At 35.7% G+C, this 72,089-nt stretch overlaps 1 long non-coding RNA gene across 1 annotated transcript; it reads left to right on the forward strand.

Moving 5' to 3' along the window:
- The first annotated feature begins 3,932 nt into the window (after positions 1-3,932).
- LOC138715395 (uncharacterized) lies at positions 3,933-13,092 on the forward strand. The gene is made up of 3 exons (XR_011336283.1): positions 3,933-4,069; positions 12,274-12,453; positions 12,633-13,092. It is a non-coding gene; the product is annotated as an uncharacterized lncRNA (long non-coding RNA).
- The last annotated feature ends 58,997 nt before the right edge of the window (positions 13,093-72,089 follow it).

The following is a 72,089-nucleotide window of genomic DNA, read 5'->3' on the forward strand; positions in this document are numbered from 1 at the left end:
TCTACATGATACATCAATAAATGAAAAAAACTGGGCCAGAAATTGAATTCAGGATCTTCAAGAGTACGAACCAGGGCGCCTCATTTATTGTGTTGTTGTTAGATGTTTCAGATTCCATTATGGTTTGAAAACATTCTAGCAATGGCTCCTTCTTCTCATGAACAACATTTACTGTTCTTATTTTAAAACTCCATCTTGCTGCCCCAGCTGATGGAATTGTCTTTGAAACACATTAATCTAATACCGACTGTGTGGGGATCGAGAGAAGAAAGCAGGGATACTGGATAAATTAGCAAAAAAAAAGGCGGGCTTTGTAGGCTATTTTGTTCAGCGGCTCTTTCCATTATGAGATTCAACTGATGGGCACTTAATTTCACATTTCTCCTGAATTGTTTAGGTACTGAAATGAATAGACTGTAAATATTGTACAGAATTAAACACTGTCGCACTTGTTATACTCACAACATTGAAGAAAATGTATTTAAAACTGCGTGCTACTGACAAACTGCTGCAAATTTTGCAGCGCCTGGAAACTCTGGATTAACGGCGAGGGGCTAGCAGGGGGAGGGATAAAACTACGCACAAAGCATCCGAGACGAGACTGGCAGCTCCAGGGAGGAAGTGGCTTCACCAATCCGTCCTTGTCTCTCGTTTCGCTCTGGCAGCACCAGGGGAGGAAGTGACTTCACTAACGATTGCGTGCGTGTCAATGAGACCGAAATTTTTTAAAAATTCGAGCCGCTAAATGAGACTGTGTAATAAATGTATTTCACAACATAAAAGGAGACAAGAGCCACAAATGTCTGGGGGTGCTGCAGCTCCGCAGCCCCCCTTCGAAAGCCGCCCCTGCTCCTGTGTTTCTTAGCTATATACTATCTTGAACACATTATTTCCATTCACAGATATTTTCTCACGTATGTATGTACATGAGAGCTAGTACATTAATGTGCTCTTTCCCAGTGCTGTTCCCAAGGTAGGACTACGTTTTCTTAGTGATGAAAATGACCTTTCAGAAGTATAAGTAGTTACAGGGAGAGTTGCCATTATTGTGAACAGATTGTGTATTACTTATTTACTTATGGCTTTTGAGGAACCCGGAGGTTCATTGCCGTCCGCCATCGGTCCCTATCCTTAGCCAGATTAATCCAATCTCTACAATCACACCTCACCTCCCTCAAATCCATTTTAATATTATCCTCCCATCTACGTCTCGGCCTCCCCAAAGGTCTTTTTCCCTCTGGCCTCCCAACTAATACTTTATATGCATTTCTGGATTTGCCCATACGTGCTACATGCCCTACCCATCTAAACGTCTGGATTTAATGTTCCTAATTATGTCAGGTAAGAATGCAATGTGACAAGTTCTGCATTCTGTAACTTTCTCCATTCTCATGTAACTTCATCCCACTTAGCCGCAAATAACTTCCTAAGCAGTGTATTACTGGAAGTAAATCACTGTTATAATGTTGCAGAGCTTCCACAGAGTTGCGGTTTTTTCTGGGAGGCTGTACGAGGGGGGTTATCCCCATTCCCCCTCATAACCCCCCCCCCTCTCGCTGCGCCAGTGACATACACATTTTCTGTTTATAAGTGTCAGAGACATTTTATTAGCCGAAAGATCGAAGTCCAGACTTTCCACGGAAAAATATGAGTTAAAATGACAACAAAACGAAGTGGAAATTGTGGTGAGTAAAAGCGATGTTTGGTGTTGGAGTGCATAGTTTTATCGGGATATTTCCGTTTTCTCTGTCATCTTTCCACTATTTATATGTGATTAATAATCTTTTTTAACATTGGAGTAGAAATGTACTTCTTAGACCAACAACATGAGGCAAGCAAATTTGGCATCCAAAGCTTATCTTCAGGAATAGCACAATTACATGAAATAGCTGTGAAAATGATGTAATAACAGTTTTTTCCCCAAAATATATATACTTCATGTGACACTTCTATTTCAGTACTAAAGAGTAATAATGAATGTAGGCCTATATAAACATTTGGTTTATCACAGGACACCTCCAATCCGGCAGCAGAGTGACTATGATGATCCATTATCTGGACCCTTCACAGAATATCTGCTGCCTCCATTTAAATGGGAAGGATATCCAAAGCCAGATCCTGTTCATAATGAACACCCAGATGCATTTTTCAATAGAGTAAGTTCTGTTTAGTAAATTAGTTATAGCCAGTATAGTCCATCATTAGCTCTTCAGCCTTGTGAGGTGAGGTGAAGGGTAAAGGAAAATGTGCCATATAGAGAAGGGAAGATATCGAGCTGTATCCTGTGCAAGGTATGCGCTATACACCTATGATCGATGAAAATATACTCGTATTTGTTTTATCAACTAGCCCATAATACAACATAGTTACGTAGGTACTGAATGTGCTATCTGTAAAGTATGGGAAGTGAGGAGAAATTATTAGTTATGTTATAGTAAGGTTACCAGATTTTTTTTCACAATTTTCAGGGACAGAAGATATCCATGTATGAACAAACTACATTTAACATTTCTGTTAGTTTGCAATTCACCTAGTATATTGTTTTCACACATTTCAAAGAATTAAAATAATCTATTTACACACTAAAGATATTCATTCTAAGTAACTACTACTGAAACTGCTTGTATTTTCAGAAGAGTGAATTTTTAAGCAGGTCTTAGCTGGATCCCAATTTTACAAGCAAATTCCTGTCAGGTCATGTTGAAGATGGTTAAGATAGCAAGCATGGCTCGAACAGTTTCTAAACTCATTCTGATTTTTTGTATCTCCACAACATGTTCTTAGAAGGAAAAAAATTCTTCACTGAACATAACTTCCAGGAAGTCGTGGAGATATTTCGATCAACTTCTGAAGATGTACATAGAAAATCACTTTTTCTGATAAAATTAAAAAGTAATTATACTCCATTTTGAGCAAAGCTCAGCATTTTCTTCATTCCACTTTGCTATTTTCTCTGAAGTCACATATCGCTGGCTAAATGTTACAAGGGTGTATGTAGTAATATTTCTGATATAGATATAGAATCTTGTAATATTAAGCCAGCGATATTTCTTCAAGCAAGAAATTTAATAAAATAAATTATTTCATCCAGATCAGTCTATCTACATTGGAAGAAACTTTTTCTTTCTGGAGAACATCTCAGCAGTATACATTCCACAGATATATTACTGTACCTTGTGAATGAGTACTCCAGTCACAGAGATATTCAACAGCATTTAAATAAAATTATAATAGCTAAAATACAATATAGGCCTATAACTTTCACGTGTTAAAAAGTACTAAGTTGTAGATAACTAGTTGACTAGTTTCGGCTTGGGAGCCATCTTCAGAATTACTGTGGTCCTTGTCTTGCGTCTTTTTGTGTCTTCATTCCTGGTGGGGGCATGTCTGTGTTGTGTAGTGTGGAGTCAAACAGTGTGTTTGTGTGTTCTGAAACTCAGTTGTGTGTTGAGGATTTGAATACAATATATAACTTTCACGTGCTGAATAGAACTGTTATGCCCCAGGGCTAAAGAACGCCCTGTAGGATGATTTCCTGTTGAGTATTAAATTTGAAACAGGAACAGTGTCAGTGGAATACACGGTCTTGAGCTGCTTAGCCAGCGGTATAGACAGTCTTGTCGGGCGTGTGGTAAAATCACTGCCTACAACGAAAGTATTCTTACGCTTCAGATCGTTGCTGGCCCAATCCCATTGGTCCAGTAGGATAAAGCATGCATTTTAATTGGTCAAATTATATCACGCATTGTTTGGACTCTTTTCTTACGCGTAATCTCATTATAGTGACTTGTCACTATAATGCACTAAATCCAAATTAAATGTAAGAAATGATTGATTAAGACGATATTTGTAAGTACTGAAATCAAAAGTGTTTTAAGACCATCTCACCTGGTGGATGGCGTGGTCGGTACCCCGGGCGGGAAACGGGTACTGAAACATAAAAAGTGTTGGAGAGGAGAAGCGGCGGGCAGTTGGTTGGAGACTGTTGGTGGAGATTGTCAGACAACCTAGCCTACGTCGAATCTATCCTCACAGAAGATGGCGTCGGTAGAGAAGAATGATATAACCTGTAAGTAACTTTGTACATTTTGTAAATATAGAATAAATCACGTAGAGTTACAATAACGCAACCATTTCAGACTTAGTTTAGTAGCCATGTAGTTTCCTATAGTATCCTGAGAGCTCCAGTTATTCCCACAAAGTAGTTTTCCATTGTTGTGTACAATGGTGGTGTCAGAAATCCTGACGAGAAGGAGCAGAAGTCGAACGCAGTAGCCATCCGGCTAGCAATCAGTGCGACCCAAGTGATGGTCGCACAACAGAACTAAGTTATAGATATCTAGTTGACTAGTTTAGGCGGGCTTATGTGAGGATGGCAGTGAACCTGCGGGTTCCTTAAAAGCAATTTTGTTGTTGTTAGTTGACTAATTTCTGCTTGGCAGCTATCTTCAAAACTGCTGTGGTCCTGGTCTTGCGTCTGGACACGGAAGATGCTAGACCAGGACCACAGCAGTTTTGAAGATGTCTCCCAAGCCGAAATTAGTCAACTAGATATCTATAACTGAGTTCTATTTACACGTGAAAGTTATATATTGTATTCAAGTAATATAATAATGTTAAAAGTTGTGTAATCAAGATGTATATAATAGCTACCGTAATTAAAACTTAAAATCTGAGGATATCTGGTGACAAATTGTTAAATTCAGTGACATTCTGGGGATGAATTTTGTTTGGGGACAAAAAGCAAAATACGGCGACTGTCCCCGGGAAATAGCTATGTGTGGCCAGCTACAAGAGGGTTATAAAGAGGGCTATAAATAGCCCTTTTGGCCAGCTAGAAGCACCTCGTCTTCCTGGAACTTAGTTGGGTAATGGAGTGGTATGCGAGGCTGTAGTGCTGCCTGTCAGCATCATATAACGTTTGAATATTAACGTAACAAGTTATTTTTATCAGTTCCAGATCTACAAATTTCCTCGATGCAAAATTTTCGAATTCATATACCAAATAGGCCTATCTACAGAATAAAAAAATAGAAAATAAAAAAAAAAAATTTTTTTCACACCAATAGGGTTGACAACACTGATTAGTTCTGAATTGAAGATTGTAAGTCAAGGCTTTTCTTTTGCTTATCGCTTGCTAATTTCACATAATTATATAATTATGATATATTGTGTGTCAATATTTGTGGAGAAGTAATAGTGGAATTTTAGTGTCGAAAATAATTACTCTTTGGATTTAAAATGCTAGAAGAGATCAATAAAACGGGGGTTTCTTCTCTCAATCTTGCAGAAAAATCATGGTGCAAGTTACCACTTTTATTATATTATTATTTCTCAACTAAGTATTGTTATTTCTTTTTCTTTTCCTTCTCCATTGTTTTTTTTTTCATTATAATTGTGTATCTACCATTTACTCAAAAAAACAACAATTTTTTGGTAAGCTTTGTCTTCTAGGTAGCCTTCACTTGGAGGAAGCTGAATAAAATTAAAAATAAATATAATATGGTATAATAATTAATCGACTGTGAAATGAAACTAGACAAAGCAAGTGGACTAGAAGAGAAATTTCCATATAGGCTTACCAGTAGTTAAATTTTATTTTTAAAAATATGTTAGGCCTATTTCATTTTTAAAACCATTTACCACAATATTTATATTACTGGATAGAAGGAACTTTCTAATACACAAGATTTGGAAGATGTACAGTCTATAACAAATATAGTTACGCTTTTAGCCAAACCACATGGGCCGTATATTGACTTTACACGAGATTTCAGACTTTCTCCACAGTCAGTTTACAAAACGGTGAGTGTATGTTTTGCAACAGAGTAACAGTTAAGTCAAGCCCATTATTCTAGTAGTATAACATACCAGTAGTATACATTCTTTCTTGGGATACAGTAAATCTACTCCTCATTTACTAGCTTCCCTAAAAAGTTTAAAATACCGTAATATGAAAATCATTCAGTAGTTTCTCTTAACATTAAACTTTTTTTAATTTAATTTACATTTAATTTTTTGTATATGGACATGCAAATGTATTATAATTCATTAAATGACTAGAACATATGACGATAAGATGTCTACATCTATAGAGCGGTCTATGATATTCTCTATAGCACTCGGAGGCAAGCGAGCCCGGCATCAGCACTTGTCATTCTCAGTGAACAGGGTCCACTACAGTCTTTCTCACTCTGTCCCTGCCTTCAAGGACACAGCATATGGTCACATTGCAACTGACAGCTGCTGTTCAATTGCCTATGAGCTCTGTTGATGTTTGTATTGATATACTGTACGTACGTCTTAGTTGAAGATTATGGTTTAATATGGCAACTCAAAAGTTTACATTACAACAAAGGATTTATCTTGTCGAGTGTTACTTGATAACGAAGAATTGTGGAACAATGGGACAATGTTTTGCAATGCAATTTCCTGGTGTTACTGTTCCACATAGGCTGAATATATTAAACCTCGTAAAAAAGTTTAGAGAAATGGGGTCAGTTCTGAATAGATGTGGAAAGAGAAACCCAAGTGTACTTACTGAGGAAAAACTCGATGAGATAGGTGAAAGGTTAGAACATTCTCCTCGAAAATCTCTCCACCATCTCTCACAAGAAATGGGTGTTTCGAAAACCACAGCATTTAGAGTCACTAAAATTCTTAAATGTAAGACAATAGTGCATGAATTACAGCCTAGAGATAAAGTGAGTCACGTGAATTTTTTGTAACTAGGTTTTACAAAGTGTTGCTGATGGTGTTGTGGATCCTACAGTAATTATTTTCACAGGTGAAGCATGGTTTCGCTTACATGGCCATGTTATAACATATAGATATTGGAGTACGGTACAGAAAATCCTCATCTCATTCATGAAACCCCTTTACATGATGAGAAGGTTGGTGTATGGTGCGCTATAACTGCACATAGGATTATAGACCTTATATTTTTTTCATGATACAATCACCCTGTAAAGTTGATTTGAGTAATTTCGAGGGAAAAATTGTTCCGGGGCCAGGTATCGAACTCGGGACCTTGGTTAAACGTACCAACGCTCTACCTACTGAGCTACCCGGGAACTCTACCAGACACCGATCCAATTTTTCCCTCTATATCCACTGACCTCAAAGTGGGCTGAAAACAGTCAAGCAACCAACACTGAGTGCACACTAATTCTGTGTGACTTAAATTGTGGTTTTCTGTTAACGAACAGTGACATGTATTATGCAAATAAAGCTTTCAGGTATAATTCCTTGTAAAGTTGATTTGAATAATTTCGAGGGAAAAATTGTTCCAGGGCATGGGTATCAAACCCGGGACCTTTGGTTAAACGTACCAACGCTCTACCAACTGAGTTACCCGAAAACTGTACCAGACACCAATCCAATTTTTCCCTCTATATCCATAGACCTCAAAGTGGGCTGACAACCGTCAAGCAACCAACATTGAGTGCACACTAACTCTGTGTGACTTAAATTGTGGTTTTCTGTTAACGAACAGTGACGTGTATTATGCAAATCAAGCTTTCAAGGTCCCAGGTTCAATACCCGGTCCCAGAACAATTTTTCCCTCGAAATTATTCAATTTTTTGAACACTTAACCGATATCGAGTGTCAGATTGCTTATTTCTAGCAGGATTCAACAACTACCTATACAGCCGAATATTGAATTTGATAAGCGAAATATTCGAGGACAGGATTATTAGTAGATGATTAAGTCCCTCTAGGTCCCCCGATTTGTGAGCCTGCGATTTTTATTTATGGGGAAATCTAAAAAATAAAGTATACAAAGTAATCTCCATACAATCTGTGAGTTAAAAGACAGTATTGTACGAGAAACCGGGAGAATTACAGAAGATGAACTGACATATGTAAATGCCAATTTTCTTCAGAGATTTCAGGAATGTGTTGCAGCAGAGGGATATCATTTTCAACACCTTCTGTAGTCAAGATTAATAAACAATATGAATATTGTAATTTTAATAACTGGAACTGACTCTAGCGATTGTAGTGGACCTTGTTCACCTGGATTGACAAGCGCTGATGCCAGGTCCGCTTGCCGCCAAGTGCCTTAAAGAATGTCATAGACAGCTCTGTAGATATTTTCTTTAAAAAACCATCTTAATAATTGAGCTTCATCTGAAATATGTTTTGAAATAACTGATTAACGTTCAATGTTTATAGATGTGGAGGGACAAACAACTAATGCAAAAATATACTGACAAGGATGAAGAAGAAATACCTTGTTATTGTGTGAAAATGCTAAAGAAGGTACCTCAAATGGAACCACCAGACGAAAAGATATTGAAACAACATTATAAAGATAGGAAGAAAACGGTATTTCAAAAGGATTTATGCACGCCAGGTTATATTCAGTCATTTTTAATATGTTTATTAAAAATTAATTGATTTTTATAGGAATGAATTTATATTTAAAATGTTAAAATGCTCTCTCAATTAATATCACTCAATAAAAGAATTGTATTCCAATGGATACCATCCCATTGTGGAATCCTGGGAAACGAGAATGCGGATGCTTTGGCAAAGAAGGGCAGCAGTGCTACTTACGGACCTGTTACTAAATCTACATATTACTCTGTGAAGAGATTTATTAAATCTACATATTTAGACTTCAACAAACAAAATTTGATGACACAATCTCAAGGGAAAAATGGTACTCTCTGCATCAAAATCCACAGTTAATTCCCGATTTACCACGAAAATCGTCTGTAGCTGCATTTAGATTGGCAACAGGCCATGATTGTTTGGCTAAACACCTGCATAGAATTGGAATATATCAGTCCCCTAACTGCCCATTGTGCAACTCAAACCAAGAAATGGATTCGGAACACCTCAAAATCTGTGCTTCATTGGCTGGTCATGATAATATCTTTGAAAAATATTGGAGTGCAAGAGGTCAAATGACTTTATTGTCAAACGCCTGGCATTAGAAAACAACAACAACAAATTTAAAATGTAAATTAAGTTTGCAACAGATAAATCAGTAATAATGAACTCTTTTAATCAATATGTATGTCAGAAAATTAAACAAATTAGACCAGGACTGTACACGATTTGTACTCACTGAGCACACTCGCGACTCGTGAGTGGAACAGATTGCTGAGAATGCTCGGCCGCTGTACGAAAAAGGAGTGAGAGGGGATAAGAGGTAAAAGAGGGGTTGGGAGTTTACAGACGATTGAAAATGTATACACATACACAGAGGAAAGAGCTTTTTCATATAGAGTTAGAATTAATTGATTTTCTTTGTATTTATTTTGAGAATATATTGGTCAGAATCCTGTACATTGAAAGAAATTAAAAGAAATAAAGTTTTCTACTTATGCATTTTGAATTTAAGTTCATTAAATTTATTGTCACTCCAGATGGAAGAATATATTTTTTTCAATGCATTTTACGTTTACTATTGCGATCCTGTTTCATTATTACTATTATTATTATTATTATTATTATTATTATTATTATTATTATTATTATTATTATTATTATTATTATTAGCAGCAATAGCAGCAATAGCAACAGTAGTTTCATTATTATTAGTAGTATTGTTTAGTGTTGTTTGTTTCTAACCAGAGTGCAAATTAAGATTTCTGATGAGGGGGAATAGAATCCTAGATAGAGAATACCATATATAAAATTATTATTGTCCTCATTCGATACAGCTCTATGCTTGGTCGCACTGAGTTGATTGTCTTGCATCTTGATCATAATAATTACATCCATGAACAGACTTAAGATAAGATGTGTAATTCCGAAGTTATTGATTGTTGTCAGCTTGCCAGTGATGATAATACATCAATATTATTTTCTTTGTTTACTTTATACTTTATAAAGTATACTTGTATTAAGATCAGTGGCGGCTCGTGAACTTGTGGATTGGGGGCGCTGCAGTAGATTTTGGTATATACAAATTTCACTTCAATCTTCTCCACAAGGGAAAGTTGAGAAAAATTAATATTCTATAATTCACACACACTCATGCTTGCACATTTGCACTGGTTAAGTTACGGTACTGTCACACCAAAGCAACACTCGGATATACTGATGGTCAACAATTTTCTAAAACTGGAAAGAGGTCTCTTTCGTATTTTACATGCTATATCAAAAGGATTCTACTCGCGCAAACATTTTGAGTTAAGGAGGCTGGATATATAATAATAAGGCAAAAGAGGATATTAATTTCGTTATATTAACTCGATATGATTCTACAAGAATAAGTATGTGAAGAGAAAATAAAAATTTTGTCATTAAGTTTCAAGAGAATAGAGAATCCATTTAACGCAGCATTACAATAGCTGTGTGGGAGGGGAGGAAAGATCTTCCCTTGTCACCTGGCTCTGCAAGCCACTGCAGCGAAATATGGGTTTTAAACAGTGGCAGTTTCCCTCTGCTTCCCTTCACCTCTCTACCCCCTGACCATGCAAGACACACTCTCTATGAGTCTATGAGCTTGTCCTATCTTGCAGATCCCAGGACGACTTTGAATGCAGTGTCAATTCCAATACAATCGATGCGCAAAAATATTATGCATCAGATAATAGTACATATTCCCGGCCAGATGAAATATAAAGCAATTTACTTAAGAAAAGCTATATAAAATTATTCTACAAATTAAAATTAAAATTATTTTTATTTTATTGACAAAGCAGGGAGTGCTGCAGCTCCGCAGCTCTTATCGATGAGACGCCCCTGATTAAGACAATTATATTTTATGAAGGGTGATAGAAGTTATCCCTGGCAGAGATGATAATACGAATTTATGAGAGGGAATAACTTTCCAAAAGGGAGGGAAATCGCACCCTGCTTCTACTACTGCATTTCTGATTTAAATAATTTTTATGAACTGTAGGAACATATTGCACAGAAAATAATAAATATTACAATATTTTAAAATTGTAATACAGAATTACTAAATAAAATGAATTGTGTGCTTTTAATTTTGTAGCATTTTATAAATAAAACTAAAATACATATTTTAAATGCTTAAAACCACTCAACATGTGACGATACATTTATAACCTACCTCGTTTTAACTCGTTAACTTTTCGCTTGCTATCTTCGCCAACAAAATCATCGTACACAGCTTTATGTATGGTGTGGCGCATTATATTTTGTTTTCGTCTTCCTTTTATAATTTTCTGACACATAAGGTACCTACTGAGAATGTTTTCCAGCTGCTACAAAAAAAAAAATAACAGTTTCCCATAACATATGAAAAGAACATGGTTAGTGATCACATTTCTTTCGTTTTTCCTACGTCCATTATGCACTACAGATAATCACAACTAAAGAGACAAGAGAATACTGAAGAATTCTGAACAGTTAACTAGAAAACCTCACTCCTCCCCCATCACAACGATACCACCCCCTACTCTGCACACTCGAGTTATTTCTTCGACTCTCCTCCTTCAGCCGAGTGCTCGCCTTCAATGAGCACCATTTGGACACGGTTGAATTAAAGTATAGACCTAACTCATGAAGAAGAAGAAGAAGAAGAAGAAGAAGACTTAGAAGGAGAATGAGATGATGATGATGATGATGATGATGATGATGATGATGATGATGATGATGATGGTGGTGGTGTAGTGAAACATGACTGTTTATTTTTCTACGCAGAATAAAATACTCATAAAGTCATATATATCTCACGATTCAAGTTCAATTCTTCAAATAGGCATTTTGTTTGATTTTGCTGTAATTTCCATTAATCCAGATAGATCAATAGTTTTAAATATACTGAAAGAGTCATGACAGCTTTCGTTTAAATTCTTCTTCATTCGTAACCATATATATCATCTGTATAACTACAGGACTTCATAGCTTTACTAAATGCACAAGGTACCGGTACTGTAACGAAAATTATTCTTAAGCTGCTTCTCTTTCATTAAATTTATTAAGCGAATTTATATTACCGGTATTAATTGGTATTGATTGGAAATGACATTAATTAATTTAAATCAATTATCTTATATGTATTTCCGATGGCTACAAAAGAAAACTGGTTTGATTTCAGTGGCTTAATGAGTGTCTACAGAAACTACGCCAATGTTACAGTATTTCTGTATAATATTTAACACTAAAATACTAATAGACTTGACTGTTTTTATTTATTTAAACTAGATATAATTTCTTAAAAAATAAGAAAAATTAATTATTAAATAATGTAATACATCAAAATATTATTTTTTAATCATTAGTGGATAGAAATATCAATAAGATAAGCGTAATAGGATATATATTTTTAAATTTGTCTTTCAGGAAGCGAATATGTCTCATTAGTTAAAAAGCAACAGGAAAGATTATTTGAGTTACCTGAAGACTGGAACATTCCTCTTACAACACAGGCAGCATCATATAGATCTCCAGAACTATCAAAGCAATTCATGGATATTAGACCCCCTAAACCCATCATTCCTGAGGATACAAGTAGACCAAATGGTAAGAACAAACTAAATACTGTACTTAAAATGAGGCAGTCAGAAAAATATTGAATTAATACAGATGACCTTATCTTAGAGTAGGCCTAATTACTGTAAAAAAACTGCTTAATAATCTTTATATTTTACCAGTTAACAAAACATGATGGATATAAATATACTGATATACTGTATTTACAGAAAAGATTCGAAACATAATGCACACAAAAACAGGAGATACCGAATACAGAGCTGCGATTGACAAACTAGGAAATATAATAATAGAGAAGAAGATGTTTGGAAATGTGCAGAGGCAAGAAATCACAAATGAATATGACATCATGCGTCAACTGCAGAAGTTAAAATAAAAGAATTCTGTATTATAAAACAAATGTTAACATATTAATAAATAAAGATCAATAAGAGTTTTATGAATATGCTAAACTTAAATAATACTTTACAACATTCATAGTAAATTTCTTCTTTACTTTCTCGTTTTATAACCGCGTTTCTTCTATAAGTTAATGATCATTTTTCATAGAACAAGATATGACTGCACTTTTCCTGAAGTACCTGTACCTTAGTCATATATTCTGAATTGAAATTTTTCTTTTAACAATTTAAAAATGATTAATTCCTAACTATATATTTTTTACTTTACTGTATTGCTTTAATAAAAAATTAACAGATAAACTTGTTTTTAAAGTTATATGAGTTTTTAGGCTTTCGCGGTGACTATGAACAGAATTAGGCTTTTGGGTATTCCACCGTGTCCTGGAACGTTTTGGTACTACTTCGGTTTCCATCATCAGAGCAAAAGGTAAGACCAGAAAGATCACTTACTCTTTTGGGCTCGTTGGGCCAGGCTAATCCACACATCAAGTTCCAGAACACAGAAGCCTAATTCTGATTGTTTTTTAAGTTGTTTGATGTCATCGATAAAGTAGAAAAAAATAAAAAATTAGGTCTTTTTTTCAGTAAGAACTTTTTGAGCTCTTTTGTTTACATATTTGTATTGCGGTACTTAATTACGTATAAATTGTTACCATAATAGACATACGATATGTACCACGTCTGTTATATTGGCTTTGGATATACTGTGGCTAAAATACCTAAATTACTGTTTTAGGCTGTAGTTTATTTAGCCTACTGGTAAATCCGCCTCTGCATATATTGTAAATAAATAATGTAATGTAACTTTGCTCAATTGTTTGAAGTAGCCAGACATAACGAGTCCAACAGAGTAGGCGACTCCTCTGGTCGTGCCCACTTGTTCTGATAATGGAGCCTTTGAAATGTTAAGTTACAGGACATGCTGGAATACCTGAAAGTCTACTGCTGAATACATTCACCATGTAATAACCCGTGGCACTTCAGCCATTTAAGAGACCAGATCGAATTAAAACAAAGTGGTAGACCAACACCTCAGATCAACATTGTACAGGTAACAAAATCTAAAAACAAAGATTTTGAAAGAGAATTTAAGTGTGATGTAAGTGCGCAGTCACATTTGAATTGTCCTAGAGTCCTTCATTGACCTACCCTTGTGTACCATGTCACGGTATATATGACAGTAGATACAATGTCCAACCACAAGTAGAGGGGAACCCAGTAAGTAGAACTTAAAATGAGAGGGATTCAATCCGTAATCGGAACCTGAATCCGGTGTGGCTTAGTGGATAAAGCACCAGCACGTAAAGCTGGAAACCCGGGTTCGAGTCCCAGTACTGGAGAGAATTTTCCTCTGTGATATCGATTCTTCACCATAGAGAACAATTAATTCAATGCAGAGAGAGAATAAAATCAACGTCTAAACTGTTTGTTACTATAGACCAGGCAACAGCAATTCGATGGATGCTCGAGGACTCCCATTTTCTCTTCTGGTTAACAGTTTTCCACAACATTATGCCACACGTGGATATCTTATTTAATCAAGTTCAGAAGAGGGATATTGATGCTCTACAAATAAGAAACAATGTAGACACATTTCAGAAAGCAATGTAGAAGGAAAGAAAGGAAATGGAGGCAGTAAGCATAGAAGTTGAGAAAGCGGAGGTGGCAAAAAAAAAATTGGAAATATTTACATTAATAGAACTGTGGCAGTAAGAAAGTGTACAACACCATTGCAAATCAAGCAAAAAGTAAGATTTTCTTTTACTGGTCACTTTTCTGCCGTGTCTCTCTTTGATGCCGAAAAATTTCAGTAATACAAGAAACACTTCCCTTAAGAATTAATTGAAGAAATAATAGATGTTTATGAACTTCGAGGAAAGGTTCGCCTTAAAACAGAATTGTAGATTACCTACAGAAGATCAGATTGTAGGAATATGAGTGGTGCTGTCAGTCTTTTGCAATTTCTCATAGAAAACAACTTACAAGATATATTTTCAGAGATTTACAAGCTATTGCTCATTGTTACTACAATTCCTATGACGACAACTGCTGAGGCCGAAAGATGCTTCTCAACCTTAAAAAGATGACTTTCCTAAGAAGTATCAAGACCGAAGGAAGGTTAAGTGCATTAGCAATGCTTTCTGTTGAAAAAAAAAACATGATTAGTACCGGTAACACTGCAAATTTTAATGAAACTGTGATTGATTTGTTTGCTTCGAAGAAGGAAAGAAGGATGGAATATCAAAACAGTACATACACATTGTGTTACAGTGTGCCAAATTCTTAAATATTGCATTATTTTGTGTCAAATCTTTATATGCTTGTGTTATCGGTATATTGTTCTACTGTATGTAAAGTTTTAGATATTTGTGTTACTGTGTCCCAGATATTTAGATATTGTTCTGTTTTGTGTTAATTTTGTAGATGTCGTATATATCCGCAGATAAGACGAGGTATAAATTTCGAGCACAATATTATGATTTTATCGTAGCTTATATCAATCTTTCAAAGCAAACCTCAAACTATCAAATGTCTATGAACATGAGTGCTGTGACACTTGATGTGCTATATGAGTTCGCGCAAAAATCATGGAAAAAAGTGAAAGTGGAAACAGTGATAAAATCCTTAAAAAAATTAGTGCGGAATTTCTAATGCTATGGATGGCACAAAGAACGACTTGTTATGGAATTCTGATGAAGTAGAAACATTCAGAATGGGACCCATATGACCAGGGCTGGGTAGTATTTGAAGTAGCCTACATATATTTGAAATACATTTGTATTTTGTAATTTGTAAGAATTTTCGAAAGTATTTTGTATTTAAATACATAAAATTGATGTATTTTGTATTTCAAATACTCAAAATACTTTCTTCTTCTTCTTCTTCTTATTCTTCTTCTTCTTCTTCTTCTTCTTCTTCTTCTTGTCTTTCAAGTTTAGGATTGGATTTGAAGAATGAACTTTTGTCTTATTTGCCTACCCATTTCAGATGTGCTAGCCATACACTTAGTTTTCTTGCCACAAGTGATTTTCTTAATGCCATGAAGAGATCTCCAACAGCATCAAGGATTCATCACCCAACACTTATTAAATGTTCAACATTATGGAATGCGTCTAGGAGACCCAAATCCTCAGAAATTATATCAGATATCTTGAAATATTAATTAAAGATTCCTTGCCCAACTCGATGGAATTCTCTTTATGACTCAATCTCTCAAATATTGCAATTCAAACATGATATAAACAGTACCGGTATATGTGAAAAACTGGGATTGCCAACCTTAAAAAATGTTGAGTTTCAGTACCTTGAAGAATACTGTGGAGTTCTGAAACCCACTGCTGTAGCCCTTGATTTAATACAAAATGAGAAGATGTGCTATTACAGCCAACTTTTGTCCACATTAATTTCCTTCAAAAACAGATTACATATACTGTTATCTAGTAATCTACGCCATCTATTCCAAGTAACTCCAATCCTAAAAAGTTCACTTTCATCAAGATTTAAAGCGATGTTTGATCTGACCCCAGAAGCAAATTGAGCTATTTTGGCAGCTTGCTTCCACCCATCATTTAAGATGAGATGGCTACCTGACAGTGCCTCACCAAATGATAAGAAGAGGATACAGAATATGTGTGTGAAATCAGCTGAGCATTTCTCTGCTACACCTTTGGTTGGTTCAGACGATGAAGATGATGAAAACAATTTTCATGTTTTCAACTCAAGTACAACAGACTTTGAAAAGCAAAAAGAAAAGAACTTGTCTACTGCGGAATATGAGCTCATACAATTCTTCAATGGCAAAAGGACAACCCTGTGCACTCTAGAGAATTACCCAACATTGAAACAAACTTTTATAAGACATAATACAAGTTTGTGTTCCTCTGCACCTGTAGAAAGTCTGTTCTGTTCTGCAGGATTTATTCATTCACCAGCAAGGGGATCCTTATCTGATGAACTTTTTGAGAAACTGGTTTGTTTGAAAGGGAGCATTAATTATTCATATGTAGCATAACTTCATTGCTGATTGGGAAAAGGAAGAATGTTAGGTTACAGTGTTTATATAAAACTTCGAGATAAAATACTTTTAGTGTTAATATAATATTTTAGATTTTCAGTCCGGTAATATTCTTGTTTATTAGGCATATACCGAATATTTGAAATAGAAATGTATTTAGAGTATTTGAAATACAAATGTATTTTGGTTACTGTAATTTTTTAAAAATATTTTGTATTTGTAATTCAAATACTATTCTTTGAAATATTTTGTATTTGTATTTGAAATACTTGGATGTCAGTATTTTTCCCAGCCCTGCATATGACGACGCTGTTAACAGAGAAAGTGAGGACGTACTTGACGAGTTCTTTACCTCGGACAACGAAAATGATGATTTCGCAGGATTTTAAATATACAAGTAAGTGGTTTGTTGTATTTTCTAATAGTTTTAGTCTAGAGTTTTAAAGTCTCTTTCTTTTTGTATCTGCTATAATTATGAGACTACCCTCGTTTTGTGAATATTTTATAGTTCAACTGTCGTCTTATCTGCGGAAATATACGGTATTTGTGTTATTGTATGTAAAATCTTGAGACATTTTCCTACTGTGTGAAAATATTTAGACACTATCTTATTTTGTGTCAAATCTAAAAATATTGCCTTATTTTGTAACTGATTATTAAGTATCTTATTTTATGTCAAAGCTTTATACATATGTGTTATATTGCCCTACCACGTGTTAGATTTTTAGATATTTGTGTTTATTGTGTGTCAAATCTTTACATATTTTCATACTGTGTGTAAAATATTTAGATGTCGTACTATCTTATTTTTGTGTCAAATCTACAAATAATGCCATATTTCATGTCTGATCTTTAGGATGTCTTATTATGTGTGAAATATTTAGATAATTTCTAATTTTGTGTCAAATTTAACATATAGTCTCATTGTTTATCAGGTCTTTTGTTTATATTTAGCTTATACATATAAAGAATAGAAGAAAAATCGAAGTCCAGCCTCCAGCCATGACATAAAAAAAAACTAAAAGATGCAGTATTCCTAATGGGTGCTTTTAAGATAATACAGTTTATTTTTTTAAGTACAAACTATCAAATTGTTCTAGTAAAATAAAATATTTATAAGTAATTGATTAACTAGCGGACTTACTCATGTTAATTATATAAGTTTATGCGGCTTACAGCTGTTTCAGTGCTTCATCACACCATCCTCAGAGCCTAATAGATCTCGGCGTCATCTCGAACTTCTCTGCCTGTTATGTGGGTGCGTTTGATTGTTGAAAGGTGTTGAAAAGTGGAGTCAAATAGTGTGTGTGTACTGAAATTGATCTGTGTTTTGAGAATTTGATATTTATTATTATAGAAAAAAATAGTAAGACAATATAATTAAATTCTTTTACTTTGACATTTTAAGATATAAATTTTAATTTTTCCCTATAGTAATCTTAATAGTAATTATTATTTAAATTTAGTTTCAGACCTTGCCAAAATGAATTTCTTTTCCAGTATTTTGAAAATATTTGTCTTATATTATTGGCAATTAAAGACACATAAGAAAAGGACAACATGTAATCAGTAGTCTCTCTTGTTATTCATATAATATTATGACAGCTGCCTAGGGAATCGATCACTCGTCCCACAGAAGGCAGGGGTGCGAGAGATGGGTGCGAGAGATGAGGCGAGCTCTGCGAGGCGGCGGAAAAGGGAAACACGCAAGTCGGCCAGCACTATGGCGCTGCGCGGCCGCGCGAACTGGAGGGGACGGACGTAAGAGGGGGAAGCTGGAAGTTTCGAAAAGCCACGTGATCCGGTTGCTGTAACGAGATTGTTCGCGAAATCGTACTTTCTGGAAACTATGGTTTAGTGATAAATAGGAGACGCGAAGAAGGAGCGAGTAGTTGTTGTTGGTATTGGACAGCGAATTCAGCTTATGAATCAGCGCAGGAGTCTAGGGTTCGACACGCAAGTGAACTTGAGCGGTGTCCAGGTGGAAGCAACGCAGTTGGAAGTCTGGAGTTGGAGTGCAGAGGACTGTCTCCGGAAGTTTTGAGTTCGAGTGCAGTGGACTGTCTCTGGAAGTCTTGGGTTCGATATACTGTGAACTTGAGTGAATGAGCTAGAAGAACTAGCCAAGGCAACGAACTGTGAACTGAGAACTGACAGTTTTGTTTTGTAAATAGTGCTTTGTGAACATTAGTTGAGATTAGCAGTACATTGTTGTTCTCGATAATCCAAGTGAATTGTCATTGTCATCTGTGGAGTGCAATAACGAATACTGTGTTGCTGTGTGGAGTGAAATACCCATTGTTGACGGGAATGTTTTAAATTCAGTTATAGAAAGTCATTATTGTTGTGAATAAAAGTTACATTATTGTTTGAATTAAAAGTCACAATATTGTGAACACCCATCTTAATACTTCATGAATGGCCTGGTAATGAAAAAAGTACAAATACTGAACAGGCTGGAGAACCAAAATTAGATGTTCTTCCAAGAAGGAATGAAGAAGCTTCTTGGCCTCTGACGGAAGTATATCAATAAGCTAAATGTTTTATGTTTTCTGTAAACACTAATGGCAGTAGAGATGTCAATCATATATGGCCGCTGCCTTTACCCCCAGTAAATGCCCCTGGTACTCATTTCTGTTAGAGGCTGAGTAAACCCCAGGGCTGCATTGCGGCCAAAAGGATTAGATCAATGCAGAAAACTCACGATCCCAACGAGAATCAAAACCACGACCTTCTGCTTGCAGTATTACTCCTTAACCCCGAAGTTAATGTTCGCTCCTTATATGTTATGTAATATTCACAAATAAATAGAGTCCAGGTCAAACTAGAACCCTCTAAATATTTACACTTACACTAGGTCTATATCTACTTAAGTTAGGTACTGTACCTACTATTGAATTTCTCTTAAACAACAGTTTTACTGTTTTGTTTGTTATTTTAACTCGATAAAAAATCAGCATTAATATTCTTAGAAGTGATTTTGAACAATTCACCATTATATATAATTGTTTCAAATAAAATCTTCGATTTATTGGTATAATTATTAAATTTAACTTACGAAATTTCGAGATAAAATTGACTTACAGATAATGAATATTAACAAAAAGCTGTTCAGTACCGGTAGTTTATAAGAAACTGCTGTACACAAGCAAACGGAATGCCAAAAATAACTATGTCGAAATAAAGTACAGTATTTCCGTGAAGATCCAGAAATCGATATTTTATGGCATCTAATTACTTTAGATTATGTTTGTGAGAAAGTGGGAACCTTCCATGATGGAAAACAAGAAAACGTTGAATTGTTGAAATATTACATACATACCGTAGCAGAAGTCTTACTATAGTATGTGTTGCAGAAGAAGAAAAAGAAGAAAGAAGAAAATGGTTTAATATAAACGATAAACGTGTTAAATTTCCAATGCGTTGCTTTTTCTTTAACTTCATTACTATTTTCTGAGATTTAAGCTTAAAATTAGTGACAATTAACTATCTTGCTTTAAAGAGAATGTAAATGACTATATTTTATAGTAGGACGTGAATATGTTAGGAGAAAATCCACAAACTATTAGGGAAAAGACGGGAATTTTACTTGAAGCAAGTAAAGAGATAGGTTTGGAAGTAAATCCTGAAAAGATAAAGTACTGTATATGATTATGTCTTATGTGAGGGTGGCAATGAACCTCGAGTTTTCTAAAATGCCATAAGTATAATGAAAGTCCAGCGTCAAAGCATCCTGGTCTAAGGCATCATGCCTGGACTAGCATTATGGAATGTGTGCTGGTTCAAGTCCTCATGCAGAAGGAATTTTTTCATGAAATTTCGGCCAGCATTGGGATACTATGATAGGTAGCAAAATCCGGTTTTGAAAACTCACTATAACAGCTGGGGAAATCATCGTGCTGACCACATGTTACTCCTGTTCTGGTTGAATGATCGTTCACCTCTGCTGAGGCATGTGGAAGTGAGGTTAGCAATCAGTTGGTTTGCCTTAGCTCTTCATGGGCTGTCATGCCACGAATTACATTACATTGGTAGGGCCAGTATATGAAACCACCTACAAATATCCAGCACAATTTGTATAAACGTATGCTGACTTCATAAGAATGATAATAATTTATATATAATATTAAATATAAACAGATAATGCAATTTATTTTCTTTACTGTATTGTCATCTGTAACTCAATGCTGAAGTGCAGCTATATTCAACAATATAACATAATTATTGTAAATTAAACTATAATGTTAGATTGGTTAATTACTCTCTTGAGAAAAGTTTTCTTGATTGTGATTATGAGCCTGTTAGTTTTTTTTTATAATAAGAACTTTTAAACTAAATATAAATCTTTTAAATATGAAACATATTCGGGAAGCCATCCAATGATGATCCCGACACCAAGAGAACAGGTTTATAGTGTTAAATCAATATGTATTTCCATTTTTATGATTTTATTATTGAGATGGGAGGATAATTTTCAGATAAATATCTCGCACATATCAGGGTGGTCCTGTTGGTAGTCTCAGGTAATTGTTTTGAATGATTACAAAATTGTAGGTTTAAATAATGTCCATATTATTTCTCTCTCTTAGAGACATGATAATGTTTTTGTTGTTTTTATAATGCTCAAAATGTATCATTAAATTTTCTTAGAAACACAAAATGTAGCAATAGAGATGCACAAGTCTATTGAACATTATTTAAATTTCATTTCTCAAAAAAGAATGGAAACTAGTTACAAGCCAAATAATCTATAATTTAATTGTAAGTTAATTGATAATTTTTACAAAATTTAATCCAGCAAATGAGCAGATAATCAATTTATATCTTAAGGAGCATCTATGAGAGTCATTTCATAAATAATGTACACTATTTTTTTTACTTACACGTATTTTTTTACAGTATCTCTTTACAATCCTTCAATATAGTTTCCCTACTTATCAATGACTGAATCCCAACGTTTGGGAAGCTTTAATATTTCATTTAAGGCACCACTTCTGTACATCTTTGAATGATTCCAGTAACAGTGGAAGAAAGCTCTTCCAGAGAAGCAAAACGATATCCATGCATAGATTCTTTCAACTTTGGGAACAAGTCAAAGTCTAGTGAACTTATGTCCGGACTGTAGGGAGCATGAGGTAACACTTCCCATCCATATTTGCGCAGCTTTTGAGTTACATACATTTCTGATGTGTGGGCGAGCATTGTCATAGAGAACCAGTGACCCAGCTTCGAGCAACTGAATACAGAATACTGACGTTAGTGGAATCCCCATGGCCTCAGAAAGTTCCCCACAAGTCACACGACTTCAAGAACATCTGCCTCAAGTTTCACACTTCGTTCATCTGTTGAGGTCTTCGGCCTTCCTGGACTTGGATCATCGTCTATGCTCATATGACCACCATGAAAACATGAGGAACTGTGCTATGGTCCACTATGAACTCGCCACGAACTTCACTTAAAGCACTATGGATTTCTGTGGGGTTTTTGTCATCTTAATGTACAGCTGTAACAGTACTCGAGAAACGTGTAGGCTCCATTTCTAGCTCTTGATATTCAAACACAGAGTACGCTATGGATGAAAAGAACACATGCTTCTTCATCAAACTTTCAACTGCAACTGACGTAATATTCAGTGTTTTTGCGTCACTCAACCTGCAGTACTGCCAACCTATGGATTATTTATGAAATGACCCTCGTATCATGTGAATGTAATACCGTATCTATCAATAATTAGGAAAACAATGACAATAATGGAAGTATTACATAACATAAGAATTAGTTACATACATGACATCTCCATGGAAATGGCAAGACAAATCATGCCATGAAAGTATTTTGGATTGGATAAATTGACAGTATCATGTAATCTGAAAGATGAAAGAATTCCACATGTATGTATAACTAATTATTAATCAATATACATGTTTGGCAATCAAAATTCTGCGTGGTATGTATGCTGAGAATCAAATTTCAAAGTAATAACTATAGTATAGTTCTATTATAGGTACCATGCTTCTAGAAACATGTTTAATTATTGGTATAATTTTCTTTCAAATACAGAAACATGCAAGTTAGATCTTCAATTTAATAAATGGATACCTATCTTACAACTTACAGGAAGGACTATTTGTGGCCATATGTGAACACCACAGAACTCAGGTATCATAACAAAAAAATTATACATAGCCTACCAATAGGCCTACCTATTTATTTTGTTATCAGAAAGCATTCTTTCTGAACTTCATAGAATAATTTGTATTCATAAAAAGCGGATACTACAAGTTAAAATATTACAAAAAAAATGGCAAATTTCCATTTATTTTTAAGATGAGAGGTTTACGTAGGTTAGAAATATAATGTTAGAAGTTCCGTTTTCGGTTATAATAATAACTGATTGGGATAATGGTAAATGTTGTAGATCTAATAGAGATTACATAGGTCGACTGATATGAAGAATATTATGTATTGGTAATTTTTAAATACTTACTTACTTACTTACTTACTGGCTTTTAAGGAACCCGGAGGTTCATTGCCGGCCTCACATAAGCCCGCCATTGGTCCCTGTCCTGAGGAAAAATTAATCCATTCTCTATCATCATATCCCACCTCCCTCAAGTCCATTTTAATATTATCTTCCCATCTACGTCTCGGCCTCCCTAAAGGTCTTTTTCCCTCCGGCCTCCCAACTAACACTCTATATGCATTTCTGCATTCGCCCATACGTACTACATGCCCTGCCCATCTCAAATGTCTGGATTTAATGTTCCTAATTATGTCAGGTGAAGAATACAATGCGTGCAGTTCTGTGTTGTGTAACTTTCTCCATTCTCCTGTAACTTCATCCCTCTTAGCCCCAAATATTTTCCTAAGCACCTTATTCTCAAACGCCCTTAATCTCTGTTCCTCTCTCAAAGTGAGAGTCCAAGTTTCACAACCATACAGAACAACCGGTAATATAACCGGTAATTTTTAAATTGATTTTTTATTCTAAGAGTTAGGTCTAGTAGGTCTGAGAAACTGGAATGTAACAGGACCACCACTTTCAAATTATTATTATAGAGCTGCTGGTATATATTTATTTGATGACAATAAATATTAAATATTCATAAAACAATGAAATTATTGGGTTTTAGTCAGTGGTGGCTTGTGAAGTTTCAGTATGAAAACTCAAAATGCCAAATAAAAACGTTGGAATTTTGGATTGACAAATCCTACGTAGTGAGAATATGGCTTATCTTACTTACATAAATTAGTACTTCATATACATTGCTTCCAAAGAAACCATAAATATTTGAATTGGTACTCCATGTCTATTGCGAATGGGATTCTTCAATTACCAGTAATTAAAATGTGTCTCAGTGAAACATACAGCAGAGTCCATATAGGCCAGATTCTATCGGATGCTTTTCCAATTCACTGCAGGCTAAAGCAAGGAGATGCACTATCATCTTTACTTTTTAACTTTGTTCTAGAATATGCCATTAGGAATGTCGAAGACAACAGAGAGGAATTGAACAGGTTACATCAGCCTCTTGTCAATGTGGATGACATGAATATGTTAGGAGAAAATCCACAAACTATTAGGGAAAACACGAGAATCTTACTTGAAGCAAGTAAAGAGATAGTTTTGGAACTAAATCCCGAAAAGACAAAGTACGGTACATGATTATGTCTCGTGATCAGAATATAGTACGAAATGGAAGTACAAAAATTGGAAATTTATCCTTCGAAGAGGTGGAAAAATTCAAATATCTTGGAGCAACAGTAACAAATGTAAATGACACTCGAGAGGGAATTAAACGCAGAATAAATATGGGAAATGCCTGTTATTATTCGGTTGAGAAGCTTTTATCATGCAGTCTGCTCTCAAACAAGCTGAAAGATAGAATTTATAAAACAATTATATTACCGGTTGTTCTGTATGGTTGTAAAACTTGGACTCTCACTTTGAGAGAGGAACAGAGGTTAAGGGTGTTTGAGAATAAGGTGCTTAGGAAAATATTTGGGGCTAAGAGGGATGAAGTTACAGGAGAATGAAGAAAGTCACACAATGCAGAATTGCACGCATTATATTATTCATCTGACATAATTAGGAACATTAAATCCAGACATTTGAGATGGGCAGGGCATGTAGCACGTATGGGCGAATCCAGAAATGCATATAGAGTGTTAGTTGGGAAGCTGGAGGGAAAATGACCTTTGGGGAGACCAAGCCGTAGATGGGAAGATAATATTAAAATGGATTTGAGGAGGTGGGATATGATGGCAGGGACTGGATTAATCTTGGGATAGGATAGGAATCAATGGCGGGCTTATGTGAGTGCGGAAATGAACCTCTGGGTTCTCTAAAAGCCATGAGTAACTTAAGTAGGTAAGTATTATTATTGATTAATCGATTGTAACAAGGACATATTTTTTCAGAACAAGTACAGTAATATATTTTATTGTTGTTGTTTAAGGTCTTGACATGTTATAAGCAATAATATAGTAACTATGAAAGTTTACCCTAAGGTTGTCAGATTGTACATTTTTCCCATATTCTTACTTTTTTTTATCTTAATATCAGTGGCGTATACTGGTTTAAGGGCCTGGGCTACCACTGACCCTATTATTACACAAAATATATTTTAAAGTCCCTATAATAAAATTCCTTACCTATTTATATATGAATTCCAGACGTCTTGATTGGGACGAAAATGCTTTGATGACTTCGTCATTGAAATTACAGTTGGGCCGCTTGCGAAGTTTCTGTAGAAATGACTTTTCAATGGACATCAGTGCCAAGCCGGATAAACGTTCTTGTGTATGAGTTGATCTACAGTAGGATTTTATTCTCTTCAACGCAGAAAATGTTCTTTCTACTGATGCTGACGTAGCTGGTATTGTCACAATTAATGTTGCCAATTTAAGGACTTCAGGAATAACTTGGTTCAGCTGGTTTTCATATATGGCAGATAATATTTTATGGATAGGTTTGTTCGAAAAATCAAAGACTTCTGCTGAATATATTACACTTAATTCATTTTTCAAACGTACTTGATCAAAGTGACTGTTATAGGACTGAAATAATTTGTTTAGTGCCTCATTCGGGAAGTTTTCTCTATAAGCAGAAAATTTTTGAGAATCTAGAAGATATGTGAACTGAAGCTTTCCATAATCAGAAAATCTGTCAGTAATTTCCATGTGCATACGATCTAGTATGCTGTAGTACAGCTGCCTGTATTTCAATTCATCATCTCCTATTCTTCGCTTTAATGGTGGTTCCATTGTATTGGCTGAAGAATTTTCATTTTCCATATTACTCCATATGGACGGAAACCCACTACGTCTGAACTCGGATATAGTATTTTTTAACTTTGATACCTCTTGCAAGCAGTATGCTATGTCTAGACTTTTTGTCTGAAGAATATTGTAGAGCACATCTGTATGTGCGAACACTCTAGCATAGACTTCAAGAAGAAATATATTCTGAAACTGTGTGAAAAAATACAAATATCCTTGAGCCTGCACAATTACATCATCAACCCAGTTTTCTTCAGAGTCATTACAAATGATATTTTCAAAGAAAGCAGTCAGTTGTTCTCTGTTGTCTGTTCCTTTACTGTATTTACAAGCCGAGATGTAAAATTGCATCTAGTTGGTGCTACTTTTGGGAGTTTCTTTTTCATAAATTCTTGAGTTTTTCTGATCTTTTAGGAGATGATGAGAAAAATGCAGCTAAACCCGACAGTGTTTTGAAAAAAAATGCGGCATTCTGGAATGGATGAAGTAGTTTGTTGCAAAACTAAATTGAGAACATGGCTGTAACAATGGACAAATAGTGCTTGAGGATACTTTCCTTGAAATTTTGTTTTTAAGCCATTAATATTTCCCGCCATAACTGAAGCATCATCGTATGTCTGTGCAATTAACTTATTGCCGACATTGTATTCTGCTATAACACCTTCCACATGCTGAAACCAAGCAGCAGTAGTTTTGCCCGAACTGACATTTGTGAATCCTATAAACCGTTCTTGAACATTGGCAGTACTATCGACGTATCTTAAAACAGTGGGCAATTGACTCTGATTAGAGCAGTCACTTGTTTCATCAACAACAATGGCCGCAAAAGGTGCTTCTTCTATTTCAGATTTTATGTTCTTTATCATAACCCCACTTATAGCAAATATTAAGTCATTATGAATTGCGGGAGAAGTACCACGAAATACTGTTGAACTCTCAAGATGATTGGCCAGTAAATGGTCAAATTCACTTAAGGAACTTAAATATTCAATATAATTTCCTCTATTGTCTGATTCCACACTCTCATTATGATCCCGAAAGGCAATTCTTGTTTTCCTAGAAAGCAGACTGCGTTAATAAGACGCAGTAATATCTCCCGATTTTTTTTTTTCCACAGGAGCATTGTGTTAGTTGATATGTAGAGCTTTTTGCTTATCTAGCTGTAAATCAATTCTTGTCTTCCCAGAGTTTGCAAAGTTCATGCTACTACAATTATGAGCTTTTGATTTGTCGTGTTTTAGGACTGGCGTTCGAAGGGAGTTGATATTAGAAAACCCTCTTTTGATCACACATTAGTTTCGCGGCTAAATAACAAACATGGCCAGCAAAATAGTTTAGACAGTTTAGAAGTACCACACAACCAATTCCACTTACCATATGATGTTGAAGTGAAATGGCGTGTGTACTCTCGCTGTTTTTCTTTTACGTCCATGGACAAATTTAACTCAGGAGTTGGTCTTTCCATTTTCACAATTTGAACTTTCTCGTTGTTATGTACGACGGTTAAAAGGCACTTTTAATAAACCTTCTATTACACAGTCATTTTCAACACAAACCTCTCCAGAAACTTGTTCTGCCATATTTTTCACAACATCACTTAATTGGGAAATTAAAAACTTAATAATTCACAATTAATATAACTCTTAGACACTCGAACAAATCACAGATTTAAAATAATGCACTGCAAGAACACAATCAAATTCATGAGCTAGCGTACTAAGCGTACTGTTGCTTCGCACCTGCGAAGAAACCGATCACGAGAGCGGCAACTCGCCCGGCCTACATTGCACGATGGAAACAGAAAGGAGAGGGGGGGACGGGCAGTTGTGCGACAGGACAGCGTGCGCGGTACGGTCACAGGCTACCTCACGTAGCAAGCGGTTTCTCCAGCGATGCCGCCTTGACAACTTGTTTCTTTTCGAGAGCAGAGAGCGCATATAAATCTAACAATTACTTTAATTTTAATTACTGTGGTAAAACTAATAATACAAAATTATTACATTATGTTATATTATAAACTTTTTCTTTTGTAATTTCCTTGGGCTACCACCGGTAGCCCTGGTAGTCCGCAAAATACGCCCCTGCTTAATATACTGTACGTCTTCTGTAATTTGAGGGTTATCTACTTTTTCCCTTCAACATGGATTCTATTAGGTTTATTCATTCATTCATTCGTAGTTTTCTGCCCAAGTGCAGGTCTTTCCCAGCAAACCCAGCATTCTCCAATCTATTCTATTTTCTGCCTTCCTCTTAGTCTCCGCATATAATCCATATATCTTAAAGTCGTCTATCATCTGCTATCTTCTTCTGCCCAGAACTTTTCTCCCGTTCACCATTTTTTCCAAATGCATCCTTCAATAGGCAGTTTCTTCTCAGTCATTGAATCCAGTCAATTCCTTTTTCTCTTCCTGATCAATTTCAGCATTATTCTTTCTTTGCCCACTCTTCCCAGCACAGTTTCATTTCTTATTCTGTCTGTCCATTTCACACGCTCCATCCTTCTTCATATCCACATTTCACTTCTAGTCACTTCTCAATAGGCCTATATGCAGAGTTAGTTCAATATTGTGACTTTGAAGTCGCTGTAGGTCTCTTTTATTTCCAGATTTTTTTTAACTCTGATAAATTGTTTGAAGATGTTTGTGAATCAAAAGAACAATTATTACAATTTACATGGAGAAGAACATCAGTGTTGTTGAAAAGTAGATTGATTTTTTTCTGAAGTGAATGTAACAGAAGTTCCAAATATTACAAAGGTAATTGGTTTTTTGTTCAGTATATAGGGCTCTAATGTCTATGTCGAAAGAGTTTTCTCTTTAATTAAATTTAAGTTGTCATATGTAATAAATAAGATGTGTTCTGTGGACTTGATACAAGCCGAACTATAAGTATATAAGTATTTCTCAATTTCAGTCCAGTCATGCAGAGAATTTATCTTGGAGAATAAAAATAATACAAAATTACTTCACGCTGCAAAATCATTTGTTAAATATAAGTAACGTCAGCAATGTTCCATGTTTTGTTAGGTAGGAATGATCTTATTAAACTTAGGGTATACTGCAGATATATATGTAAACTAACATACAAGTTCTGTAACTGTATATATTCTAAAATGTCTAAAACAGAATTATGAATTATAATGACCTTAGATCTTAATCAGTAAACAATTAATTATATGGTACTAAATCTCTGGGAAGCTCATATAGCCTACATATTCCTTATTTTCTTGTGAAAATCTACCTTTTTTTTCCTAAAACAAATCTGGCAACCCTATTTCATCCTGAAGTTGAAACTGAGATAATATACGAGGCGCATCCAGAAAGTAAGTTTCCCGATTTTTTCCCCTTGAAAGTAAACGTAATCAGCTGTGTCAATTGTGCATGCGTAACAGATCTATGATGTATCAATCATATGCCAGCTGGACAGGTCCCGCCTGGTGCCAGTAGTGTGGCAGCAGTGGTCCGAAATGGAAGCTCTTATTCCTTCTCCCACCGCCTGCGAGGTTCGGTCGGTGATAAAGTTCTTTAATGCACAAAGCATTGCGCCAATTGAAATTCATCGGCAGCTCTGTCAGGTCTATGGGCCAAACATCATGAGTAAGCAGATGGTGCGTCGCTGGTGTAGGCAGTTTTCCGAAGGTCGTCAAAGTATCCATGATGAAGAGCGCAGTGGGCGACCGTCCCTCATCAATGATGATCGTGTTGAGCTGGTGCGGCAGTGCATCATGGAGAACCGTCGCGTCGCTTCACGATTATGGAGCTGAGCAGCCATTTTCCGCAGATATCGCGATCCTTGTTGCATGAGATTGTCACTAAGCACCTGCTGTTCAAAAAAGTGTGTGCCAGGTGGGTGCCGAAAAACCTGACACCCAAACACAAAATGCATCGTTTAGGAGCAGCACTGACATTTCTGTAACGGTATCACGATGACGACGACGAGTTCCTCGACAGGATGGTCATGGGCGATGAGACTTGGATTTCGCACTTCACCCTGGAAACCAAGCAGCAGTCAATGCATTGGCAGCATAGTGGATCTCCGGTCAGGACGAAATTCAAACAGACTCTGTCGGTACGGAAAGTGATGTGCACGGTATTCTGGGACAGGAAGGGCATTCTGCTCATCGACTTCCTTCCAAGAGGTGAAACAGTGAATGCTAACCGTTACTGTGAAACACTGCGAAAATTGCGACGTGCCATTCAAAACAAGAGGCGTGGAATGCTTACTGCAGGTGTTGTGCTCCTCCATGACAATGCTCGTCCACATACGGCTCGGCGCACAGCAGCTGTTTTGACGGAATTTGGCTGGGAGTTGTTTGATCATCCACCCTACAGTCCTGATCTTGCTCCCAGCGATTTTCACATTTTCTTGCACCTCAAGAAATTCCTGTCCTCCAGTGAGCATTTTGGCAATGACGAAGAGCTGAAGACGTCTGTCACACGCTGGTTCCATTCACAGGCGGCAGAGTTCTATGACAGAGGGATACAGAAGTTGATCCCATGATACGACAAGTGTCTCAATTCTGATGGTGGCTATGTTGAAAAATAGCTGAAACATTGCTGTACCTGTTGCCAATAAATGTTTTCCTGAAAGTGTATGTTCTTTAAAAAAAAAAAAATAGGGAAACTTACTTTCTGGATGCGCCTCGTATATCTTGGAGTACTTCTAGAAAAACGTTTATCTTACAGGCATCACATTCAAAGTATAAGAGACAAGATATTTCAGAGATACATGGCTCTCTATCCATTTTTCAAAAGTCTGACTTCAAGGAAAGCAAAAGTCCTGGTTTATACATCAGTCATCTGTTCATACATCTACTACTGCAGTGAGATATGGGGTCAAGCTCATCCCCGTCACTTCAAGAGTCTAGAAGGAATTCAAAGAGCTGTCTGCTGCACACTACCTCACAAACAATGTCTAGCTCTGTAATGAACTTCACACTTCCTTCCAGGTTGCTCACATTCCAAATCTACAGACTACTTACAGGAATAAGACATTTCTTCATGGCAACCCTTTACTAACAAGGAGAGGTTGTCAGATTGATGTCACAGTTTTGTATGGGGATTTGTTTGATGAAAATACACCAAAAATAAAACGACCCATGTCTCGGCTTTCTCTCCCATAGGCCCTAGTTTACTCGTAAAAATAAAGTATGAAATACTATCAAGTGTTCGTGAGTCGTTGTTGCATGCAAATTAATCACTGCTAACACGGCAACACAGACTGATATCTTCGATCTCTGTAACCGAGTTTACAATACGTTATAATATTTTTCGTTTTGATATTATTAAAACTACTATTTTTTACTTTAATTATTATTTGTTGATTTTCTTCTGCTTGTTCAATAATGTCAAGTGACAAGGACACAAACACATAGCTTGAATTTTCGATGAATGTGGAAACTGTCAATAAAGCTGTTCTTATGGGAACGGTGCGATATTTTCAAGGTAAAGACATTATGTAGGCCTATTACTACTTTTTAAAATTAATTAGGTACCATGATCATTATAATGGTTTTTCGTTCTATGAAAATTTAGTATCAATTTTTATTCATAATAGAAATATAGTCATTAAAATAATAATAAAATTAACTACATAAAACATAATTTGAAAGATTACTAATTTGTTACATGCATAGAATTTTTTATGTTATTTTAACTACCAGATTGGCTTCTAGAGTTGGGACTGACTGAAGACCTCTCCAGTGCAGAAGTGCACTCTCGACAGATAGGTGACGAATCTGTAAATTTACTCATGGAAGCTCTAGAAAATTTCAAGTTAGAAGATACAGAAGAATTAATCTTCGATGAAGCTGTTCCTGCAAAGGATGCAGAAACATCTAGTGCTACCTCAGCAGAAGAGAGTGATATGTGGGACTTTCAACCAAGTCCAGAATAACTCCAGAGATACGAATGGATACCACTGAACACAAAAATAAAAGTGGTAAATTTGGCTCACTAGAGTTTGCATACATTGCACCATCAGGGTTTCTGTCTGTTAAAACACAAGGGGCTTCTTGCACTGTGGAGGAGAGACATCGTAACAGGAGGTACGCGGTATGATAGAATGGTGATGATAGACAGGTAGGTGTATGACAGATTTGTGGAGGCCAGGGGAAGGAATGAACAAGTGACAACTACGTGATTGCAGGAGTGGGCTTTAGTGGCGGCCTTTCAATATCTTTCGGGTTCTTCGTTCGACTTAACAGAAAGTTACAGTTGGGTCGTTGCTTTTAAGAAACGATACATTCATACACTGCACAATACGCAATAACATCTTTGGGAAAACATTACCTAAAGTGTTTTTGTGTGCGCAGGAACTTGGAGGTAAATTTGGGCCTAGAGTAAATTTAATGTAAAGGCTGATTCACAATAAACCGGGAATGGAAACGACGAGAACGAGAACGGAAATATTGTTAAAATAAATATATTTAAATGTGAGCACTCACAATTAATGAGAAGTTTGTCGGAACCCGGGAATGGGAACGGGAACGTGAAAGTTAATTGTGAATTCTCATATTTAAATACATTTATTTTAACAATATTTCCGTTCTCCTTCTCATTGTCGCAAGTAAGTTAGTAGCTAAAAAAAAAAAAAAAAAAATGTTTTCATGAACGTCAAAGACGCGTGCTTCCAAAATGACATTAAGTAAAGCAAGTGTGAATGTGGAATGATGACTGATGAGTTTTATCTGTTTTCCTTGCTTTTTCGACACTTATTATCCACAGTTCTGTAGTGAGTGTACCATTACAGAGGAAAAGGAGTAGATGAGTCCTTCTTTTATTAACGAGTATAGCATGCTTCTCTGTTATATAAACTGTTTCTTAAAATTCTCTGATTAGAATCCTGGAAAGAACAATGTAAGCATTAGATCTACTACTGGTATTGTGCCAGCTATGCCTCGGAACAGATATGGCATAACTTCACGAATTGGTCTGCAGTGTGACAGTAGCTGTGTGGGAGTATAGCTTACAATGAGAGACTATGCGTCCAAGAAGGGACTATGTACAACCCTGTTACGGAGTTTCTAAAAATTATTTTCGGCTTATCTGGATCATATTGCAGAAAATGCCGGGACATGTATCCCTAGATTTTTATTCTCTATTAGCTAAAAAAAAAAAAAAATCCAATTTTTTCAATGATGTTAAATTGCATTTTCAGTACATAGGAATATTGGAACATTTGCCCTAATATATTTTTTTTCAGGAGAAGTAAGGCCTATGGGAGAGAAAGCTGAGACACGGGCCTTTTTATTTTTGCTGTATTTTCACCAAAAAAAATCCCCGTACAAAACTGTGACATCGCTCTGACAACCTCTCTTTGTAAGAGAAATAACTTAGTAACTTCAAGCAAATATGGTACCTTCGACGGTCTTATTAATCAATTTTCTTTCAATTTTACTTACTTATATTTAAATTCATATACAAGTAATTACAATTTTTTGTAAAAGGCAAGGGTCCAAGAGACCTGGTGCTTATAATACAATATCTTAAATAAAAGATAGCCATCTTGATGTAATTTTACTCAGTCTCTAGAACAAAATTCGGTGCTAAATACCTTGAAATATTCAATTATGGCCATATTCCAAATCCTTTCGAATTCGCCAGTTGGTTACATACATACACCAACGTGAGTAACAATGCATTTAGAAGTATTACCATATTATAATGGAATCAGTGAGCAACTAAATCAATAACCCAATTGATTGATTCGTCAATCAATCAATCAATCAGTCAGTCAGTCAGTCAGTCAGTCAGTCAGTCAGTCAGTCAGTCAGTCAGTCAGTCAGTCTGTCTGTCTGTCTGTCTGTCTGTCTGTCTGTCTGTCTGTCTGTCTGTCTGTCCGTCCGTCCGTCCGTCCGTCCGTCCGTCCGTCCGTCCGTCCGTCCGTCCGTCCGTCCGTCCATCCATCCATCCATCCATCCATCCATCCATCCATCCATCCATCCATCCATCCATCCATCCATCCATCCATCCATCCATCTATCTATCTATCTATCTATCTATCTATCTATCTATCTATCTATCTATCTATCTATCTATCTATCTATCTATCGACCAACATATAGAGCAACTGACCAAATGACAAATCAACCTACCTAATCATTGACTGACTCAACAATCCACCAACTATCCGAGTGATGAGATAGATAGATAGATAGATAGATAGATAGATAGATAGATAGATAGATAGATAGATAGATAGATAGATAGATAGATAGATAGATAGATGGATGGATGGATGGATGGATGGATGGATGGATGGATGGATGGATGGATGGATGGATGGATGGATGGATGGATGGATGGATGGATGGATGGACGGACGGACGGTCAGACAGACAGACAGATATTCAATTTATTAGCGTTAGGAAATGATTTCATGGCATCGTTAGAGTGAATACATAATAAATATGCGGTTACATACCATGTTATTCCAACATACAAAATGTCAACAATAATATACAATCAACACATTCTACATGAAGTCAATTCTCCACAGTCTTCTCCAGACCATTAGTTGTACACAGTTCTTGAATATCTTATCTTCTTGGGCAGTCTCACCCCCATCATGAAGCAAACAGAAAAGAAGAGCAGTAAACCCGAAAAGGAGATACTAACTACTGTAAGTTAAATTTGGAGTGCTAAACTAAGATACTCCTTGACAGTAAAAGGCATGTGGAAAAGTAAAATATGTTTCACTGATTTTTTTTAATCTAGCATAGTTAAGGGCTTTAGTTTCAGCAGGGAGTTTGTTGTAAAGTCTTATCCCTGTATATAATTAGCTATTGAGACTTTTTGATAACCTAAGATGATTCAAATGTAAATTATTGCATGTTCTTGTGCTGTAGTTGTGATAATCAGAGTTTGTTTTAAAACTATCATAATTTTGGTGGATGAAACAGACTGTTTCAATAATGTAAATACAAGGTAGGGGCAAAGTATGAAACTCTTTGAATATTTTTTACTATCCGAGCGAATAGGTACTTTCTTCATAATTTTCAATATTCTCTTTTGCAGTCTAAACACTTGTGCAAGTTTTGATAACGACCCCCAGATAATTATCCCGTATGATAATACAGAGTGAACATAGCCAAAGTAAACCGATCTACATAAGTAGTTCCTTGGGATGATCGGCTGTTGAAAGAAATAACAAACTCCCGGACTGAATAACAATGAACTATTGACAAAATGAACAATCCGCCAACGGATACACTGACCGACGAGCGCGCGCACGCACGCACACACACACACACACACGCACGTATGCACGCACACACAGATAAATAGGACATAATTGAATAAGAAGGTAGAGCAATAAAAATAATACGGTTTGTAATAAGAAACTAAAACTTGGTTTCTGTTCAGAATCCTAAAGGCTGCAGTCTTTGAAGGCATCTCATTGTTGCTCTCGGTTAACTGAATACAATGTCCCAACAAAACTATGGCTAATGAAATTAAAGTCGCTGCCTGTACTTAAGAATACATATTTATATTATGATGTTTCTGTAGGGGACCCACACATGCCACCTTCCAGCATTCTATACCAAAGGGTAGGTATGGATTTGGACCACCACAGACGCACCCTATGGTTGGGGCTCAATATTTGACGCTGCCACTGTTAACCCCAATGGAGCCTCTTGCCTGTGGCTGTTGTGGGTATAAGTTCTTTACAACCCAGAAACCAACTCCACCTCTACTCGATCCCATAATATATCCTGCCAGAGTGGGAGCAGCTCCAGAGGCGGATATCTCTCGACATGACCAACCCAACACGTATTTGAGGAAGGTCAGTAGTTATGTGATCTTAACAGCTTACATGTGGAATTTTTATCATTTTTAAATTACGCGAATTTTCTAAACATGATGGAATAATAATAATAATATGGTAAATATAGTGACAAGCGTGAAATGAGAATGACATGAGATAGGCTACCTACTAAGTTTCTTGAAGTAGGTCTACCATACCGACAAATTCTAGGTTATGTTTAATTTAGATTAGTAGAATTAACGAATAAAATAGCCTACGTGTTTTTAATGTTACAGTGTCATTCACCCAAGCACCCCCCTCTAAGAGCAACGCATCTCAAATAGGGTCTATAGATCCATAGGCGGAGTTATTGGGGGGGGGGGGTTCTATGAACGTTAGAAAGTACGTATTGAATTCGAAAGACCTGTTTTGCTTTTGTTTATGATTAAGTTTCTGTGCTTAAATTGATGAATTAATGTCTTCAGAACATGTGTCTAAACTATAATATTTATTTTAAATTTCTGAATGTATAAGAATTTCTACACTTCATTTGAGGAATGAAAGCACTGTAATGTTTCTTTTGTAACAGCCTGTACTTATGTGATAGAATCTACAGGTGTTCAGGCCGCCACTTGGAGAAATATGAATAACATACTGCACAACGATGCAGAAAAAAGAAAAGTGATTCCGGTATAATGTGTAAACTTAAAAACAAGATTAATAAAATAATTAGAGTTTACATTTCATATGATACTTTAGGAAGGTAAACTTGATATAAAAGAGATTCTGTTAGCACTGTTACGTAGTTTTATTGATGTATGCATGTGTTTCTGTACGAAAGAGAAAAAGAGGGCGATTGTTTTAAGTTATGCCCTATTATAATTTGTAGTAGACCTGCAGTAGACCTATAGCTTACAACTTGGTCCGAAACATCGCGGATATGGATGTAACACTGTAAGAAACATGCGCCCGAAAATACCTTTATTAAATGATCATATTACACTGTATCACGGTCAAGCTATCAGGAGGGGAGGAGGTAACTGATGTCTCCAAAACCCCGTTATATGGAGATTCTATGGTTTTGCTCTGCCCCCTCCAAGGAAACGGCTCTCTCTCCGCCTATATATAGATCTTTTTGCCACTATAACATTGCTCTCAATGCACCATTGGAAATGATCGGCATAATGATGGTTAGTGGAGCAATAGTGTAATGCCGGTAGGGGAAATGGAAGTACCTCCGAAAACTCACAAGTAAGCATTTATTTGTAGACCATAAATTTCACTTGGATGCACCATGATTGGAACCCAGGTTCCCAGCGTGAGAAGCCGACTCTCTAGTCATTTGGCTAAGGGTGAATACCTGTATGTAAAGAGGATAGAATTAGAGAGATGCTTAACGGAAATTTACTAATTTAGACTCAGAAAACTAAGAACGAGGAAAAGAACTATTGGAGCCAGAAAAATATAGCCTATTCTAGTATTTTCTTGAGGTTAAAATCATTCAGTAAGATCAGTTCTTGAAGCTGATAATGATGTTTATTATTATTATTATTATTATTATTATTATTATTATTATTATTATTATTATTATTATTATGTTGATGACTACGAACCATGACGAACTTAGGTTCATTTGAGGTTATTTTAGTTAAAGTATTATCGTAACTATGCGATTTACTACAGTCGATGGACTTAGTGATTGATTATAGTTTGGTAAGATGAGTTCGAGGTTCGCCATGGGATTATCTGGCACTCACCTTACAGCTAGAAAAAACCTTGAAAAATCTCAACCACGTAATCAGCGCAAGAAGGATTCGAGCTCATGCTCGAGAGCACTGTTGGAGAATGGGAAGGCCTACCACTCGCTACTCCTAGACTTCGGTAGTGGCCAGTATGGGTTAAGTTAGATTATTAGGTTAGCTTAGGTCGTGTAAGATTAGGAAAGTCTTGGACTGGGAAAGTTAATTTAAATTGCTGAATTTGTAGCCTACATGAAATGCAAAATCAAGACTTGAGATAATATATAGCCCTACTTTAGCAAAATCCTTCTGTTCTTCCCGTAAATTTTACAACATACAAGAGTTATTCATAAAGTAACCTCCGTTTGCTAATTAAAAAAACGCAAATACAGACACAGAACATTTTCTTATAACAACTTGAAGCTACCTACAGTATTAGATTACTTTTCGACACAGTTGCCTTCAAATGAGACACTTATCGTATCTTTTAACCAACTTTGAAATCCCCTCTACATAGCACTCTGCCGCCTGGGACTTTAACCACCCTTCAACAGTACTTTTCAGTTCTTTATCTTCATCAAACCGCTGAGAAGCAAGCCACTTCTTTATGGTAATCCTTGGGATCCAAGTCTGAGCTATACGGGGATGATCGAACACTGCTGAAAAAGTTGCTGAGTGTGAGTGGCAGTATGAGGGCAGGCATTACCGTACAAAAACAACACACCAGATGAAATGTCTATAAGTTTTTCGCTTGCAGATATCATAATAAGATATTATCCTGCTCGCATTCTCTCTTGGCGGAATTTTCTATCGCAGCACTCATTTTGAATGGCACTCACAAGCAGACGAACAGCAATACGGCCTTTTCTCTCACGGTGCTATATGCGTACTGGTCCATTGTGTACTGCCCCACTACTTCTCACGTTATGTGGAAATGGAGGTTACTTTATGAACAGCCCTCGTAGTTTGTTTACTATGGCTACGTAAAATATAAAGTTAAGGTTTCCCTTTTTCACCACAAATCTCACAGGACTTATCAGAGATCGAATCTTGAATTTATCAAAGAGCAGATATTAGCTGAATCACTTGAGCTACTACTGACTCTCATAAAAATGGAAAATATGTATAAGAACTTGTATTAATATTTAGAGGACGTTCTTTCAGTTACACGAGAAGTATCCATATCTGTATAACATACTGAGGGCTTCAACTCCAGATGATTTAGTAGCAAGAGTACACAAGGATAGAATGCTTACAACATACCAAGTGGATTATTGTAAAATGGGTGAGTGATGTTGCACAACTGATGATGTGACGCATCTTTAACTTAATTTAGCTAAAATTTGTAGATAACATTAATTTTATGGTTTAACAAGTTTAACCTTTAATTATATAGGTACACTCTTGAAATATAGTCTTCTATAAAAACATCTTGAATTTATTATAGAATGAAATCTTGGAGCTTGAAGGATATTTTAGTGTCGGTTCATTGTCTTCCGTAAGAAACAACATGCCAGTATTAGAAACGCTAGCAACGCCTTTATCCTGAAGTTATGTAGATCAAAATACAGAGTGAATATAAAGTCTTTCCCTGATTATAAATATTTATTACTGAAAAACTACGCTAGATGTAGGAACGCGTTTTTCAACAAATGATAGTCTACCTCAACTTACCAAGTTTTTATGGATACACCTCAATATGTGCTCCGTTCGTTGCCTGAAGAACGTCAGGTCGAAAACTAATTTCATGTCATGTTTTCGCCAAAATCTCAATTTTCCGACGCCCAAATCCGAACATTATATCTGTTGGTCTTTCCGGAGTTGTGAAAGATTGCCTCATCAGAAAAACAAACTTGCTTAAGATAGACAGATTTATTCGTCCAATAGATCATATACAATGATATAGGACACGTCAAAACAAATACGTAAGTACTGGTACCAGTATTAAGACAATCATTGTGTCACTCAGTTCCTTCCAGAATATCCGCAGCAAATGCAACACTTCGGGGACGGTCGTCTGGCAACAAAGCTTGCATGATTTGCATTTTGTACGTGTCGAAATGTAGACGTCTGTGCAAAATTTTTCACACCTCCGGAAAATTAAACAGATACAATGTTCGGTTTTCTTGGTCGGAAAAACGAGATACTGGCGAGAGATATGCATGAAATCAGGTATCGATTAGATGTTCTCCGGGAAACAAACGGAGCGCATATTGAAGTGTAGGTATACATGAAAACTTGGTAAGTTGAGATATCATTTACTGAAAACCACGTTCCTGTATCTAGCGTAGTTTTTCAATTATAAATGTTTATAATCAGGGAAATACTTTATGTACACTCTGTATATTCTGTTGGTTCAACTGACACATCAAAACTTGAAGACTTTTTTGTTACTGGAAGAATGTATCTAACTTTGACGCAGATCTAAAATAGCAGTATTTGAATGAACGGTTAGACTATAAAACTGAATATACAATGGAAACAGATTGTCCTCGTCATTGACTCACAGGCAGTCATAATGACAATCAAAACTATCTATAGTAAAAAATATCAGCATGTTAATCAAGAAAGGTTTACAGATTTACGGACATGTGGAGGTAGGTGGTAATGAAGTTTCAAATCAGCTAGCAAGAGAAGAATGTATGACTCCAAACTTCACAAAACCGTTTACAGCTTTTACAATCAAATGAGAATTATTGTGATTAGTATAGAACTGATAAAAAGCAAAACGAGGAATAACTGAAAATTCGAATGGAGAAAAAATATATATAAAATAAAAAATAACATGTTGTTTAGTCAACTGTCCGAAGACAGGTCTGAACCTCACAATCGATACCAACAAGGCACCACTTATGAGACAACTAAGCCAGGAGATAATGGGGTAGAGTGGCTAATTCCTTTCTCCCTAACCCTCCATTGCATATATCGCTGACAAACTACATAATTCAGACTTCAGATAATAACATGTCTAACAATAAATTTGCCAAGACGAATTTTACCGTGGAATTTCATTCTTTCTGTGACTGTGATTATCTACAGAAACTTATGCTCGAGGTTGCGAGTTCTATCCCGGCCGAGATTGATGGCCTTTAATTGTGTTTAACCCATTACTGCATAAAGTTATTAATGACTTGAAAAATGCGTTTCTGAGTTTAAGTTTGCTAGTTGGTGACTTAAGAATACTTTCTTACCATTTTTAACTTTATTTACTTTCTGGGATAAAAATTAAGGACCGTCCCATAAATAGGATGCTATGCATAATGGTCAGTGACACAGTAGCTGAATAGAATAACCCCTCTTTTAGTTCAAATAGTATTTATGTATTTATTATGTAGCAAATACATATACATATTAGAATCAGTGGTTCAACTGCCCTTTTCACACAAGGCTACGCATTGCACAACACTATTTTGTGTGGTAAGGGTAGAAACATTTAGGGTGGAGTCCAATTTGACACTTGCTGCAGATGGACTTTACTTTCCCTGTACAATTAGCACACCTTCGCAGAGTTTCATTTTCAACTGGCCAGTGGTGTTGACCATAAAATCTTATGTCTCCTGATGGAATGGGAACAATTTTTCCTTAGTGGGAACTCATCCCATGCCTTTTCAGTACTGTAAAAGCCAGGAGACGGCAAAAGTTGAGGAGCGGTTCTGAAGAGTTTTGAGGCTTCATTTTTCTGTACAGAAACCAAGCATTTACTATGTCAACATCAAGAAAAATAAGCGAAGTTGGACCACTACTCTGTTGTTGCCGCTGTTGCTACCATTGGTACTGCCAACGCTGGTGCTGCTGTTTCTGTGCTAGCGCTGGTACTGCTGTTGCTGCTATTGCTGCTGCTAGCGCTAGTGCTGATGGTGGTGATTGTAAGAAAATTCGTAGCTCTACAGCCCATGAAGGGCCAAGACCGACCAGCCTGCTGCTGGTCTCACGTCCACATGCCGAAACAGAGGTGGACAATCATCCAACCAGAATGGCGGTATCGTGTGGTTAGCACGATGTTTCCCTCCTTGCCGTTATAGCTGGTTTCCAAAACCGAATTTTCGCTACCTATCGTAGCTCTACAAATGCATGATGATGCTGGGTGGGCACCGGTCCCATACACTGGCCGAAATTTCATGAGAAAATTTCTTCCCCCATGAGGACTCGAACCAGCGCGCATTCCGTAACGCGAGTCCGAGGCAGGATGCCTTAGACCACGATGCCACGGCGCGGTACGTTAGTGGTTATAGTAGTAATGATAGTACTTGTAGTTGTAGTAGTACGATGGCCTTCTACCTGGAATTACCTTCCCTGTCTTGGAAATGTTCATCTATTAGCTTCCTTCTTTTCGGACGGCAATAACTTGTGCGAGAAACCTCAGCTCCATTTTTGTCTAATGTACTTTCAATATCATTTGTTGCAGCTTTTATGTTAGAAGACTCTGGCATACGTTCATCAACAATGCCATCTTCATTATCATCATTACATTTTTTTTTTTTTTTTTTTTGTAATTCCGCTTTACTAAGTAGCATTTTACCGCCAAGATTATTCAAATAAGCCTCATGCTCGTTGTCCGATTTATCACTGTATTTATTTGTATCATGGAAATCTTCTGGAGGAGTCACATATATTAGACTCTCATTATTATTATTTTGATTTTCTATTAACCCCAGAATTTCACTCACGGTTAGACTGGAAATAAAACAATGTAATGGAAACCATATACATATTATGGAATACTACAGGAGTGCACACTGCATGGCGTCCTATTTTTAGGACGGCACTTTATTTCATCTTGTACCTAGCAACATATAAGAAAATTTCATTGTTGTTATATACCACATGGAAACTGACGTATTCAACTCATTATGTGAAAATAAAAATCAGATTTCTGTACCACCATTACAGAGTAACTAAGAATGAACTTACACGCGGTGCGTCACAATAACTGTTATCCTGCCATCTTGTAAAAAATTAGCTGGTATGAACAAATGTTCGCGCGGAATTCAAATACTGCAACACCATAATACAATGTAATAATTTACCTTCTAAACAATGCCTCCAACTGTACTAAACAAGAAGAAGTTCCATAGAAATCAGTATTTTACGCACGTCCCGTTTTTAGGACGCTATGCAGTAATGGGTTAAATGAGATAGGCTCATGTCAGTAGATTTACTGGCATGTAAAAGAAGTAAGAACTCATGCGGAACAAAATTCCGGCACAGCGGTGATGCTGATATAACCTCTGCAGTTGCGAGCGTCGTTAAATAAACCTTAATTTTTAATTTTCTACAGAAAGATTTATAATACAAGGAATCCGTATTATTGTAACCATATTACTGTACTTGAAATTAGGTACAGTAAACGTCGTATGAATAAACTATTTTTTTCTTTAATTACTCATTATTACAAGATTATCAATTAATTACACTTCCGCCGCCCGTGTATTTCATTTTTACCTTTCTTTATTCTTTTACTTTCATTGACAGACTCTTTAGGTATCTTTTACAAGTTGTAGTAATGCTGTTCCTATAACTTGAAATTTTGACATAAAATTCTAATATTAACGATAGTGCAATGTAGCTGGTTCGTACATTCTAGTTACCGATATATTATCATAGGCCTATCAATAAGCGAAGGCTGCCTTGGGAAATTATAAAATTCAAATAACTATATCGGCACTGTTTAAATAGTGGAGATTTTCAAAATATCAATCAGTTATGTATCAACTTAGACAGCTGAATCAATGGTAATCTGTGTGAAGAAAAGTCACTGGTATTAATATTATACCTATGCACCTCGCTATATCTCGTCTTATGTTATACGTATTTCCCGCGTTGTCATTTAGTTGGTGACATTGTGAAATTTTATTTTTAATGTTATTAATTTGAGATAATATTGTTTTACCTTTAATTCAATATAATAGATTACATTAATGTTTCATACCATATTACATTACATAAATAGAAAATTTGGACCAGTTATAGCATAATAAAATTTATTGTATTATATAATTATTTAACACGTTAGAACAATCACCATTTCTAGGTGAACAGCCGTCTCCTTTGTACGACAACCTTATTAGAGCCAGTGGACTGCGAGGTGTGTTTCCTGAAGATTGTCCTGTGAATTTACCAGACATGTCTTACAGACCACAACAAAGACGTTCTATTGCTTTCCGCCCTGCTTTAATAACAAATATGGCAGGTGGAAGGAAAAGCGGAAGGGGTACTTCTAAAAGAGGTAAGCGTCCGGAAAGCAAGGGCACCCGCATGATCTAGTCTCAGTGGTAGCAAGATGGTTAGAAAATTAGAGGAAATGAGTGGACGAAGAGAAAGAAAATTGAACATGAAAAATAGCAAGTTCTGAAATCTAAATTACCCTGCGTACGCATTCATAGTTGAAAGCACTCGCTTTTGTTGAATTGTTTACCAAGGGTTTGAGAAAACATGTACCGGTATCTAATATGTAGAGAAAAAAAAATGCATAAAAATAGAAATATCAATGGTAGCATATCACTGGCTACCCCTGTGGGCGCCCTTGCCGGAAAGTAAGAAGCAAGTCATTGGACATCCTAGATTTTGTAACAGATGAATAATGACACTATCCTATTGCCTTAAAACTAGAAATTTTGAAATTATTGGGCACGACCAAGATCGTCATCATCATTGTTATCGTCATGATTGTCATATCACGAATTTGGCTTTAAGACGCTGATGTGTCTCATTAAGTAGTATTTTCAAAGATCTTTTTTCTTTTCGCCTGCAAAATTTTGTTTCATAATGAAATACTTTCCTAAGCATTCTGTTTTTTTATAATTACCTGAACATATTAAATCTAATGACTTTTGTATTTTTTGGCTTTATCAAACTTCAATTTTTTTAATTCTGAAAAAATATATTTTCATTTGTTTCCAGTCTTTTCTTTTTCTTTCGTTAGCGACTCCAAACTTCATTGCCTTAAGAAAGTTTGAGAAAGGATAATGTTTCGTAGAAGATGAAGTGGAATAAGTGTAACACAGAAATAGCACAGTTAAAAGTTTGAGAGAAGGTATTTTATGTTGTTTTGTAATGATATAAAATAATTAAATATTTTACTTGATAAATTTAGTAGATACGAACCCTCTTATAATCTACAGGAATTGTTTAATTGCATAATTGATTTAGTTTCTACGAAGATTTTTTGTTAATTGTTTTTTTATGTATTATTGTATCTACTTGACTTTGTTCATAGTATCTGTTCGATACTGATGACACAAAATAAGTAATTCAATTCATTCCATGTCAATATCATTTAAACAATTGCTTTTAGGCCACATTTTCTCGCCAAATTGGGGGATGTGCAGGCGAATGTGTAACCTATAGCTTAAAGAGATATTCATTGTGTTAAATATAGTTCTGGTCGAGTGTATGATGATCAATTTCATTCTATTTGTCATTTGTTACTATTAAATTATCTCTACCATTTTCCTAAAGGAAAATATATGGAATATATGAAAATATCTGGAAAATATACCGATTTTAATTATTTATTTATCTTTACAAAATAAATTGGGCCTATTAAATTTTGTTTAAAATAGATTTACAAATTTAAGTACGGACATCTAATGTTTTGAAACATTTATTTTTATATAATCAGATAAAAAAGGTTGGAAATACATTATTTGAGATATCAGGAATAGTAAGTTCAAACAAGACTCTTGGTACATTTAATACAATGCACAGGAGAACAAAATGAGAATTAATATGTTACCGGTACAGCTAAAACCCGAAATCTATAAAAACCAGTTTCAGGTAATAAAGACTACTTTAAGCAAACAAAAACATGAACAAAAAGCATATAATGCAAAGCGAGCTTTCCTAAGGTCTAGATTTAGTGATAGTTTTACCAAATAAACGCCTAAACAAACCAAATCTAACCTATCACTGATTCTAGACCTTATGAAGATTCGCTTTCTGTATATCTACATTTGTTTAAGCTAGTGTTTACTAGTTGAAACTGGTTTTGACGGATTTCGGGTTTTAACGGTAACAGATTATAAAGAAAACCGAAGCTACAAAGGAACAAATTTAAACAGCTTGAACACAAAGACAATCGAATTACTAAAACTATTCAATGAAAAATTAAAAGAATGAGACAATTTTATTTGGATATTTACATTAAAGACACTGTTAAGGATAGACGATTCATTCTCTCGTGAAACCAAACGTATGCGTGCGCTGAAGCTTAGTAAGTGGGCTTTTTTTTTTATTTTTTTTTTAATTTTTTTTAAGCTATCTGGAAGTGGAAACGTAGGAAGGAAGGGAAGCTTCCTAGTCCACTTTCTTCTTCCCCTTACACGCAGGTAGATTTCACGAGGTAACGAGTAGCCTATAATAGCAGGGGCGAAACATGCTATGAAACATTGAGACAGTGTCTACCCAACTTTATCTATGTTTATAATAATTACAATTCTAAGCTATATTAATATTTGGAGTTACTAAAGTTACTGGTTACATCGATCTGTCAACATGACTTCGTTACTGTAAGACAGCTTGCTTGCTGCTGCGCTCTTCCACAATAATCGATGAGCTGCCCGGACCTGTTGTAAGAAGGGAAGGAGACACGACTTGACTCTGTCTCTTTGGGTCTTCGGTTCTGCCATTTGGCTGGCTTGAGGAGTGTGGACCGAGTAACAGGCGCATCCGTAGCTCAGCTTGCCATCAATCCTATTCCGAACGCTGTGATACATCCCAATATTGTTTCAGTTCTCATTTCTTTTGTGTCTAGCGTGGCTGGTAGGTTAGATCACGTATATATATATATATATATATATATATATATATATATATATATATATATATATATATATATTAAGCACAACGAAAAAATTGCGAATAACATAAAAATTCTAGGTCGCCTTATCTAAGCAATTACTTACTTAGGTAAACAAGAACTCCCACTTCGTGGTCACCGTGAAGACGAATATTCAGCAAACAAGGGAAATTATTTAGAACTTTTAGATTTACTAGCTAAGAAGAACAAAATCTAAACAACATAATTTGCATTCCAACTCTAGTTTTGATATATTCCCTCCTCTTCCCTTTTGACTCACATTGCAACACAGTGTCCTACGCCAGCAAAACAAGCCCTCTAGAATGACTTTACTTCAGTTTGTATCATTTCGGATTGCTGTTCGTAGCCATTTTTCACACATTCATTAGTAACACAAGTTAGTCCAGCAATATTTAGTAGACCAGTATTGTCGGGTGAAAGCACAAAGATTACAATTCTTAAGGAAAACCCAAAAGGCCTTTCTTATTGATAAAATAAGAAGCCTATAAGATTTTATAGTTTTCCAATCACTTCAGCAAGATCTTTTAGCAGAAAAAATAGTGATACTGTCCTCTACACTTCAAGGCAGTTCACGAAACATGCAGCTACTATACCAAGATGTTATAGGCCTATCTATTGTTAGGAAGCATGGAAAATCTGACATTTTCTTAACTCCCACCTGTAATTTTCACAATAACCTGAAATAGCTACTGCTTTACTCCCACATAAAAAACACCCTGTTCGTTCTGATATTGTTACTTGCGTTTTCGCATTGAAATTCAAATAACTGAAAATGGATGTGTTCAAGAAAAAGTATTTGGCATAAAAACATTGAGAGGAAAGCATTTTAAAAGAGATTTTTAAGAGGGTTATACTTGATTGAGTTATTACGTTGCTTTGAATGTTGCGTCTTCCGTGTTGTATGTTTCATTATTATGAAAGCACGCAACTTTCAAAATGTCTGGTATTCTTTCTGGAAAAATATGAAAAAATCTTATTTGAATTTGTAATTAATTTAATTTGTAGCATTACTGCATAAGCCACTAGTTCTTTTTATACTCTATTTAATTGATATCTTTAGAGGTATTAATATATATGTGTATGCTTATTATATTTTATTATTTATGGAATTCCTTATTTTTACTCTACATTTATTCATTTATACATTTCTGTACTAACATATTTATTCTATAATTTATTTATGTACATAATTAAATAATTAATCTGTTGACATATATTAACATATATTCAGTGCTTCTCTATTCTGTTATATTTAATCAATTAACTGATTAAATAATTTACTACTAGTCTACTGATGTAGTTCACCGCGGGAGTAACGGTTAGCATGCCTGATTGTGAAACGGGTTCAAATCTTGGTTGGGACAAGTTACCTTTTTTTCCGGGGTTTTCTCACAACCCATTAAGAGCAAATGCTGGGTAACTTTCGGCATTGGACCCTGGACTCATTTCGCTGGTATTATCACCTTCATCTCATTCAGACGCTAGATGACCACAGATGTTCATAAAATGTCGTAGTATAAACCACCACTGATGTACATAATTAACTAATTGACAGTAATGTATTTATTTTCATGGATATTGATTTATTAACTCTATGATTACCGATGAATCTTGTCCTTTCTTTGGAAACATTTATGTATTTGCGCACTATAGCAACATTTAACGTACTCCTTTGATCAAATGTAATTTTTTTTAGAGAATGGAATCTTTATTTTGAGCGGGATAAAAATGGGAACTGAGATAATGTATTATTTGCTTCTCTCAAGCAGATCAAGGTCTTCCTTCTCCATTTGACCCATTCAGCACTACATATAAGGACACGATTTGTAAGGTTGGAGACCACATCATGAAGGAGAAGCTCCTACATATAGGCCACGGCCCGGGAAGAAGAATTCGTGGACTATGAACACAATGTTAAAAAGCAAACAGATATTATGCACGGTTTCACAAATAATATTATACTTCGGCAAGTTGCGCGAAACAAGTTAACTATTACGAAGCCACATATTAATCACATTAAAATACCAATTTGTTCTCATAATTACCTAAACTATCTACGAAGAAGTTAAAGCTGTAGAGACATTAAAGGACTGTGGATTGTTAATGGTCTGCCGCCTTGGCTACGTGGATAACCTGTGAGATTCCCAACCAAGTGGTCTGTGGTTCGATTTCCGGCGTTGGTAATAAAGAGATTGATCTCCCATCCAAGGGGACTGAGTGTATGTCCCTTGTCCTGTGTTATAGCCTATCGGCTGACCATAGGACCAGGGAGGCCTGCAATGTGTTTGTTAAAAGATTATTTCACTCATACACATAGGCGGAGAGAGAACCGCTTACTTGGGGGGGGGGGCAAAGCAAAACTATAGAAACCCCATATAACGGGTGTTTATGGGGGACATCATTTACCTTCTCCCCCGTTATAGCTTGACCGTGGTACGGTATATCGAATATGATCATTTACTAAAGATATTTTCTGGGGGCATGTTTCTTACAATGTTACACCCATATCCGCGATGTTTCAGACCGAGTTGTATAGGGCTTGAACTGTAGGTATACTATAAATAATAGTAGGGCATAACTTAAAACAATCTCTCTCTTTTTCTCTCTAGTACAGAAATATATGCATACATCAATAAAACTACGTAACAGTGCTAACAGAAACTTTTTTTTATATAAAGCTCACCTTCCTGAAGATATCATATGAAATGTAAACTCTAATTTTATTTAATCTCGTCTTTAAGTTACATAAATTGTACCGGGATCACTTTTCTTTTTTCTGCATTGTTGTGCAATTTGTTATTCATATTCAAGTGTCGGCCTGAACACCTGCAGACTTCTAACACTTGAGAACAGCTGTTACAAAAGAAACATTACAGTGCTTTTATTCCTCAAATGAGGTAAGTTATAGGAATTCTTAAACATTCAGAAATTTAAAATAAATATTATAGTCCAGACACATGATCTGAAGGCATTAATTCGTCAAATTTAAGCACAGAAATTTAATCATAAACAAAAATACAAAAAATATCTTTTGAATTCAATATTTTCTAACGTTAATAGAAAAAAAAAGAGTTCAGACAAGTTTGGGGGGGGGGCAGTGTCCCCCCATCTTCTCCCCATAACTCCACTTTTGGTTTAGACTTTTGTTCGCGACCCTCCCACTACCATACCGGTACTCAATCCGATTTTAAAAATGGAAATCTCTGTAAAGTCGAAAATGATAATTTTCCTCATAACCAGTGGATATCATGCAACAATCGACCGAACTACAGGTAGCTATATCAGCGACAGGACAGCCTCTCTCAGGGAGTTTAGTTTCTCCCGCTACCTTAGTTACTGTTGTATATACATAGGTACTCTTGCTGACTGCTCTGTTTGCAGCATGAGTTCCCCTTTCCTCAGATATATGATGCAAAAATGACACGAAATATTACGTAAACATTATTTGCAAACTTTTACCATCATGACGCTGCGGTAATTGTTCAATACAAATCGAAAATTATGCTCATGTTGTTACCCAAAGGATTTATAATGGAACTTGGTTTCTGACCGACATCACTTGACAAAAGTAAGTTTAATTAATTCCAGTGTATTAAAGAACTCGCGGAACATTTAGCTATGTATGATACAACAAATACTGAATTTGTTTTCAGCAGACATCCAATAACTTCGCACAATATTAAATGACAGCTTTATTAATATTTTCCAAAATAAACTCAAAACGAGACAGAGATGGATACTGTGTCCCTTTTTAGAGAGATGCGTCAGATAATTTCTAGCCATTAATTAATGTTCTGCCATCTTTAGTTTCCAAATGTTTTGTGATTCTAGTCTTTTTAAGTCCAAACAGTCGTGATCTTGTAGATATCGTGAATAGGCTGTGTTGTTGCCATTAGTCGAACTGGCTAAAAGTTAGAAAAGAAGAAAACATTCACTGAAGTATGTAGATCCTACCCGCTGATAGAATGTAGAAACAACACTTTTTTTTTTTTTTTTTTTTTTTTTTTTTTTTTTTTTTTTTTTTCGCAAAACGTAGACTAGTTTCCAGTCAAAAGAATGTAAGAATACCTGGAACTTGCCGAAGAAGCTTTTGCATTTTTGATAACAACTGCAACCTCATATTTACACAAAATAATCTTTTCGTCTATGAGTGCCATGAAAACAAAGATGAGAAATCGTCTTGAACTTGAAACTGATGTAACTGTCTGTGTGTGTGTGTGTGTGTGTGTGTGTGTGTGTGTGTGTGTGTGTGTGTATCGAGTGCACAGTCCAGATTTGAGAAATATTTTCTGAAAAGCAGGTATATTTATCACATTTACTTTATATTACTATTGAAACATATTTTGATTTTTATGTTCAATGTCGTTATGTTTATATTTCTAAACAAAAATAAATGCATGTTAATAAGGTTTTTACATTTAATTTTATAAATCATCTGCCTTCGTTTCCCAAATTAATACATTCATTTGGAACTTCTGTAAGAAATAACATAACCATGTAGGTGGGTGCAGTCCTCATCCAAAAACAGGAAGTCCGCCGTCTAGATAGGCTACGTATTTATCTTCAGTGACTTCACAATTACTGGTAGGTATACCATTAATGCCGTCTCGTTTCTTAGTCTTACTGACATCGAAAACTGCTTCTTCACCTACATCAGCGAATAGGGATTATATAGAATGAACACTGAGCGAATTTTCTGTTCTGTTTTTTTTTGTGCGCATGCGCTCCGTCGGCGTTTAGTTTCACTTTCAAGTGTAAAGATTAGTGTAATCGATAGATAGAGTTCCTTGAAATTTAAATTATGGTTTATTTAATGACCCTCGCAACTGCAGAGGTTATATCAGCGTCGCCGGTATGCCGGAATTTTTGCCCCGTAGGAGTTCTTTTACATGCCAGTAAATCTACTGACATGAGCCTGTCACATTTAAACACACTTAAATGCCATCGACTTCGGCCGGGATCGAACCCGCAACCTCGAGCATAGAAGGCCAGCGCTATACCAACTGCGCTCCTAGGGCGACTACAGTTCCTTCATAATAATCTATAGTCTACTAATAATAAATCTGTAACCAAAATTTTTCTGGTAATTTTCGCTTTTCCGAAAATAATTGGTGTTAACATGTATAATTAACCATCCTCAGACCGAAAATCACATTTTTGAAATTTTTGTTTGTATGTCTGTCTGTCTATCTGCTTGGATGTTTGTTACCTTTTCACGCGATAATGGCTGAACCGATTTCTATGAAAATTGGTGTATAAATTAAGTTCGTTCTAACTTAAATTCTAGGCTATATGGAAATCAAAATACTTTATTTAAAAGGGGAGTTATAAGCGGGCCTGAATTAAATAAATCGAAATATCTCGCTTATTATAGATTTTAGTGAACAATGTTATATACAAAAGTTTCTTCAAAATCTATTTCCGATAAGTTTTATTCTAAGGAAAAATTTTGATAGGACTGATATTTAACGAGATATACGAGTTTTAAAATAATAATACGTATTATCAACGTCGCCTCAGACTAATAGGCTATATTGAAATGAAAACAAATGACTCCGTCTCTTTAAGGCGGCCTTGCATACAACAAAGGATAATATTAGACTATTCATTTAACATTATTTTTATACGGATATATTTGTGTTTATGATGAAAATATATAAATATATAGGCTGAATGTTTATCAATATTAATATACAGAGAATGTTTGTGTGTTTGTATGAAGTAATCTCAGAAGCTACTTAACCAATTTGGATAATTCCTTCACTATTTGAAAGTGTAGCTTCTCTAAATTGACGTAATGATATAATGAGGATTGAGGTAAGATTAAAATAGATCCTTACGCACAGAAAACTTGATATTATGTCGAAATATTGTATAACTGGATTATTTAAACTTTATTTGGTCCACATAAAATACTCTGATTTTATACACTTCAGTTCCTTTTTGTCCACAGAACATAATAGTATTTTTAAGAATTTTGTCGTAAAATTTTTACTGGACCAAAAATACAGCACATATGGAGTAAAAATCAGTATTTTACCGTTGAGCTCACTGGAGCTGAGATAATTTAAGAAGTGTCACGAAATGGCTTCCAGGGCTCATAATTTACCCATGTTCGTTTCCTGTGTTTCTTAAAATAATATTTATGTACCACATTCATTTTCATTTTTTTATTTACATAAACAATGATGCACAACCGAGCGAGTTGGTTCAGACGGTAGAGTTTGAGACTCGCATTCGGGAAGTCATGGGTTCAAACTCTGTGGCCGACCAATCTGACTGGGGTTTTTCATAGCAAAAACATTAATCAGAATCTATAATCAGTTACATGAACACAAGCCATCTACAACACACAATAGAAACAGGAACTCAACAAGAGCAGAAACGATCTACTGGTATACCACAGTCTACTATATACAGTCAAGAAGCTTGGGATGATTTTTTGCCAACGAGTTGCATTTCTCGCGATAGTTGCTAGCCGCTTGGAGCGCTGTGAGTACTAGGTACAAGAGACTGTGTCACTGCCATCGTGATCTAATACAGTCCGTAAGGCAGGCCATGTGACTCGCTTAACCCGATCACGAAGGGCGGCGTTTCAACCATATAAATTAATTGGAATGCATAAAGAGTAACATATATTTCTCTAAAATGTAGTGTAATTGCATTAATAAAATTTAAAACAATGATTAGGGGACACTTCAGACATAATTCCTTGCGAGTTAAGGTGTAATATTATTTTTGGTGTGAAAATTACGTTGTTCGTATGTGTTATACCTGCCTTTATTTCGATTAAATATTGCGAAATTCTTGTACATTCATTTATGCACGATTCAATAATTTTCATTTTCACCGCACGAATATTTAGATATGTTGAAATTTTAGGTTATGTTTACTGTACCAGTTGCCCTTTCTGTCTAATATTAGTGGTCTCCAATGTCCTGTCACTACATATGTATGTTATGTGATATGGATATTATAGGTTACGTTTACTATCTTTAGCTTATATTCTTATATTCGCAATTATACATTATAATTAAACATAATGTCATGTATGACACCCGTCACTTTCTATTTGTATTTTAATACTACAATTGAATACTGAATTATTATATTTATCTACTACCTAAGAGACGAAGTAACACAATCGTACGTACACTAATTTACACTATGGTAAATTTTCTGTCTACAATTAAGGAAGGTAGATGTGCTAAATGGCGGCCGGGTAGCTCAGTTGGTAAAGCAGCTGGCTACGGACTGCGAGGTCCGGGGTTCGATCCCAGGTGGTGACAGGATTTTTTCTCGTTGCCAAACTTTCAGAACGGCCCCGAGGTTCACTCAGCCTCCTATTAAATTGAGTACCGGGGGTAAAAGGCGGTCAGAGCGTGGTGCCGACCACACCACCTCATTCTAGTGCCGAGGTCATGGAAAGCATGGGGCTCTACCTCCATGCCCCCAAATGCCTTCATGGCATGTTACGGGGATACCTTTACCTTTTTACCTTTTTAGATGTGCTAAATTAAAATCACAATATAAATTCGTTTTTATTGACCCTCAAAATAGTTTCCATTCTAAACTTGAAATGCTGACGCGAACAGATTATGTTAAAATGTAAAATTCTCCTCACATTAAAATAACACAGTTTTGTAATTATTTCTGCAACATATTATGCAACAAGAAGTAAACGGAACTTATGGACAAATTACACTAAATAAAGCTTAGCGATGATAAGCAATAGTATTTCACTGAGCTCCATACACTGAAATAGAAAACCCGAACAAACATTACGGCCTGGTCTAGATCGAAAAAGCATTGACTGTGCCGTAATTCGCATTTTTGTGAAAAGCTATGTAAACTGTGAAATGTTCGTTATCGGTTGTAATAACTGTAAATGGCTAAAATACAACAATTTGAATAATAATATGGGATAAGGAGATGTTTGTAGTACTATAAATTGTAAGAAAAATAGGTTAGAGTTATCCTTCTTCCGAAAGATCCAGGAAGATGAGTTTATAGGATATAATATATATTTTATGAAAATAATATATAAACCTTATGTATGTCATATTTCAATAGTGGAAGGACGGTGTTAATTTTTTCAAAAGAACACGATATCGAAAGTACAATACATTTTATCGTATGCTAGGGAAAGTGTTTGTGATGAGGCGATAGTAGCGATCCTGGTGGTGAGCAACTATCTATGGATGCATATTTCAACTGTCTATGTTTGCATATTTAGTAAGTATTAAGCTTCGTGACTGTATATAGTAGACTGTGGGTATACCCACACATTCTAAACCCCCGACATGACCACAGATGTTAAAGCGTTTATAAATAAACCTAACAAAGAAAAAAAAAAAGATACACAGTGAGGTCAACATAAAAAGTTATCTTCGTACACAATCCACTTTATATTGATATTAATTTGGAGTGATTTATTAAAGGATGCATTCAAGACTAATTTAGAAAAATGTTAAACGAATTACCCTTGCACCAAAAACGGATGAGTCCACACCTGTGGAGTAACGGTCAGCGCGTCTGGCCGCGAAACCAGGTGGCCCGGGTTCGAATCCCGATCGGGGCAAGTTACCTGGTTGAGGTTTTTTCCGGGGTTTTCCCTCAACCCAGTACGAGCAAATGCTGGGTAACTTTCGGTGCTGGACCCCGGTCTCATTTCACTGGCATTATCACCTTCATATCATTCAGACGCTAAATAACCTAGATGTTGATACAGCGTCGTAAAATAACCCAATAAAAAAACGGATGTTCTCTGAACCAAATGATCCTATTTTAATTATTTGCATGTAATAACAATTAAGAAACATGTTAAAGTAATTATCCTTGCACCAAATTAGTGCTCTCTGGACCAAAATGATCGTATTTTAATTGTTTAAATACAATTTCAATTAAGTAATATATTAAACTGTTTATCCTTCTATAAACACAGATGTTCCCTGGATCAAATGTCCTATTTTAATTATGTAATTTATATTTATTTCTAACAATTGCAGCGAAGCGCACGGGTGTGGCTAGTTAATGAATGATCCAAACATCGCCTACCTTGTTACATAATCATATAACGGTTTTTCTTCCAATAAATTCAAGTTAACAGCTTTTCCTTATGTCTCAGTGATAAACTAAGCTTAGCTGTAACAATAATTTTTATGTTTTATATTGTATAATAAATTATATTATCTAATTGTTGAATTTCTAAACCATTTATTTTTAAGTTGTAGTCTAGCAATTGTCTTGTATATTCTCTGTTTTGTTTGCTTTTGGTCATTGTAAGGTTAATGGCATTTTGTCAATTACCTCTGCATAAAATAAATAAAATAAATATTATCAAATTATGTATCAAATTCGTTTAATATTTGTATACAATATATAGGTATAAGGTTTTACTTCTCATAGGAGATTTGTTTTTCCATTTTCAGTGCTACCAAATTATTACATATTTCAATACTTGGTTCTGTCAACGTCTCAACTCTCATTATAAAGGAACTCTAGAGTCTAGACATTACAGATAATGACGGATTTATTATTTCATCGGTCGATTTTATTTTATTGAGTACATAATGCACCTAATTGCATTAATTATGTCTGTTATATTTCCACTTTGTCGGCTACTAGCTGATGTGATGTCAGCGCCAACTCTAGAGAAAGAACAGAATCTCACGCTCAAGCTGGTTTGAAGGTCATTGAAATCAGTCACTGCAAAATCAAAAGTACATCGACGCGAAGTGTTCATACTTATAATTCCCTATACGCTGTCTACACCCCTATTATATACGTGTGGGTTGACTCGCCTGTATTTTGTATTCCTGTTTTCAGTGGTGTTCATGCTACGGTAGTAGCTATACAATTAGAACTGGTTTGCGATCTATGCCAACATTTCAGAGGTGCAGCGGCACTCCACTGCTCATAGAAATAGCTGTCTATGTGCCTGTTGTACCTATACTAGGGTGACCAAACGTCCCGTTTTTAACGGGATTGTCCCTTTTTTCAGCCTCTTGTCTCCTGTCCCGAGAAATGTATGCTCGGGATGCCAAATGTCCTGTTTTTTAAAAATGGTGTCCCGTTTCCCTAAATTATTATTAAAATATTTCTTATTCTTTTAATTTCATTTAATAATCACGTAAAACATTGATTATAATTTTGTTTTCATCAGATGTTATCGTAATGAATTCAATTCAACAATAGATGAAGAAGATCTATTTAATCAAACGAATCATGTGAAGAAAACATAATATGGAATAAAAATTGAACATTGAAAGGAGTGTGCTGTTAAAATTACAGACAGGTGGACTGAAACATTACAAATTGTAAGAGAAACATTAGTTTTACAAACATAATTCATATTGTAAGTTTTGTGCTAGGAATACTTGGCACTAATGCATCATCACAAAGAGTGTTTTCATTGATGAATTCAATTTGGTCTGACGAAAGGAATCAGTTTTCAGTTAAACCCATTAAGGCCATGCTAATCACAAAATGTCACTTCAAATATGTGTCTCGCATGGACTTCTATAGTTTCCTGAAGGAAAGACCAACGCTACTAGAGCAAATTCACTCATCAAAGAAATATGATGCAGATTGTACAGTTGATCTTCATGAAGATTGTTAAAATAGTTAAAAGGTAATACGAAGCAAAGTATTTTGTTATGAAATAAGTTCAGAATACAGTGATATGGAAACGATGTAAGGTCCAATTATCCTGAAGTATTTTTAACAGATTAGTTAAGCTAATATTTTGTGGATCTGATACATGGTTGCTAAGGACATAATTATAAATAACTTACGAAACTTTTACTTCTGAACAAACAATTTCTATGTATGATTTGAGGCTTTCTCGGCGTTGGTTCGCTAATATGTTTTCGCGGGATATCAGCCGAGTTAAGATTTTGGAATGCTCCAAGCTTTCGACTGCTATCTCTGCAGAGATAGCAGTCGAAAGCTTGGAGCATTCCAAAATCTTAACTCGGCTGATATCCCGCGAAAACATATTAGCAAACAATTTCTAGTCTATACATTTTTTTTGGTGCATGTTATTATCGAACTATGTCTTTTATACATTTAAATGTCGAAATGCGTCAGTTACAGTAGTGAAATACGAATATTTTGTTTGATATATAATTGTCTTATAAAATGTCACAAGATAGCACACATGAAGAAGCAGCACGTTGTCTAATTTGCAGAAAAGTATGTAAATCCAATGCAGGAATAAATATACATATGGGTAAAGCCCATCCAGAAGAGAGAAGAAAAAAACTGACACATAGGTGTACTACAGCATTTTCTCATTCATCAGATTTTAATAACTCAAGCAATATTTCACCGAACAAAAACATTACTGACACCTCAGCTACATATCAACAGAGTTTGCAAAAACCCCTCGAAACAACAAATCGAAATTCTGTAGTAGTTAACAAAACAACAAATCGAAATTCTGTAGTAGTTAACAATCAGGATCCAGTTCAAGTTTTCCAACAGAGTGAAGATGTAATATCTTATCCAGAAAATACACAAAGTGATCATATAAGTTTTCATCCAATGAAAGAGTGAGAAGAAAAGCTATGCCACATCCAGTCTGTAGGAACAAGTGATGATTTTGAAGCTCTAATGGAAGATGTTAGGCATTTTTTCACACAGCAAATGACTAAATTGCCAGGACCCCAACACCCAGCTGTGAAGCATTATCAAGCTTGTAGAGTAAGCAAAATTAATAGTAAATTTAATTATAAAACAACATCCAATCCACAAAAGAAATCTAAGAGACAGCGAATGAAAAATAGGCAAAAATATGAGTATGAACTAACCCAGTATCAATTTTACAATCAAAGACGTAAAGTAGCAAGAAAAGTTTTACATAATTTAAATCACAAAGCTACATGTAAAATGTCGACACGCCTGATAACCGAACATTTTGAACATGTTTTTAGTACTACAAATAATAGCTCCCCTCTTTCTGATGAGGATGAAGATTCCATGCAATTTCCTGAAGATATAGTGATTACTGAGAGTGATATTCATAAAGCGTTATTTGGCATTAAAGTTGACACTTCCCCTGGACCAGATAAAATAACCATACGCGTTTTAAGGCATCTCAAAGCTACCAAATTTTTTACACTGCTTGCAAACACTATGCTTAATTTTAATCATGTTCCAAAATTCATGAAATTAGCGCGTACAATTTTAATCCATAAAGGAGACGACGTGAACGATTTAAAACATTGGAGGCCAATTACTATCCACTCCGTCATTCGAAGAGTCATTGAAAGAGCCCTTGACATTAAGCTTCGGTCTTATATTGTATTAAATGCTCATCAGAGAGGTTTTATTAATATATCTGGAACCCATATCAATGCATCTTTAATAAATGGCTGTCTTCAATCATCTAAGCTTAATAAGAAAGACTGTTGTGTCGTGTTTCTGGACGTGTCTAAAGCCTTTGATTCTGTTGGCCATGAACATATTCTTAGAGCCCTTAAATCATCTGGTGTTCCGCAGAACTTGTTCAGACTTATTGGTTCCTTATTAACTAATAATACAATTCAAATAGAAACTAACTACACAAAAACCAAGCCAATGAGCGTAAAACGAGGCGTTGCTCAAGGATCTCCATTGTCTCCAATATTTTTCAATTTGGCACTGAATTGCGTTCTTGAAAATTTAACAGATCATGAAATAGCAACCAATATGGTTTTACACTTCCAATGATCTTCAAAACCTAAGTGCTTTCGCATTTGCTGTTGATTTGTCTCTCGTTGGAAAAGATGAAAAGTCAGCAACAGCTCTCATTGATATGGCTGAAAGTAAATTAGATGAACTAGGTCTTGAAATTAACACTATTAAAAGCAAGTGTATAATTCTCGAAAGAGATATTTTATCTAAAAGAGCTCTCATTTCACTTCATGGTTCAGCTATACATAGTACTGATGATAAATCTGAAACAATTCGATATCTGGGAGTTGATTTTCGCGACAAAATATACTTAGATAAAAAGAAAATTATAACAAATTTAACACGTGATCTTAACAATCTTACACAAACTCCATTACTGAAGCCTGATCAGAAATTGAAGATTGTGAATGAATATATATGGCCTGGGCTCATCTATCCTTTACAATGTGCTCCACTTGATCAGCTCCCTGACAGCTTCCTTAAAGATCTAGATAAAGTAATTAGAAGTGCTGTCAAAGAAATGATATCTCTTCCTGATGATACACCTAATGACATGCTATATTCTTCTTAAAAAGTACGTGGCCTAGGACTTATTAAGGCTGAATGGGAAGCTAATATATATTCAGCATTTTAACATCTGTAAACGACTCTCACAAGTCAGTGATGATCATCTCCTTCTTGTCAGGAATCTTGAAGAGGAGAAGAAAACTGCTCTCAAGCGCCTGAAAATTCCTGAAGCCAGCATAACACCTCGAACAACAGGAATACATCTACGTGATGAATTGCGAAAGAGATCGTTTGAATCCTGGTGTCAGTTACCTCATAAGGGGAAAGGTGTAGTCATCTATGAAGAATATCCAAGAGCCAATTCATGGGTCAGCACCAAAAAGAATTTGTCGTCTTCAGAATATATTAATGCAATCAAGATGTCCTGCAAGCTTACTGCAGTGCGCTCCGTTCCTGGCAGAGCTATCAACACGACCCGTTGCCGTCAAGCTGGCTGCAACGAGACAGAAACTCTTGGCCATATGTTGGGCTTTTGTCGGAAAGGAGAGTTATTGCGTAACAACAGGCATCATAGAGTCCGTGGAGCTATCGCCTGTCTTCTTCGGAACAAGGGTTGGGAAGTTCATGAAGAGGTCCACTGCATTTCTGAAGACGACTCTCACAGAAGAGCGGATATAATAGCAATAAACAGGCAACAACAAAAGGCTATTATCATAGATCCAACTATACGGATGGAGAGAGATCTAAACCAAGCGCATCAGGTTGATCAGGAAAAGAGGGCCATTTATGAACCTTGTATTCCCTACCTTAGTGCCAAGTATAACATCCCTCTCTTCAATTGGTCAGTGACAGGTTTATTTTTTGGTGCTCGGAGTTCTTTACCAAAATTTACATATCATTTTTTAAAACAATTATCAATATCATCTTTTGAAATTCAAAAAATCACCTCGCAAATTCTCAAAGATTCCCTGCATGTTATACAATTTCATTTATACCAGTCAGAAGGCCTTATTTAAGGATATGCTAATTTTACATAAAATCTTTTATTTATAAGTATAATTTTATAGTCATCTTCTAAGATTTTATTTTATAATTGGTAATCAATGGTGCTTAATTATTTCACTTTATTTTTATAACAATATTGATATTTAATTAATTATATTTCTTTGCTATTAATTTCCGTATCCTCGTGGTCATCCTTAATTAAGGTCGGATTACATTTTTTTCTCTCTCTCTCTCTCTCTCTCTCTCTCTCTCTCTCATACATCCAGACTAGTTTCAATATAAAAAATTGTCAACAATGACTTAAGCCAAGTAATCATGCTACTTTATTATGTACTTGCATAATTATTATAGCCTAGTTCAGGGGTCGTCAGCACAGAGCACCCTGGGGCTGGCATCTCTTACCCGCGGAGAGTAAGTAGTAAGTAGGTTATTTTACGACGCTTTATCAACAGCTTAGGTTATTTAGCGTCTGAATGAGATGAAGGTGATAATGCCGGTGAAATGAGTCCGGGGTTCAGCACCGAAAGTTACCCAGCATTTGCTCATATTGGGTTGAGGAAAAACCCCGGAAAAAATCTCAACCAGGTAACTTGCCCCCACCGGGAATCGAACCCGTGCCACCTGGTTTCGCGCTGACCGTTACTCCACAGGTGTAGACACCCGCGGAGAACACAGTGCACCATGGTGCACTCACTCATAGCTGGTAGTGGGTATGCTATCTACCTCTTCCTGCTGCACGGCGGTGCACACGGGACGGCACCGCTTACCCTTTGCACATTTCAGCGAGTGCTGACGACCACTGGCCTAGTTATTATAAACGGTGTAGTATTTATTACTTTAAAATAAATCAAATTGGACCTTATTGCTCACTGACATCATATAAACACAAGTAATAATGAATGCGTAGATAAAATGGTGAGTCATGTCAATTTTAATAAGTGTCCCATTGTTTTATTTTGGAAATCTGGTCACTCTGACCTATACAACTTACCAGCATAGCCAGTGGAAGGTGATAAAGCACTGGCTATAAGGAAACATAAAAAAGCGATGGCATTAATGGAGTAGATTGTACAATGCTAGTCAGCAAATCCTAGAGCAGTCAAGTGTGTTCGCAATAGTACGTGATTCTCTGAAGAGCTGAAGGATGTGTGACAATGCGCGGTAACCACGTAGCGCACCTTCTATAATGACTAATCAGCAGACAGATGAGGATAATAGACCGCAACACAACATGACCCATATCTCAACATGACGTATTTCTTTCAAGGTATGTGTTTCATGGATTTGTTTTCTAGTTTTGATCAATAATACCTGGTGTGCAAGTATACCATACTATTCTTTAAACACACTGTATTTTCGACCAACATTACACAAGCGCACATTGTGGGCTCTCCTGGTCGTATGGTCAGCACAGCATAGGGCCACCGCTGAGACAACACAGGATACATATGACAAGGGACAAACATTCAATCCTGTGGACGAAATATATATCTCTTCCATTGCCTTCGCACGCCACTTAGATAGGAAGTTCATACGCTATCCACAGAGAAAAAATGGTTGAAAACTTGTGTTATTAAACAGCATTGATATAAGCTTGTATTTAATTCAGTAAATTAAATATGTATTCCAAACAAGAATTTAATGATTATGACGGAGTGTTAATTTTATGGAAAATGAAAATTTAAAATATTTATTTCGTTGTTGTTTTATACTGTACGTTACCCTTAGATTTTTCCTTTACATGTCTTCGCCGTCTTGATTAGGCCCTCCAAAGTCTTTCTGTTTAGTGTATACTTCAGAATAGCTTTATAAATCTTTCTGTCATCCATTTTATGTACATGCATGTTGTAGGTCTGTCAATAATTCCTTGTGCTATTTTATAATTTACTGAACTGGTTTTTTGTTTTCTTATGTTTAGATTCCTATACTGTGCAATGTTTTATTATTAAATAAATCGAATCTAATCTAATTAAAATGCTATCTATTTTGTTTCTGTTCCATTTCTATGTTCTTGTACTATTGTTTACTTCTTGCATCGGTACAATAAAGTAATAAGAACAGGCATATCTTTGTAACTTAAATATTACTTATTTTATTTTATTTCCAGTGCTCCATTTATCACTACATTTATCCTCTTCAGTCCTGTTGTAGAGTGTATTATACATAATTTTCTTTTAATTTTTTGCAGTGTCTTGGATGCTTTTGAAAATTTTGAAAAATTAAATTTGATAGAAATGAAGGGTATCACTTTTGTAACATTTCTGTACCAGAATTATGAATTAGAATTTAAAATTTGGGGGCACCAAGAGTCAAAAGTAACCTAAAATTTGATTTTCTCTGAAGATTTGATTAGGGTTTTTTTGGAACTCCAGATTGATTATGTGACCGATTTTATTTTCAATTTTTTTAAAATATAAATTTGGGACTGAAGAAATTATAATTAGGCGTCGTAATAATGAATTTTAAAGATTTTATAATTTTGTATTTAGCACTGATAAATGCAGCGATGAATAAATGAATAAATTATTAATTAATATGTAAATACAGGACATAAAGTTTCGATCCATTTTAATTAAATAATGGTTATTCGGAAATGAACTGTATATAGGGCTATTGCTATGGTGTATACATACGTAATTCATCGTAATTTAACATGACTGCCATCCATTCACAACATTGTATCCAACGTTTGGGTGAAGCCCTAAAGATATTCGTAAACATGTCGCCACAGTTCGCTGCAGATGCTTCTGAAATTCGATTCTTCTGGTCCTGTAGATTTGCTACTTTGATTTTGTACACGTCTGACTTTGACTTGCAAAAACGTCTAAGGACGTAAAATCAGGTGAACGTGATGGCCATATCCATACTTGTGTTCAGCCTCTGCCTATTCATTAGTTCGGAAAGCGTTGGTTGAGGTATGTTCTCACAACTAATACAAAATGAGGGGATGCTTCGTCTTGCTGAAAGATAACGATGTCAACAATGGGATTCTGCTGTAGCTATGTATGATTCAAGAAATTATTCCCGCATGTCCAAGTAAGTGTTACCTGTAATGATAGCTTCTGCGAACATTAAAGGGGCATAAACAGTGATTTCTCTGAACCCAAGTCATACATTTACATTTGGCCTTGGCCTCAATTAAATCATAATACACTGTCTACGAGCTGCATAATCTTCGTCGTCTAGTTTGTGCAACACCTGAAGGTGATAAGTTGCTTTTTCGGTGTGAACTTCAAAACAGTTGATTTTGGCATATCTAGCTGGTTACTTAAACGACGACTCGATGCTTTAGAGCTCCTCGCGTTGGTTTCTCAAAGGCGTTCCGCAATCTATTCGAGCAGAGAAGGTCTACCAGAATGTGCCTCATCAGCAACATTTCCTGTCCTCTGAAATTTATTGACAGGGAGTCGGATGTTTGCTTGTGTTGGTGCTGGTTTTCGGAATTTACGTGTAAACTCCTGTTGCACCTCTCCATATGTTAAAACGCGCAATCGAGCACCAGCAATAGCCATCTGTTCTTCAATACTCGGTATACTAATAGATTAGTCTAAAGAAATTCCAACGTTTATTAAAAATGGATCGAGATTTTGTGTCCACTCTGTTAGAAACGAAAATGACACTTAAAATTAACATATGGTAATATAGTAATTTGGTGATGTAATGTTGGTAAATCGTGTCTGTATTATTAGAGTTGCTTGAAGTTAAAGAATGAATGATCGAACTAAAGTGAACTTGAAGCACATGTCAAGATTATCAAGATTTTGAAATGATATATATATTAAGAAGAAGAGGATCCCAGTGAGTAAACCGTATGAAGGTAGAATGTTAAATAGGTAGGGCCTATAGCGACTTTTTTCTTTTGTGTAATTAGGGAAGGGAGTTAGTAAAGTTTTTGCATTGTGATTTTAAATGGGATAGACAATTAAAATTTAAGAACGATATTTTGAAAGAGTAATAATGAACAATAGAATATACTGTATGAAAAATAGATTGTTGCAATGACTTGAAACGTATAAAATGTAAGAGGCTGAAGTGGGAAGAGTAAGATGGAATGTAGGAAGACCGTAATTTGTTTTAGATAAATTATGTTAGGAAGAATAGAATGCAGGAGTGGAGTGAGTGGAGAGTGACCTAAGAGTAGGCTAGTAATAAGAGATAGTGGATATTGAAGATCAGTAAGGAGAAATGGACTGTTTGGAGTTAATGTAATATCAAGATTAGTGGAGTTATTAGTTGAACAGACGTCGGGATTTTATATTAATTGTAGGAAAATATAATTAATAAAAAGTTATGACGGAACCCGTATACACTGTAGCGAAATATGGTGGTATACTATTATAAATGTTGATGACAATAAATATCATATCAGGCCATGACGAGAAATACAAAGGCATATATTTAGTTCGTTGTTTGCTTGTGATTTCATAGTTTTCAACAGTTAATTTATTTAGTTATGGTTTTTGGATGCGAAGTATAAGTTGATGGGAACATGTGATGATGTTAGTGGCACTTGAATGTAAGTTTTATATATTTATTTCTCCAATATAGAATATTGATAACTACATGAAGGAACTGTTTACATTGGCAACCAGTATTATAATGTTGTCATGAATGAAATTGACGTTAATCCATCTACATCCACATCTTTTGTTAATTCTTCAGACGTAATAAAGTGTACCATTTGTAACAAAAATTTTACAAAAAGAGGTATTCACATACATATAGCTAGAAGTCATAATTCGTCATCTCAGGGCTCTGTTAACAACATTGATTGTATTACGAATGGTATTGATCAGCAAAGAAAGACTTCGGGAGAAAGCGAGACTTCCCATAACTCTCAAAGTATAGAGGAGAGTAAAGCCTCTAATCCATCTCAGTGTCCACACTGTGGCTGTTTCTATTCAAGTAAACACGGGGTGAAAATTCATATCAGCAAAGTCCACCATGAAATACACCGTCAGACTTTACTCTCACATCATGGAAAACAAAACCATAGTTCTGGGATATCTGAGGATACGGATTGTAACCCATCATCCCCTCAACATACCAATATTGGAAATCGCACTGTGTGCACAGAATTTAACCAGAAAATGACAGAATGGCGAGATAGATTTAATGATGAAGACTACGATCTTAATGTCGACCAGTGGACTGAATTCTTAGCTACAGCGATCGATTTACTTCCAGGTCCAAAACATCCAGCTCGGAAGTACTACCAATATCGGAAAAACAAAAGTAACACAGATAACCAGAAGAAATATACACAAACTACAAATCCGGAACGTGTAACTAAAAGAGATCGACTGAAACGTAGAGAAAAATATAAGTTTCAACTTACACAATACCTCTATTACAACCAACGGAGGAAAGCAGTGAGGTCTGTCCTACGTTCTAAAGCCGAAAGTTGTGATGTTTCAACTGAAGCTATATTTAAATACTTTTCTGATACACACGGACAGCCTAATCATATGGTTCGCACTGAATATTCTTCCACCCTAAATGTAGATGAACGAATTCAAATGGACGACATGTTCATGGAAACATTAAGTACTGGGGAAATTGAGACAGCCCTAAGGAGTATAGCAGTAGATACATCACCTGGCCCTGATCACATTATTGTGAGAGTAATTAAAAATAGCACAGCAACAGAAATAATAGCTTCTATCGCTACACGAATGTTAAAAACTGGCTTCGTACCCTCCAAGTTTAAATAAGCCCGAACTATATTAATCCATAAAGGTGGTGATACAATGGATTTAACAAACTGGAGGCCTATCACAATATGCTCAGTAATCAGAAGAGTAATTGAACGTGTACTTGACAGACGTATCCGCGAATTTGTGAGTTTTAACCCCAACCAAAGAGGTTTCATCAACTCCTCTGGTACTCACATCAACACTGCAATTCTAGATTCTCTGCTACGTGAAGCCAAAACAAATGCAAAAGATCTGGCTGTTATTTTCATTGATATACGGAAAGCTTTTGATAACATAGGTCATAACCACTTAAGAAATACCTTAAATGTATTACCCATTCCAACTAAACTTACAAATCTGGTCTTCAGCTTACAGACAGGCAATATTACAACGATTCAATCTAAAAATGGTAAAACAAAACTCATCACCATAGTCAGAGTTGTGTTACAAGGTTCCCCTTTGTCACCTACTCTTTTCAATCTATGCATTGACCATATTTTGAACGAGCTTAGTGAACACGGCATGACTACTCAGTATGAATTTAACTTAAGTCCATCTGAAGATCAATTAACTGTAATGGGCTTCGCAGATGATATTTTTATCATTGGTAAAGACAAAAAATCCGCTTTAACACTATTCAATCACGCAGTTCAACAATTCCATGAAATCGGACTAGATATTAACATTAACAAGTGTAAAGGCATGTGTATTAAAAAGGGTAAGCTGTTTGAAGAAAATTTCCACATCTCGTCTGGAAATGAAATAGCTGGTTTGCAAAGAGGTGACTTCATTCGCTATCTAGGAGTCAATTTTTATGACGAGATTAATTTTGATCCTCTTTCAACATTGTCTAAACTAAGAACAAATGTAGAATTGCTTATTTCTTCACCACATTTACAAGCGGATCAAAAATACAACATCATTAACACCTCAATCTGTCCTAGTCTAATATATCCATTTCAGACAGTGCCTCTAAAAAAAATTCTAATAAATTCATAGTGGATGCAGATATTATGATAAGGGGTGTGCTGAAAGAAATACTGCAACTGCCTAATGACCTTCCTACAGATATGTTGTATACAGACACAAAATTCAAGGGATTAGGTTTATTCTGTTCAGCATGGGAATTACACTTACAAAATATAAACGAATGTAAGATATTGCTTAAATCCAATAATTCCTTCCTACATGCTACAAGGAAATTATCCCAAGAAATTGCATCCAGTCTCACAGCACTCAATATCACCGAATCAGCAAATATTTTGGACAAGTACGGCACTGTAGATACGCGAAAGGTACGGCAAGTATTAAGAGAAAAAGCGTTTGAGAACTGGAGCCAGAAAAAACATAAAGGCAAAGGCGTGCTATTATACCCCGGCCAATATACCCCGGCCAATAAGTGGATCCGGAATCACAAGGGTCTTTCCTGTAGTGAGTGGAGGGAAGCAATCAAGATGAATACGAACGTGTCAGCTGTGCGTAGTGTACCTGGCAGGTCTTCGGGCAGTAACCTCTGTCGACGTTGCGACAGGGAGGTTGAAACCCTTGCCCATGTCCTGGGGGCCTGTCCACACGGTGAGCTTCTACGAAATACGCGGCTTCATACAGTAAGATCTATAATAGCAACTGCCTTAAGGAACAAAGGTTATTCAGTATATGAAGAAGTACACGGCATATCCAGTGAGGGCAGTAATCGAAGAATTTACATCATTGCATTTAAACCTCCCTCTCTTGAAAGTTACATCATAGACCCTACTGTGAGATTCGAATCGCACGAACACCAGCCAGAAGAAGTACACGAGGAAAAAAGGAATATATATGAACCTTCCATCAGTTTTTATAAGGAAAAATACCATCTGGAATCCATCGTCATTACGGGTGTAATGATAGGAGCCCGTGGAACCATACCCCGGTTCCTAGTCGACTTCTGTAAATCCTGCATAAAAGTATTTTAAGAGATCTAACAATTGCAGCACTCAAAGGCTCAATAGCTATTTTCAGGCATCATACATATGGACCATGACTAATTCGCATCTCCTTGACGTTACTTCGTTTAACATCATGTGTTTCAATATAATTCAAATTGTTTATTTTTCACTCTAACAACAATTTATCACTAAGCCTCAAGGCTTTTACTCTATTGTATCATGGTACTCTTTGTCGATGGCAACCTGTAGTGGTTACAGGAAGAAATTAAATTAAATACACAATTCAGAGAGATAAATATACGTATAGACAGACAGGTAGACAGGTAAGTTAAGGAGCGAACACCGCTTTCCTTATACTGCTCTTCTTAAGCCATTAGTTCTATTCAATAAATAAATAAATAAATAAATAAATAAATAAATAAATAAATAAATAAATAAATAAATAAATAAATAAATAAATAAATAAGTAAGTAAATAAATAAATAAATAAATAAATAAATAAATAAATAAATACTCCCTCCATTCCAAAATATGGTATAGTAACAAAACAAGTTTGATTATTGCGCATACGCGCACGAAATGTTTCGCAGTGTGGTATTCTGTTCAGTAGTGAAGAGACTATCAGACAGCGCAGTTGTGATTGTTTCTAGTCTTCTGTAGTGCAACAAACTATAATATTCAAATAGTTCATTATGAACGAAAATTAAATGGCCACATGCTGTGGTGTTCCTGTTGCAGAAAATGTAACACCAACCCAATCAATTTTGAATAGAACATCTAAGGCACAACAGTCGTATAAAAACAGGTTGTAATTTATTGCAGTTTTTATGTTAATTTGCCTCTCTCCAAACAATGTTTTATTTTTCTTTTATTAATTTGACGTCACACAGAATGAAATATACTTTATTTACTAGTTTTTCTTATGTTAATTTATGAAACAAATAAGTATCTAGAAGATGTATTAAAGTTACATTATATTACTGCGAACTTTAACAAACGTATACCGTCATTTCCCATAACTATGGTCCAAGCATCCAACTATGGTCCAAAACGCATTATGTACTACTTAGTCCCCCAAGAGTTCGGTGTTTACCATTTGAGGTGCCACTGTGATGGAATTATGTTCCCCATAGACGCTTCCATCTACCATTACACGTGGCAATGATATGGATGCTTAACAAGGTCAGTGTGCATCGTTCTATTGAATGTGTGTAGACACGAAATCATTCAGTTTGTGTTTGTCTGTTTTATTAAGCTCTCCTCTGTAGAACTGGTAAGTTATAGATATCTGATTGTACAATTAAACCTGGCTTTATAGTGTTTACTTTCACGTAATAATTAGACTGGCAGAGGTGAAGGACTCTGCGTGAAAAATGTTTAACCTCAAGACTAGAAGTCAGTCTTCAACTATGTACGACAATTTTTCGTGGACCATCTGTTGTATTTCATTCTGAAATATTTGTTTTAATAAAATGTGATCAATGTGATTATTTACTTCTGCAAATACGGTATCTCAGTATATTCCAAAACACCATTTAACATTATAGCCCAGTAAATAAAGAAATAGGCTGTTCCAGCATCAATGGTACTAGCACGAATGATGGTCCGGTAAAACGAAAACTTCAGGGTAGAAGGAAAACAACCTTGCCTGTAAGTGACTATGAGAGCGATGAAATTGAATTGGATACAGATTATGATGTGTCCGGTGTTCTCTCCATATTTACAGACAGTGAGTTAGATGTGGAAAAAAGACGAAATCTGTTAAATTAATGCTAAAGGCACATAGTTATATGGTAGTTACTTATGAGGAGGAATTGTGGCCGGAAAAAGTTTTGGAAGTGAAGAACAATGGAGCTGTTGTTTCATGTATAGTAAGAAGCGGCAATTACTGAGGTGGCGAGAAATAGAAGACATTTTATTCTATAGAAAGGAAAATATAATAAAACAAATTGAAGACCCCAAATTCGTTTCAAAAAAGAGAGATATATTTTCAATTTCAGAATTACAAGAGAAGTGGAGATTCAAAGGATCGAAATAAGACTACTGAATGTAGTTCTCAGTATAGTAGGCCTAAATATACATTATCAGTGAATTTATTTGCATAATATTTTGCTAAGAATGTGTTAGTTTATTTTGATACCGTACTTTTGTTCTTTAATATACACTCACCGGCAAAAAAAACCGGGCCAACTACATTTTCTTTAAAATTTTTGAAAATTAAGTTATTCATTTATTTTGTGATACGTACCAATGTAGGATTTTTTAAATAATTGTAGGTGTACTGAGGTTCATTAAGTTATTCATTTATTTTGTGATACGTACCAATGTAATAATGAATACGTAATAGCCAACGATGGTCTGAAAAGAAGGTTAGTTCTTCTTGCAATATTGTGTCTAAACTTCTGGGACTCATTTCAAGCTAAACTGAAGAAGTCTACAGACTGGTAAGCTCTTTTGAGGCAGTATTGGAGTACTTCATTGTATACAAATGTCACTAAGTCCTACCGATTCAGCAAAAGTGGTTGCATTGATAGAAGATGGGAATAGTCAGTGTTATGTGGCTCCAGTTCTTGGGATTCCTCGATCGACTGTACGAGTTACCATCGCATTAGAAAGACAGGAGGTTATTCCAGCAGACTCGGTTCAGGGAGAAAACGAGTAATTTCGGCTCGTGACGACCATTTTATTGTCCTAAACAGATTAAGAGTTCGCCATTCCACAGCTATTGATACCAGAAGAGCCTTCCAGAAAATAAGACAAGTTAACATGAGTGAGAGAACTGTAAGAAGACGTCTGGATGAATGTGGGCTGAATTCCAGAAGACCAGCTAAAGGCCCAGAATTGCTCCAGCAACATTATGTTGAACGATTACGTTTTGCTCACAATCATGCTAATTGGAACCAGGGGTTGTGGCGACGAGTGCTCTTCACAGATGAATCGAGATTTAGTTTACAGATGGACGTGAAAGAGTTTGGAGAAGAGAAGGAGAACGTTTTTCTTCATGTACCGTCAGTTTCCAAGGTGGATCAGTAATGGTATGGGGTGGCATTTCGTATGAAGCTCACACAGAACTTGTTTTCATTAACGGAGATGCTTTGACTGCTCCAAGATACATCGAAGAAGATCTAATTTAACATGTGGTACCATATGCCCCACTTATTGGTGAAAATTTCCTGTTAATGCATGACAATGCTCGTCCTCATGCTTCAGAAATCTTGGATGAGTTCCTTCACAACGTTGGATTGAATAGGATGGCATGGCCAGCAAGAAGTCCTGATATAAACCCTATTGAACATGTATGGGGACTGCTAGGGAAGCGAGTTAGAAGTCGTCTAACTCCTCACAGCAACTTACAGCAGCTCCGAAATGTTCTAAGTAAAGAATGGAATAGAATTGACCAGACTGACATCCAGAATCTGATCGAAGGGTTGAGTCGGCGAATGGTAACATTCATATAGTCACGGGAGGCAATACCCGCTATTAGCAACATCTGGGTGGCCACGAAATCAGTTGAACATTTGGAAGCAAATTGATACAATTTGTAAGTTTTTACGCCTTTTAATTATATCCATTGTTTGGCGTTGAAAATAATAGCCAAGTGATAAAAAAAACATTTATATATTTTTTCTGGGAAGCAATGTTTTCTTCATTTCATAATGGGTTTTCTGATTCTCACCCCATAAAAAAAATTGAGAAACTTTAGATGGCCCGGTTTTCTTGCCGGTGAGTGTAGCTGTTCATTATTGCAGGAAAATGACTTTCAGATTTCACTTGTTTATTGTGTGTTTATGCAATGTGTACTAATAAAAAGAATCAATGTACTTTTAATTTATTTTTAATATATCTGTGC

Source organism: Periplaneta americana, chromosome 15 (genome assembly GCF_040183065.1).
Source record: "Periplaneta americana isolate PAMFEO1 chromosome 15, P.americana_PAMFEO1_priV1, whole genome shotgun sequence".
NCBI classification, from domain to species: Eukaryota; Metazoa; Arthropoda; class Insecta; order Blattodea; family Blattidae; genus Periplaneta; species Periplaneta americana.